At 46.1% G+C, this 60,245-nt stretch overlaps 1 protein-coding gene across 1 annotated transcript; it reads left to right on the plus strand.

The window, feature by feature from the left end:
* Positions 1–12,026: 12,026 nt before the first annotated feature.
* On the plus strand, positions 12,027–44,007 carry LOC102430469 (carcinoembryonic antigen-related cell adhesion molecule 1-like). Its single transcript, XM_014467986.2, has 5 exons — positions 12,027–12,156; positions 13,029–13,388; positions 19,871–20,149; positions 37,410–37,536; positions 43,750–44,007. Coding segments are annotated over exons 1-5 (825 nt in total). The 5' UTR covers positions 12,027–12,098; the 3' UTR covers positions 43,751–44,007.
* Positions 44,008–60,245: the final 16,238 nt, after the last annotated feature.

Here is a 60,245-nt window from a genome sequence, read left to right on the forward strand (position 1 = left end):
CCCTACCCTGAGGGTGACTGAGGGTGGCATCGCAACCTCCTGTATCCACCCTGCTCTGTGCATGGCAGGGGACGGCGCCCCAACTCCCCAATCGGCCCAGCTCTGAGCCCGACCAGGGGCTGTGGACAGGCAACTAGGGATTGGGCCTGCCCTCTGCCACCCGGGAGCAGGCCTAAGCCAGCAGATCGTTATCTCCCGAGGGGTCCCAGACTGTGAGAGGGCACAAATGGGGCTGAGGGATACCACCCCCTGCCAGTGCACAAATTTTTGTGCACTGGGCCTCTAGTCCTATCTAATAATAGACAAACGTGGTAATTAACCGTACCTCCGACATGCTTCCCATTGGCTAATCAGGGCGATATGCAAATTAACTGCCAAACAAGATGAGGGTCGGCAGGCAGGCAGCTGAAGTGAACAGGAGGCTTGCTTGCTCCAGTGAAGGAGGAAGCCAAGGTTCCCCACCATCCACTGCTGGGCTCTGAGCTTGCACTCTAAGAAACAATGTTGCAATTATAGAAGCTAAACAAACCCCATGCTTTCAGCCAGCTGGCCGAGCTGGAGTTGCAACAGTGTTTCAATTATAGAACCCAAACAAACCAGATACCTGCTTTCAGCAGCCAAAGTCTCAGAGCTGGAGCCGAGCCTCAGGGCTAAAGCCGGCTCTCAGCTCCAGTGACAGCCATAGAAGGTAAATAAATCCCAGAATAAAAAAAAAGAAAAGAAAAAAAGAAGAGATTGGGAGCTTCAGTCACCCGCCAGCCTGAAAACGGCCCTCAGCTCCTCACCCAGACTGGCCAGGCACACCAGTGGGGACCCCCACCCTGAAGGGGTGTGACCAGCTGCAAACAGCCATCATCCCCTCATCCAGGCTGGCCAGGCACCCAAGCAGGACCCCCACCCTGATCCAGGACACCCTTAAGGGCAAACCAGCCGGCCCCCACCCGTGCACCAGGCCTCTATCCTATATAGTAAAAGGGTAATATGCCTCCCAGCACCGGGATCAGCAGAGCCGCGAGGCCTCATGCCCCAGGATCAGTGGAGCCGCGAGGCCTCCAGGCACTGGGATCAGTGGAGCAGCGAGGCCGCCCAGCACCGGGATCAGGGGAGCAGTGAGGCCTCACTGCCCCTGTGTCAAGCGGAGCCAGGAGGCCTCCCAGCACTGGGATCAGCTGAGCAGTGAGGCCTCCTGGCCCCTGGAGCAGTGTGACAGGGGGCGACGCCCAAGCCCCTGATCACCCTGCTCTGTTCATGACAGGGGAAGGTGCCCAACCCCCTGATCGGCCCTGCTCTGTGCCTGATAAGGGGGAGCTCCCCAACCCCCTGATCAGCCCTGCTCTGTGTGTGACAGGGTGCAGCGCCCCAACCCCCCCCATGGGCCCTGCTCTGTGTGTGACAGGGTGGAGCCGCAACCTTCCCATCGGCCCTGCCCTGAGTGTGACAGGGGGGAGTGCCCCAACCCCCTGATCAGCCCTGCTCTGTGGGTGACAGGGGGCGGCGCCCCAACACACAATCGGCACTACCCTAAGCATGACTGGGGGTGGCATCGCAACCTCCCATCCTCCCTGCTCTGTGCATGACACGGGGAGGCGCCCCAACTCCCCAATCGGCCCTGCTTTGAGCCTGACCAGGGGCTGCACCTAGGGATTGGGCTTGCCCTCTGCCACCTGGAAGCTGGCCTAAGCCAGCAGGTCATTATCTCCCAAGGGGTCCCAGACTGTGAGAGGGCACAAGTGGAGCTGAGGGACACCCCCCTCCAGCAGTGCACAAATTTTTGTGCACCAGGCCTCTAGTCCAGCCGTGGGCAAACTACGGCCCGTTTGAAATGAATAAAACTAAAAAAAAAAAAAAAGACCGTACCCTTTTATGTAATGATGTTTACTTTGAATTTATATTAGTTCACACAAACACTCCATCCATGCTTTTGTTCCGGCCCTCCGGTCCACTTTAAGAACCCATTGTGGCCCTCGAGTCAAAAAGTTTGCCCACCCCTGCTCTGGTCCTATCTAATAATAGACAAACATGGTAATTAACCGTACCTCGGACATGCTTCCCATTGGCTAATCAGGGCGATATGCAAATTAACTGCCAACCAAGATGGCGGCTGGCAGGCAGGCAGCTGAAGCAAACAGGAGGCTTGCTTGCTACAGTGATGGAGGTAGCCAAGGTTCCCCACCTTCCTTGCCGGCCTCTAAGCTTCAGTCTAAGCAACTATGTTGCAATTATAGAAGCTAAACAATACCCAGAAACCTCCCTTCAGCTGTCAGAGCTGGAGGAGCAATTATAGAACCCAAACAAACCCTAGGTTCAGGAAGATTGCTGGATGAACTCCCATCAAAAGGTGCAGGCAGAACAAGAAAGAGTTCCCAGAAGTTAAAAATGTACACAGAAAAATTTAGTGTAATTGCTGAATAAGTGGAAAGTAATTGCTGAAAGAAAGCGAATGACCTGGAAGATACAACTAAGGAAGCCAACCACAACATGAGGAGGAAGACAGAGAGGGCATGCGAGAGAAGTGGTGCCGGGATAGGTGCACCTTTGTTTGGGGTTCGGTGGATGCGGGCTCTGTTCTGACGCGTTACTTCTATGAACTCATCCAGTCTCAGACAGCTCTACGAGGAGCATATGGTTCCCCTTCCAGGTATTAGGAGACTCATGGGATTTTTGTGCATGAATTAGGCTTGAATTTGATCAAATTATTTTACAAAATCTATTGATATCAAAATGTTATACTTTAGTCTGTTGACATGAAGAGTTCCATGATAACATTAAAACACACTTGCATTCATGATATAAACCATACTCCATCATGATAACACTTGGTTGTTATCAATTCTAAATTTGATTCACTAATATTTAATTTGATTTTGTAAGTTTTGTCCGTAATTTTATGTCTGGTTTTGTATCAGCTATACTAGCCTCATAAAATGAGTAAGGAAATGTTCTCTTTGAAACCTTTGAATTCTCTGAGAGAGTTTGCTGAGTAAGATGTGTTAGAACTCACCATGAAGACACCAAGGCCTGGCATTGTTGTGTTGGCAGAGAGACAATATTGGCTCACAATGGTTAATGCTCTATTCATATGACCCATTTTTTGAGTCAGTGTTAGTGCTTGACATTTATCTACTAGAAGATAACTAATGGTCCATTTAATCTAACTTTAAAAAAATATTGGCATAGCTTTTGTGATTGTCCCATAATAAATTATAAAATCTCTCCTGTATCTCCTTCATATGTCCTCCTTAAATTTATATCAGTATATCAATTGATCCACTTCTCTGTCTCTCTCAACACAATGGTTTGGAGGTGAATGCTGCAGGATAAAGGGAAACGTGTAAAAAAGATCCTCTCCTGGACCAGACTTATTCAGGCTCCTCTGAGCCCTCTGTTCAACTAACACTGGCCTTTTGCTTCCATCTCCATCCTTGTAGAGTCCAGATTTGCAAGAATCCCCCTAAGTGAGTTTAGCCAGCACCCCCTACCCTTGATATCTTATCAGCCTACATATCTGACTTTACCATTTTTTGATCATGTTGTCCTGCCTCCAATAAGAATGCTATTAGATCTACTTAGCAAGAATTACTCCACCCTCCTGGTAATTTTCCATCCGCTGATGGCCCATCCTGCTCCTTGGCTTTAAATCCCTACTTTCTTTATGGATTCTGCATTGAGCCAAATCTCTCTCCCTTGCTGCAAACCCCCGTGCAGTAGTCCTTCTGCATAGAGTGTACCTTACCATCTTTCACAAGTGAGAGAAAAAATTGTTCTTTAACACATATAAACAAGAAAGTACAACATGATTGAGGAGTGCTATAGAAAAGTTCGTAAAAAGGACCATAGGGTTACACTGGAACCAATTAATTGCATGATACTGTCTGTAGAGGTCTAAGAATTTGGAAAATATTGAGAAAGGTGGTAGTATCCAGGCTTGGTGGGGAATTGGGCACAGGCAGTGCTAAGCACTGTTAAGGCCAAACTGATAGAGGGTATTTGGGGCAGTTCAATAATACTCAGTTACACATGTGCATATCCTATGAGGGAGCAAATACACTTCTAGACACTCCCTCACAGACGTGCACAAGCACACCGCGTCAAATGTCCATGGAGTTGACTGCAGCCACATCTGAATGGTCATTGAATCAGTGACACTTGAGTCCCAGATACAGCAAACAGCTGTATTTGCTGCTGCACAGCAAGGCGTCCCATTCTCCAGCCTGTGGTGGAGGTGTGGCTGCTAACCCCAAACTCAAGCCTTTGCACATTTTAGGGTTCTGTCCTGAGGATGAATTTCTGGGTCAGTTAGCACCTACATTTGTTTATAAATAACCCAGCACAAGCTGACTTTAGCTGCAAAGGGGGCTGTGTCAGCTCATGAAATTGGAAGTCTGGCTACCAACTGGGCATGTGGATGTGGTCCAAGTAAGTCTCCAGCAATCTCACTGCATCTCCTCACAGTAGGGGAGGTGGTGGTTCGCAGTGTTTTTTAAAAAGTATTGGCGGGAATGGGCAGTGTGGAGTGAAGGACAGGAAGAGGCTATGAGTTTTTTCATCTTGGGCTCTCCAAACTCTGCATCACTTTGTTTCCGGTCCCTCACTAGTCTCAGTGCTGTGTGCACTCATCCTGTGACATGGTGTTGATGAGGGATGGGTGAGTCATGTGACTAAAATTTTAGGGACCAGTGGTCTTCAAGGACATGACCCTGGATGTGGCTCCCGGACCCTCTCCGAGAGGCCTATACAGAGACATGAGGCTGGAGAACTGCAGGGACCTGCTCTGAGCAGCTGAGGACAGATTCCACATCCTCACACAGCCCCTTGTGGTGGGGTCTCTACCTCCTCAGGTGTCAGGGCTGTGGGAGGCTTGAAAGGCCCATAAAGGTCACAGAGTCCCAAGTTCAAAACTTTAGGTCTAAAATTCAGGGACTAGGGTGTATGAACCCCTAATAAATAGAGGAAGAGACCTTCTTTTTCACTCTTGGGCAAGGATTATTTTTGTAAAGTTATAAAGGGCTGTTTCACTGGGTTGCTTCTTACCTGTCTTTTAGAGATTTCAAAGATCATGTGTGGCTAGTACTCCCTTTGGGGTAACTTGTCTCCTGCATGCTTTCCCAGGCCCTTATGGCTTCCCTCTTTCTCAGGGAATCTACTCTTTCCAGCAGACTTTGCATCCCAACTGGTCCCAGAAGAACAGCTTGGCATGTTGGAGTGAAAACCCTCCCAAGAAGTAAGACCTGGTGGGAACCTTAGGCTGAGAGTTCTGGCAGATAACACTCAGGTCAGCCCTGTCCAGGGGAGGAGTCACTCCCTGCATGTGGTTACTGAGCCCTTGAAACGTGTGTGTGTGTGTGTGTGTGTGTGTGTGTGTGTGGTGGTGGGGGCCGGGGGCTGGGGGGAGGTTCAGAGCTGACAGTAGTATTTTTATCTCCTAAGAATCAAGGTATCTCTATTTCATTGCTTAGATATTGTGGGTTTGTTTTATACATTAGGATAAGCAAGACAAATTTGTAAATCCCCTGTAACTCATAATGATGGAGAACATAAAAATATATTTTTGGGGAAGGGGCTAGTAATCTGACTCTCTACCTACTTAATCAGTATCCCTAATGCACATTCTTGTTAGCCTATAATCAAGTCATTGCCCATTTCTTAATTATCTGATCTTGCAAGACCTGTTTGCCTAAATACTCACATTTTACAGAGGCCATAAACCATGAACAATACTCAACTCCCAGAGGGCATTATCAATGCTGCCACCAGGCCAGCCCTTTAGGTGTGGTCTCATGGTCCCCATCCCAACACATGGGGCTTTTTGCAAAGCCCGTGAAATGTCTGGAAGTCTGATTCTTATTTGGGGGCAAAGAAACCAAAGGGTATAAAGAGAAAGCTTCCTCCAAATCGGGTTGCTCAGGATTTGGAAACAGATTCCCCTGAATCACGGTACTAGTACACCTGGAAACAAATGTGTTTTTCCTGTATCTCTGAGTACTCCTGTGTGTGTATTTTCCAGTTGTCTGGTAAATTCTGTAACAAAAATATAATATGGACACATCTGACCTCCTGGTGGAACCTGTAAATTATACCATTTAGGGAAATGTTTCTCAAATTTTCAGTGTTCCTGAAATTACCTGAGGTGCTTTTTAATATGGAGATCCCTGGATCTATGTCCTTAGGGCCAAGCTGAGATAAATGGGACTGGAGTGGGGATGTGCTGCCCTCAAGAGGGAAGACCTGCAAGGGACAGGCAGTGTGTGTCATTCTAATGTAGAAGGCAGAAAAGATAAGTCATTCCTTCTACAACATGAGCCTTTGTTAAATAGATATAGAAGACCTAACCATAAATCCTTGCATTTAAAATAAATATTTGTTGAATGGCTCTCAAATCCACTTACCTTGAGATTCACAGGTGTGCAGAGGTACATCACACAGACACAGGCATGCACACACACACACAACACTCAGGGAACCTTCATGGTCATGGACAGCACCAGGCAGTCAACAGGAGCAAACAGAGTGAATGGTCCACATGATTGGCTGGGGCAGACAGCTCAGAATCTGCTCTGAGGGCTGAGATGGGGGTGGGAAGGGGCAGGGCAGGCAGGGAGTAGGAAGGAGACCAGGGAGCCGGCCACTGCTGTCCAGGAAGGAGCACTATTCCCAACACAGAACACATCTCTCTGCAGAGGGGCCCCGGGACTAGCTGTCCCTGCCTCATCCCAAAACTAACCCTAAACCAAGGTGCTCAGTTTGCAGTGGGTGGGATGGAGGTTAATGGTGACAACCAAGGGAAGCATGTAATTCCAAACTCAAAGGCATGTCCTCCAAAACAAGAAAATATCCATGCATTCTCTGTTAAATTACCAAGGCATACACTCCTGATGTCTAAATTAGCAAGAAGTTCTGTCATTTCCTGGACTCCTGCCCCACATGTCCACTTGCAGACACACAGGGTGATAACAATTGTCCCTGCATCTCTCCTTTGTTCAGCTGCTGCCACCTCCTGGCAGGTGATGGTAATCAGGACATGGAGCCTGAGAGCCTGGCCCCACAGCTGACCAGGAAGGCAGGACTGGGCCTCCACACTGGTGGGGTCAGGGGCAGCAATGACCATTCTGCAGCCCTGGGGGGACTGGGCAGTTGGGCAGACAGAGCTGCCCGAGGGTGAGGGGGACAAAGAGTTGATGCAGGACTGAGGGGGGAAGGACTGAGGCCTCAGCTGGGAGCACTGAAGGGGAGGTGATGGAATGTTCGCAGGGAAAGGGCTGGATTCTGCAGAGGAAACGCTCTGGCGCACTGACTCAGCTGAGGTGCTAAGCAGGCTGTGTGCCTCCTGCTGGCCCTCATCTCAGCTCCCACCTCCAGGTAAGGCTCTCTCCTCACGTCCACCTGCCCTCCCTCACCTGGGCTCCTCATGGTCCACTCTACATGAAAAGGCTCTGGGTCCCTGTCCTGCACTGCAGGGAGGGGGAGGGGAGCCTGAGTTTCCCCACAGACAGCCCAGCAGTGGTGTCCTGAGGAGGGTGGGAAGGGTGAGGGAGGTCCTCACTCTCCCACTTCCTGGGTCCTGATCTGAAGTTGATGGCAAAGCCCAACACCACCTGCTTCCTCAGGTCCTGAGAGAACCTCCCTCGCCCACCCTGAGCAGACCTCCCCCTTGAGTGCCATCATTTGGACACTTTCTTCTTTCTATGGGGGTTCAGCTGCTTTCAGGCCCTTAGGGAACGTGTGACTCTCTGTGTATAGGGATGAGTAACAGAAATGGGCAGAGAACTCGCTTTACTCTTCACAGAAGATGGTCTAGCTTAACTTTGAAAGCTTAAAATCATAGGAGTGTCTACATAAAATCAACATTTTCAGATAAAACATGAAGGTGGCTTTCACCATTTCCTTAAGAGCACAACTGCAAAAAGGACATTAATAATGCATCACAGTTACCGGTAAAATAAAATTGTTCCTTTGTCCTTAAGAGAGGATTCCAGTGGATTATCTTCATGTTCACCACGTAGAAAGGGATTGCCTTTCAGTCCGTATGTCTTCCCACCATCCTGAAGCACCTGCTCAGGAAGCACCTGCAGTGAGACTGTTGGAGACTTGCTTAGACCACATCCACATGACCCTTTCTCCTTTTAAATATCAAATACAAGACTAGAGGCAGCTCTGGACCCATCTCCCAGAGCCAACTACCTGCGACCATGTTCTTGGGGTACTGCTGAACCCTGATGTCTCCGTATCTGTCAGGCACTGGCCTGGTGTGTCCTAAGTACTATCCTGTAGTCCAAAGTCACCAGAACCCTGCCCACCTCTCACAGGCCTCATCCAAACCCTTGGGACTTTCTGGAAGCCAAATACATGCACCAAGGCACCCACCCCTTGACCTGCTCCTCCAGGTCAAGGTCAACAGCAGAAGTGAGGGTCCTATGCTTGCCATTCCAGGCATGTGGTGGCCACCTAGGCTTGGAGGCACTTTCCAATGCACGGCTCTGATCCCACAACCCAGCCCTACTCTCCAATGCTGGGAGGGTTACTAGAGTCAGAGTGTTTGGTGTGCTCCGCACCAGGAGCAGAGTGTGGAACCTCAAGCTCACTCTTCTGAGCACAGAAGGGCCCTTCCCTGTCCTCGGGGCAGGCACCCAGATCAGTAGGGCCTCCACCCTCCGAGGAGCACCCAGACCTCAGTGTCATGGAGACCGCCCTGAGCGCTCAGGAACCCGAGGTTTGACCAGGAGCCGCTCTTCTTCCAGAGGCCATTGGTGATGAAGCCCCAGATGAGAAATGGGGGAAGTCCTTTCCTTGTGCCCTGAGGGGTCTCTGAGCAGAAGCCTTCACCCCAGTAAGGGAGGATGACACCCAAACTGCTGTGGGACCACACCAGCCCAGGCCCCAATCCTCAGCTGGTTGAGGACTCAACCCCAGGGCCTCAAGCCTGACCTGAGTCTGCAGTAGGGGCCACGAGTGGGGACCATTTTCTGCTAAAGACACCCACCTGCCATGTCCCCCCACAACCACCCAAAGGTCCAGCCCTGCCAGGCACCTCTGGAGACACCAGTCTCAGCTGCTTCCACCTGCTGGGCCTGCATCTCACCATCTCACCACCAGGGGCCACTGACCACCACAGGCCTCTCACCAGCTCCCACTGACAGGCCTGCCAACCTCCCAGATGCCTGTCCTTCTCCTGTGGAGCCTTCCAAGGAAAAGAGTGTGTTTGGAATCATGAGATCTCAGTCCCCAGCATCCTGCCCTGTACTTCCTCTGGGCACTCTGCTCCTCCATATACCAGTAGAATCCACGCTGGGGCCCCTCAAAAGAAGATTGGAAGCCGCTTGTCATCTCCATCCAGTTCCAGCTACAGCACCTCCCAGCCCTGCCCTCCCAGCCTCCTCAACACCTCAGCCCTCATCTTTGCCAACCCCAAGGGCATCACACCCACCAGTGGCCTGTGTCCGCATCACACCAACCCCAGCTCAGACCTCTGCCTCTTCTGGGTCTGAGAACCAAACACTCCCAGGTTCCTGCCTCAGCCATCAAGGAGGTAGTGCTCACCACAGGGCTCCTCACCCATCTGTCTAGAAGCTGGAGGCCCAAGGCCTCTGTGGGAACCCAGGACGAGGCCAGACAGGACCCCTTTGGATATGAACTTTCCTCCTGTGCACACTGGAGAGAGTCGTTCCTTTCAAAAGATTTGCCATCTGCCTGCCTGCCCCCTCTTTCCTGCCTTCTCCCAGGGGAGCAAACTTGCCAGAAAGACTCACTTTCCCCACCTCCCCATTTGCACATGGACAGTCTCAGCCAACAGACATGAGAGAGGGTCTCCCTGGAATTGTCCCCTGAGGACCAGGGAGCCCACAGCCACATGACCTTCCACCAATATCTTTATTCCCAGGACATGCTGGACACCTCTCCCTTCACACCCGGGAACTGTAAGACCTTCTGAGACACCCAAGCCAGGAAGTAGAGGCCTGGCTGCTGGCATCTGGAGATAGAAGGTAGGTCCCCTTTCAGTCATCACCCAGCTTGCTCTCTTCTCACCCCCAGAGTCCTCTCTGTGGCCTTCCTGCTGGGAGGAAATCCATCCTTCACAGAGCATTTGAGAACACAGGGAAGACCCAGTGTCACCGGACAAACAGTGGGTCCATGCTTCCTGTCACTACTCGAGCCAATGAAGCAGAGACAGGGTGGACTCATATGAGCATTTATTCCAGGGCTGCCGGCAGCATGGGAGAGCAGCAGGTCAGCCACAGAAATCTGCGCTGCACCCCACCACAAGCCAGTTGTTTATATAGCAAAAGCACAAAGGAAAAGTAGGCAAAAGGGTAGTTTACAGACATGCAAAAGGACTAGGGGTCTTCAAAGGGCTTAGTGATATGCAAAGGCTGGGGTTACATGGCAAGCAGCCAAAGCGAGTGCCTGATGGGCAGTTAACAGGTAAGCAGGCTGGAGGTGTGCAAAGGCCTGCAGGTGTGCACAGTGGGCTGGGGGATCTTCAAAGGACTGGGATTTTGGTTCTGCAGCAAAGTTGTTAATCGTTCCATGGTAATAGGCAGCTCCAAATGGGGAGGAAGCACTGCTCCAGGTCAGCTCCAGCCAGGGAAGAATGTGCCTTCCTTAATCAGAATAAAACAATCATGGCTTACAGAGCGTGATTAATATTTCTTACAATACTGGCTGGTTCCCCAAATTCTATGGCTGCCCCCTTTCACCAGTGCCCAGCTGGGTTGAGTGTTACAAATGGAAACAAATCCCCAGGTTAGGGGAGCAGAGGGGCTATCTGAGTGGTGGGGACACACCCAAGACCAGGACACACAGATGCTGGCATGAGGGGGTCATCCTCTCAGGTGAAGGGGTCTCCATCAGCCTGGCTATGCAACTATGCTCCGATGCCCTCATAATTTTTAAACAAACAAATTTAGATGTTTACCAAAAAAATGTCAAGTGAAAGGCTGTCATGGATTTATTAATAAGCATTGGATTTCCACTTCTGTGTTTTGTGGACTGCTGTATGCCCAGCTACACTGCCTGGGAGAGCAGAATAAGCTCAATAAATATGTGATAAATGACAAAAAGAAAGACAATGGGCTCATCAGGCCAGTAAGATCCACCTCCCCTGAGAGCTTATTAGATGCAGAGTCTCTGGTCCACTGCACACCTACTGAGTCAGAATCTGCATTTGTCTTTGGCTTTTTTATTTTATGTTTTTTAATTGAATGATTTTAGGGAGGAAGGGAGGATGGGAGAAACATCAATTTGTTGTTCCACTTATTTATGCATTTATTGGTTGATCCTTGCAAGTGCCCTGACCTAGGATCAAACTGGCAACCTTGGAGTATCAGGAGGAAGCTCTAACCAACTGAGCTCCCCAGCCAGGGCTCTCAGAATCTGTCTTTGAACAGGATCTGCAGACACTCCTGAGCACAGGACAGGGGCGGGACTGCCCCACTCCCAGTTCACAGGGTCTCAGCCTGGCAGGCATCCACATTAGCTGAGCAGCTGATAAGTAGCATTTCTACAGTGTCCTGTAGGCATCACCATCTTTACCAAGTTAAATAGGTGATCCCATGCACAAGAGGGTGACATTCCTGTGACAAGAGTTCCTCATGTCACCCCAGGGCTCCTGCTCAGAAACATAAGGCCAGACAGGATAAGAGAGGCCACAGGTGGCGATACTGTGCATTCAACTTGAGCTCTAGGGAATTTCATCCCCGCCGCCCCCCCCCCCACCCAGAAAACCCCCGCTCCCCCCCCCTCCCCCTGGCCCGCCACCAACTTCCATGACCAAGGCTCAAGTTTATCTAAAAAGGTAATGCCCCTACCGGGGTGGGAGGTGGGGGGTGGGGGGAGAATCACCGAGGAAAAAGAGTCCTCAGCAATTCCCAGAATCTGACATTTAGATTGAAAGTAACCAGGAAGGTGGGAGAAGGGAGGCAGAAAGGAGGGGAGGATGAGGGAGAGTCATAGGCACAGACCCCGCCCCCTGCCCATGTGACCAGGGAGGTGATCTTGTCCCTAGAGGAGGCTTAGCAGGTCCCACCAGTAGGGAGAGCAGTGCCTGTGTCTCTGGATCTCAAGCTCTTCTCATAGAGGGAGGGACAGAGCAGAGAGCAGACACCATGGAGTCCCCCTCAGCCCCTAGAGGGTGCATCCCCTGGCGGAGGCTCCTGCTGACTGGTAAGGAGGGGACAATCCCTGGGGGTGGACAGGAAAAGGGAAGACAGAGACTGGCTGGGGTCTCCTGGGGAGCACAGCGCTCTGAGAGCGGACAGAGGGCTTCTGTTTGGACCTGAGGGGAGAAGACAGGGGAGCAGAGTAGAAAGGGGGAGGGGGCTCAGCAGCACGACAATCCCATGATCTGGAGGTGGTGAGGGGCAGGAAAACCTTGATTATGGTACGTTTCACAAGTTATTCATCACTGAAATTGTTCCTGAAAACTGATTATAATAATATCAATTTATGTCAGGGTGACACAAGAAAAAATGAACCAGGGGCACTAAGCGTTGTCTTTACCACCAACCACAGAAATGTGCACATGGACCCCAGAGATTCATACATTCACCCACAAGCACTTCAGCCTGCTGCAGGCCCTGGGGGTACAACAGATCAGACAAGCCCCTTCCTCCATGGAGCTCACCTTCTATGGAGAGGATACACACAAGGAAAGATCTAGATGTGAGGTCAGGGACCCACAACTGCCATGAGGAAAACAGAACAGGGACAGGTCAGAAAGTGGAGACACAGGTCTTTAGTGTCAACAGGGGTCTGAGCTGTGCCTGTGAGCATTTCTGACCTCAGGAGCCAGGAGCTAGGCAGGCACCTGGGAGTTTTCAAGCAGAAAATAAGGTCAGAGGTGCTGAAGTATTGGTGGCCATGCTGCTAAACTTGACCACAGGAAATACACACACACACACACACACACACACACACACACACACACACACACACCAAGGCTGAGAGATGACGGGACCTGCTCAGGACCCAAGGCCTCATCTCTCCATCCCAATACATCGCTCCAAATCTTGATCAATTTCTCTCTTCCCTCCTAGCCTCACTCTTAACCTTCTGGAGCCTGCCCACCACTGCCCAGCTCACTATTGAATCAGTGCCACCCAATGCTACCGAAGGGAAGGATGTGCTTCTCCGTGTCCACAATCTGCCTGGAGTTGTAAAGACCTGTATCTGGTACAAAGGGGAAAAAATTGTCAGCGACCTTCAAATTGTATCATATGCAGCAGACACTCAAGCAATTAAACGTTGGCCTGCAAGCAGCAGTCGACAGACAATGTACCCCAATGGATCCCTGCTGTTCCAGAAAGTCACCCTGCAGGACAGTGGATACTACACCCTACAAGCCATAGACAAAGATTTTCAGAGCATACAAGTAACTGGACAGCTCCGTGTTTACCGTGAGTGATTGCTCTCTGTCCTCTGGGTGTCGGGTGGGGTATATTCTACTTCACACACAGGACTCACAGCCCTGGACTCACTCTGCCTCCATCCCCCTCTACCTCACATTCCAGATTGGATTTGGGCATTTAGTGCAGGACACACACAGTAGAGACAAACTTCCTAAGATCAGAGTTCCCTTCCCGGATTCCAGCCCTGCAGACATTCTCCACAGAGAGATGGCCCATTCTGATGGGAGTGACTCAGCAGAGACCGACCAGTCTCAGTCCAGGCCCCTGGGCCCCTCCCAACCATGACCCAGAGACCAACCCTGGAGGGCTAATGCAGGGCCTGGCCTGGGGGACCCCTGGAATCCTTTTCAGAAGTTCAATCCTCCTATACTTACCTGGCACGGGAGATACCATGATCAGAAGTTCAATCCTAGCAGTTGCTCCACCACTCTCCCCCAGACCTCCTGTTCCAGGGCTCCTGACTCCAGGAAACCCGAGGAGCCTCTGGGCAGTTGGGTTGATCTTTGGGCAGGACTGACTGGCAGCAACAATTTCCCAGGTGCTCATGTCACAAAGCTCCTGAGATGGTCACCAGCCAAGGATCAGCCTCAGGAACCCCATCTGGCGAGGGATGGAGCCTGCTCATTCACCTGAGACCATGGGTGGGGAGTATGTGGACATGGTCCCAGGCCATTAGCCAACTGCCCTGGGGACATAGGAAAGAAGAGGAACATGGTCTCCCCAGGGAGGAAAAGAGAAGATGTCCCTCAAAGCTCCTAGTCCACCAGGGATCTGCCCATGGCATCCTCTCTCACAGACACAAATAGTAACAGAGGCTGTTAACTTGGGCAGCCCCTCTATTACAAGCTTTAGGTTAGGAAATTGTGAAAGATTTAAGGTTCATTCAAAGGCAACATGGCAAACCTGAGACCATTTACCATTTATCCTGTTTTATTCAGGGAAAACAGTTACAGGAAGATACAGTCAATCAGAATCACACAGACTGTGACTGACCAACGTCAGTCATGCCAAGGCCTCTCCTCCACTCCAAGGGCCTTATTGTGCTCACTTCACCCCTGACTCCTGACTCAGGTCCTCATCCTGGTGTGAGGATGTGACTGGTTCACTGCCTGTTTCACACACGTGTGTCCTTAACCACAGGGTGAGATCCTCTCAGATGGTGAGATCCACCAGCCACTCTCCTTTCTCTTAGACGCTGCCCATTTGAATGAATTTGACTAAACTCCAGTTGTTTCCTGAGTTAGAAAGGAAAGAACACATACCACATGCCTGTGTGGGGGTCCTATATGCCTGACTGTCCATAGAAACAGGAAGGGACCTTCTTCCTAACTTTACTAACATGGCACATGTCTTTCTACCAATCGGGTGTCATCCCTTCCTGTATACAGCAGAGACACCTGGACTTTCCCCCTGGTCACTTCTGTTCTCTTCGCAGGACTCACCCTCTCTCTATCACAGGGAGTCCCTGATTCCAAACCCACTGTGACATCGCCTTTGGTCACAGTGTGACCTGATTGGATGGCAGAACTTGGTCTATGACCTTCCTGCTCTCTAGACAGAGATTCCTGCAAAAACTGGTCTTAGGTCTTTGGGGCATGAATAATGATTTTCACATATTCTTTCACAGTTTAACTAAAAATCTATCTCATCATTGCCAAACACAATTGGACCATGAGGGTCATATTTTCAGCAAGTTCATGCTCCCCTACCTCCACAAGCCCCCCTTCTGTACGTGCTACTGTCTGCGTGTTGAGGAAGGATCCCTGCCCTCTGCAGTGGTAGAAAGGACATTACAGACCAAGGGCAGAGAGCATGGCTCCGCTGCCACCGCCAGCCAGCTCCCACCATCCCTCACTCTTTTCTAAATCATTCCTGGACTAAGCTCTGCCCTTTCTGGGGTCACTGTCTCATGTCAGTCACCAATGAACTCCTGGGCAGATGGCCATTCCTCTTGGCACTGCAGCCTGGGTACTAAACTCACCGCCAGACTTGCTTCTCGTCTCCCGTGTATTGTTTCTGCTCAGCCATCCAGTTCTAGGACACCCTGTCCAGTCTTCTCTGGGTTTAAGGACTATGGGGTGGCCCATCATTACTCATCTCTAGGTTAACCCTGGAATGTGAGGCTTCAGTGGCAACACATCTCAACCCGGCAATGTAGGTCTGTGTAGCTGGAAGGGACTCAGCACCTGCACTTCCAGGTGAGACCCAAGGTCAGCCAGGCAGTCAGCTGGTTAGTGAGGAGCCAGGACAGTGCTGGGTGGTCTCTGACTCCCAGTCCTGTGTCTTTCTATGATCAAACCCTGATAGTTATCTGACACCTGAGAAAGTCTGTGCTTTTTCTCCCAGACATAGAGCAGGCGGCCTTACAAACTCTAAGCACTCAGCTCCTCATGCATTTGTTTGTCTTGTGATGCACAGACCTGCCTTATTCTTTTAAAAACTCAGGTTGGCTGAGAGGCAAGAGATGTCAACTCTGACGAAAGAGCCTTTGGAGGAATCCAAGGTACCACACAGGGCAGTGCTCTCTCTGTTACCTGCACAGAGAATTTACCCAAACCCAACATCACAAGCAACAATTCCAACCGTTAACACAAGGACCCTGTCCTGTCAATGTGTGAACCTCAGACTCAGGATACCCCCTACCTGTGGTTGATCAGCAGTCAGAGTCTCCCGGCCAGTGCCAGGCTGCAGCTGTCCAAGGACAACAGGACTCTCACTTTACTCCCTGTCACACGGAATGACACAGGACCCTATGAGTGTGAAACCCGGAACCCAGTGAGTGCCAGCCGCAGTGACCCATTCCCCCTGAATGTTGTCTGTGAGTAACTTCTGTCCCTGCCTGGGCCAGGCTGCCCACCCTAATCCACACTGCCAGAGGCCAGACCACATCCGTCCCTCTCTGGTCCACGTATGCAGACACGATCTCCAAACACTCAGGGTGGCCAGGAGTTCCTATACTAGGCACATCTGGGCAGCTCTTGGGACTGGGACAAGAAGGTTAATGTCTCAGGCTCAGGCTCAATAAATACAGGGGGTTATGGTTGGGGCTTTTTAAATTATTATTATTAATATATATTTATTTATCTCAGAGATGAAGGAAGAGGGAAAGAGATAGAAACATCAATGATGAAACAGAATCATTGATCAGCTGCCTCCTATACATCCCACCCTGGGGATAGACCCTGCAGCCCAGGCATGTGCCCTGACTGAGAATTGAACCATGACCTCCTGGTTCATAAGTCAATGCTCAACCACTGAGCCACGCCACCTGGGCTGGGACGAGCTGTTTAAAACCAGGCTCGGGGTAGGGTTGATGTGGCGTGTAGGGGGTCAATAGAGAACAAGGGGGACATCTTTAAAAGATACTAGTAAATTTGTATAAATATACTGGGAGGGGGAAGTTTCAGGGTAGCTATAGTTGACCACCAGCACCTTCATCCTTTTGTTTGGAGGAGTAGGGAGAGTCATGTGTGGACACAGAGGCTTTTGCACATAAACATCCATTGCTTCAGAGGAGGGCAGTTGTTCTAACTCATTTTATAGCTGCTCTTGGAGCAGAAACACTTGGCAGCGATGGTATCTACTCACAAGGCAATATCACTGAGGAAGTGTCAACAGGCAGGTCATTCTCTCTATTTCAGTAGCAAAATCAAGTAGCAGAGACATGCCTTTGGGTAGAGATTTCTTTTTTAAAAATATATATTTTATTGATTTTTTACAGAGAGGAAGGGATAGGGATAGAGAGTTAGAAACATCGATGAGAGAGAAACATCGACCAGCTGCCTCCTGTACACTCCCTACTGGGGATGTGCCCGCAACCAAGGTACATGCCCTTGACCAGAATCGAACCTGGGACCTTTCAGTCTGCAGGCTGACGCTCTATCCACTGAGCCAAACCGGTTAGGGCAGGGTAGAGATTTCTTATGTTACATGCATCCCAATAGCTGTTTCATTTATTGCAGGTTGTGAAATGGATCTATCAAAAAGCTGCATACAGATGATGCAAATTGTTCAGTAGTGACAGTTTGAAATTTCATATTTTTCCCCAATAAGGAAAATTCATTTAATTTCACACTAGTGTTAGGAAGTCTCTTTTAGACCCCAGAAAGAGAATTTGGGCAAACATTCTGCAGAACACTTATGTAATTCAAATTGATTGTTAGTGTGAATTGAATTGGATCTAAAACCAAAAACAACAACAACAAAAAACAGGCTGAAAACCAGCTCAGAGGGAGAGTGTGGCCCTTACACAGACCAGAAGCTTCCCCTTCCCTCTGCTTACATCATGTGTGGCTTTGTTCTCTTTCCTCCAGATGGCCCTGTCCCCTCTCACCACTTCCCTCTCAGAGGACCCTTACCTTCCAGGGGCAAACCTCAGCCTCTCCTGCCACTCACCCTCTAACACCCATAAATCGTATTTTTGGCTTATCAATGTGAGGCCCCAGCAACCCACACAGGAGCTCCTTATCCCCAATATCACTGCAGGTGATAGTGGATTCTAAACCTGCCTCACTCATAACTCTGTCACTCATCCCTATAGGACCACGGTCAAAACTATCACAGTCTCTGGTAAGTGCCCCCTGGACCATCAATACCAGGCTGTGGGGTGCAGGCCTGTCTAGTTTTCAGAACAGAGCCTAGAGGGTGTTGTCTCCCATCCTGTGGCCATGGACACAATCAAATCACAGTCTTCCCCTGAGCCCTCCCACTACATCTCTGTAGACTCTCCTCCCGTGCTCTTCTGATCTCTCATGGCAGAGCTGGGCTCCAGCCTTGGAAAGTGAGGAGGGGGTTCTCTCAGCCCGAGGAAGAGTCAAGTGGTGGAGGGAGGGAGCTTTCCAGAGGGGAAAACAAGGGTCCTCAAGGTCAAGCTGCTTCTTCTGTCACAGACACTTTCCTTCTGTCACCTCTTGTCTGTTACCTGCTCCATGTGCTACAAGGAACATACAAGGCTTTGAACAAGCTCACCTCTTTTCCCCAAACTAAAGGAGGAAACCACCTCTGAGGAGGGGTGAGCAGGTCAGACCCCTGCTCCCTGCTCTGCTCCAGGCTCACCTGGTGACTGGCTTTTCTGTGCCTTCTGTGGTGGGACAGGGGTCTGGGCTGAAGGTGCATGGGTGGCCTGTCCTCAATCTGGCCATTTTGAGTCACCCACCGACACCACAGCCTCCCTCAGACCAGGCTGCATGAAAATGGGGAGAGAGTGAGCCACAGGGGAGACTCCTCTGAGCTGTGTCCTGACTCTGAAGTCAGCAGCTGTACAACACTGTGTGACACGAGTGTATGTCACATTGCTGAGGGGAGCAGTGACGGTGGTGCATACCTGACAAGTAGGTAGATTCATCCACGAAGTCCCTTCATGGGACAGAAGGAGCAGTGCCACAGAGTTTGTAGTTTACGGAGGAAGCTAAGAGTACCCGCCTTTTGTTCAAACTGTGACTACTTCTCTCTAGGGATTTCCTTCTCTGTGATATTCCATCCACAGGCCAGGAAGTGAAAGTCCTATTCAGACTGAGAAATCCTTTAGATTAAAACTTCTCCAGGTCCTAAGGTCGTGACTGGGCCATTCTCATTCTGTAATAAATTATTATTTTTTAAAAAAATATATTTTATTGATTTTTTACAGAGAGGACAGGAGAGAGATAGAGAGTTAGAAACATCGATGAGAGAGAAACATCGATCAGCTGCCTCCTGCACATCTCCCACTGGGGATGTGCCCGCAACCCAGGTACATGCCCTTGATCGGAATCGAACCTGGGACCTTTACAGTCCGCAGGCTGACACTCTATCCACTGAGCCAAACCGGTTTCGGCTGTAATAAATTATTTAACGAAAAGGAAATGCCTTTCCATCTGTGTGTAGCCACTATACTAAAGAGGGGGTGTGACTATTTAGAAACTCACAGAAAGGTCTGGGAAAGAGTCACACAAAAGTCAATTGGTGGAGCCCAGCTGATGTGGCTCAGTGGTTGAGCTCCGACCACTGACCTGTGAACCAGGAGGTCATGGTTCGATTTCCAGTCAAGACATATTCTGGGTCTTGATCCTGAGTAGGGAATGTGAGGGAGGCAGCCAATCAATGATTCTCTCTCATCAATGACATTTCTATCTCTCTTTTCCCAATCCTTTCCCCTCTGAAATCAGTAAAACTATATATTTTTTAAAAGTCAATGGATGGAAAATTCCAACTAATATTGAGGAAACTGGACGCGTGGTCTTATAAGAGGTTCCTGGTGCTGATACTACAGATGTCCAGGGAGACAGGTCAGGAGTCATTCTGAGGTGATCTGGAGGGCAGAGGGGAGGTATAGCCCTCTCCTTACAGACTGTCATCTGAACAAAGATCCTCACCCTGCAGAGGTCAGAGTCCTCCTCTGGTGACCCTTATAGAGATCACTGTGGACTGTGAGTGGCTGACATCTCTGAGGAAGGGGCCCACTCTCAGTCAGTCACCTCCTCTGTTCTCCACAGAGCCCGTGGGAAAGCCCTCCATCCGAGCCAGCAATGCCAGAGTCACAGAGCATAAGGACGCCGTGGTCCTGACCTGCCTCACAAATGACAAGGGCATCTCCATCCGGTGGCTCTTCAAGAACCAGATTCTACCTCACAAGGACAGGATGAAGCTGTCCCAGGGCAACAGCACCCTCACCATAAACCCCGTCAGGAGGGAGGACGCTGGGGGTCATCAGTGTGAGGTCTTCAACCCCGTCAGTTCCAGCAAAAGTGACCCCTGCAGGCTGGATGTACAATGTAAGTGACCCCTTGCCCCATCCTACGTCTCCCTGGGAGGATTGCTCTTACCAATGGTGTGACAAATGGACAGAAGTCACAGGGACAGAATGTCCATCAGGAGACATTACAGTAAACAGAATGGCAAAGTGGTTAAGAGCTCAGTTTCCGAATCTGGGTCTGGCCTTCACTGTGACCTTGCACAAGGTTATTTTTTTGTGCTCATTTTTTATGTGATAAACTATACACAAAATTTACCATTTTCACTTTTAAGTGTACACTTCAGTGGCATTAAGTACATTCACATTGTTGTGCAATCATTACCACTATCCATCAGGAACGTTTTCATCTTACCACACTAAAACTCTGTACCCATTAAACAATAGCTCTCCAATCCCCAACCCCAACCCCTGGAAGCCACCATTCTACTTCTGTTTCTATGAATATGACTATTCTAGTTACTTTATATAAATGGAATCATGTGATATTTGTCCTTTTGTGTTGGCTTTTTAAAATTAGCATAATGTCTTCAGTTTCATCCAGGTTGTAGCATATATCACAGTTCCATTCCTTTTTAAGGCTGAATAATATTCTGTTGCATGTATCCATCCCATTTAGTTTATCATTCATCTGTCTATGAATTATGGCTTGTTCCTACCTATTGTCTATTGTGAATAATCCTGCTATGAACAAGGTGTACAAATACCTTTTCAAATCCCTGCTTTCAATTTTCTTGAGTATTTACCCAGAAGTAGAATTACTGGATCAAATAGTAATTTTTGTTCAATTTCTTGAGGAACTGCCACGCCATTTTCCATAGTGGCTGCACCATTAAATATTCCTGCTGGCAATGCATAGACGTTCCAGTTTTCCCCATCCTTGCCAACACATTGTTTTCTGGGTGGTCTTGGGTTTTTTGTAATAGCCATCTCAATGGGTGTGAGGTGTTATCTCATGGTGGTTTTGATTTGCATTTCTCTAATGATTAGTGATGCTGAGCATCTTTTCATGTGCTTTTTGTCCATTTCTACATCTTTTTGGAAGACATTTGTATTCAGTTCCTCTGGCCATTTTTAAAAATATTTTTATTGATTTCAGAGAGGAAGCGAGAGGGAGAGATAGAAACATCAATGATGAGAGAGAATCACCAATAAGCTGCCACGGGCACGACCCTCACTGGGATGGAGCCCACAACCCAGGCATGTGCCCTTAAATGGAATCAAACCCGGGACCCTTCAGTCCACAGGCCGATGCTCAATCCACTGAGCCAAACCTGCTAGGTCCCTCTGGCCTTTTAAAAATCCGATTGTTGCCAAGACCGGTTTGGCTCAGTGGATAGAGCTTCGGCCTGCAGACTGAAAGGTCCCAGGTTCGATTCCGGTCAAGGGCATGTACCTTGGTTGCAGGCACATCCCCAGTGGGCGGTGTGCAGGAGGCAGCTGGTCGATGTTTCTCTCTCATTGATGTTTCTGACTCTCTATCTCTCTCCCTTTCTCTCTGTAAAAAATCAATAAAAATATATTTTAAAAAAAATCCAATTGTTTTGTTGTTGTTGTTGAGTAATAGTTACTTATATATTCTGTATATTAATCCCTTATCAGATATATGATTTTCAAATATTTCTGTCCATTTTGTGTGTTCTTTTTTCTTTGTTAACACTGTACTTTCATAAACACAATTTTTAAAATTTTGATAAAGTCCAATTTATCTATTATTCTTTGTTACTTGTGCTTTTAGTTTCCTATCCAAAAATTCATTGACAATTCCAATATAATATGATCTCTTTTAAGAGTTTTTTTAAAATTAAATCTTTATTGTTCAGATTATTACAGTTGTTCCTCTTTTTTCCCCCCCATAGCTCCCCTCCACCCGGTTCCCACGCCCCCCGTCTGCCCTCACCCCACTCCCTGTCCTCATCCATAGGTGCACGATTTTTGTCCAGTCTCTTCCCGCATCCGCCACACCCCATTCCCCCCCAAGAATAGTCAGTCCATTCCCTTTCTATGCCCCTGATTCTATTATAATCATCAGTTTATTCTGATCATCAGATTATTTATTCACTTGATTTTTAGATTCATTTGTTGATAGATGTGTATTTGTTGTTCATAATTTGTATCTTTACCTTTTTCTTCTTCTTCCTCTTCTTAAAAGATACCTTTCAGCATTTCATATTATACTGGTTTAGTGGTGATGAACCCCTTTAGCTTTTTCTTATCTGTGAAGCTCTTTATCTGACCTTCAATTCTGAATGATGGCTTTGCTGGATAAAGTAATCTTGGTTGTAGGTTCTTGGCATTCATCACTTTGAATATTTCTTGCCACTCCCTTCTGGCCTGCAAAGTTTCTGTTGAGAAATCAGCTGACAGTCATATGGGTACTCCCTTGTAGGTAACTGACTTTCTTTTTCTTGCTACTTTTAAGATTCTCTCTTTGTCTTTTGCTCTTGGCATTTTAATTATGATGTATCTTGGTGTGGTCCTCTTTGGATTCCTTTTGTTTGGGGTTCTCTGCGCTTCCTGGACTTGTAAGTCTATTTCTTTCACCAGGTAGGGTAAGTTTTCTGTCATTATTTCTTCAAATAGGTTTTCAATATCTTGCTCTCTCTCTTCTTCTGGCACCCCTATAATTCGGATGTTGGTACTCTTGAAGCTGTCCCAGAGGCTCCTTACACTCTCTTCGTATTTTTGTATTCTTTTTTCATTTTGTTTTTCCGGTTGGGTGTTTTTTGCTTCTTCGTATTTCAAATCTTTGACTGGATTCTTGTGATCCTCTGGTCTGCTGTTGGGAGTCTGTATAATATCCTTTATTTCAGTCAGTATATGCTTAATTTCTAGTTGGTCCTTTTTCATAACCTCGAGGGTCTCACTAGATTTCTTGAGGGCCTCACTACATTTATCGGCGGTCTCACCAGACTTTTTTTAAAATTAAATCTTTATTGTTCAGATTATTACAGTTGTTCCTCTTTTTTCCCCCCATAGCTCCCCTCCAAGCGGTTCCCCTCCCATCCTCCGCCCTCACCCCCGCACCACTGTCCTCATCCATAGGTGCACGATTTTTGTCCAGTCTCTTCCCGCATCTCCCATTCCCCTTTCCCCCCCAAGAATAGTCTGTCCATTCCCTTTCTATGTCCCTGATTCATTATAATCACCAGATCATTCTGTACATCAAATTATTTATTCACTTGATTCTTAGATTCACTTGTTGATAGATGCATGTTTGTTGTTCACAATTTGTATCTTTACCTTTTTCTTCTTCCTCTTCTTAAAGGATACCTTTCAGCATTTCATATAATACTGGTTTAGTGGTGATGAACTCCTTTAGCTTTTCCTTATCTGTGAAGCTCTTTCTCTGACCTTCAATTCTGAATGATAGCTTTGCTGGATAAAGTACTCTTGGTTGTAGGTTCTTGGTATTCAGCACTTTGAATATTTCTTGCCATTCCCTTCTGGCCTGCAAAGTTTCTGCTGAGAAATCAGCTGACAGTCGTATGGGTATTCCCTTGTAGGTAATTGAGTCTCTTTCTCTTGCTGCTTTTAAGATTCTCTCTTTGTCTTTTGCTCTTGGCATTTTAATTATGATGAGTCTTGGTGTGGTCCTCTTTGGATTCCTTTTGTTTGGGGTTCTCTGCGCTTCTTGGACCTGTAAGTTTATTTCTTTCACCAGGTGGGGGAAGTTTTCTGCCATTATTTCTTCAAATAGGTTTTCAATATCTTGCTGTCTCTCATCTTCTGGCACCCCAATAATTCTGATATTAGTGCGCTTGAAGCTGTCCCAGAGGCTCCTTACACTATCTTCGTATTTTCGGATTCTTTTTTCATTTTGCTTTTCCGGTTGGGTGTTTTTTGCTTCTTCGTATTTCAAATCTTTGGCTTGATTCTTGCGCTCCTCTGGTCTGCTATTGGGTATAATATTCTTTATTTCAGTCCGTGTATGCTTAATTTCTAGTTTCTTTATTGTAGCATCGAGGGTCTCATTAGTTTTTGTGAGGCTCTCCTCAAGTTTATTGCAAGCCCTCAAAATTGCGTTTTTTAGCTCCATATCCTCCATTTCTGTCATGTTTTTTTGTCTCCGCATTTTTATGCTTTCTTGGTGCACCCCCTTGTGGTCTTTGTGCGCAGTCATGTTCTAGTTAAACCTTAATTGTTGTAGTTAATACTAGAGGGATTTGACCACCCGGCCGATTGGCTGTGAGAATCAGCTGTGTGGAAAACTTCTGTCCTCTGGGGAGGTGCTAATCTAGCCTTTGCCTACAATGGGCTGGGCCTTTCATATGCAAAAGCCTCCATGAACGGCTTGGGCGGGGTGGGGTCCCAGGGGATCAACAGGGCGGGCGGAGTGAGCAGTATGGCTGCTCTCAGTCCTGCCCTCAGATGCCCGGGCAATCACTGTGAGCGCCTCCGAGAGAAAGCTGCCTTCAAGTTCCAACCAATGCCAGACAGTCCAGTTTCTCCCCGTATGAGTCTGGGTCCCCAGAGACTCGCCCGGAACTGGAACTCAGAGCCTGAGACTCCCTCCCGATTGAAAAAGACAATCGTGTCCTCAGCGGACAGCCCTCTCCGCATGACCCTCCGCACCTTTGTATTTTACTTCCACACCACACCTCCTCTGAGTCTCGGTATGCTTTTCTCTTTCCTTCTAGTTGTAGAATTTCCACTCAGCCAGCCTTCCTGTGGTTCTGGATGATGTCTGTTCCGTCTTTTAGCTGTATTTTTGAAGTGGTTTTGTGAGGCAGCAATCTCCAGTGTTTACCTATGCTGCCATCTTGGTTTTCCCCTCACCAGACTTTTTGAGGGTCTTACTAAATTTATCAGCGGTTTCTAGAAAGTTCTTGAAAAACCTTAAAAGTGTGGTTTTGGACTCTATATCCAGTAGTTTGCTTTCCTCCATTTCTGTCATTTGTGTCCTGTTTCTTTGTCTCCACATTTTTTATGCTTCCCTGTGTTGATAGAGTGGCTTTCTGTGCTAGGTGTCCTATAGGACCCAGTGGCTCAGCCTCCCCAATTACCTGAGGTGGACACTCTTGGTGCACCTTCTTGTGGGGTTTGTGCACAGTCTTGTTGTAGTTAAGCCTTGATTGTTGTAGGTATCACTGGGAGGAATTGACCTCCAGGCCCATTGGCTGTGAGAATCAGCTGTGTCTGCAGTGGGAGAACTTCTGTGCTGGAGACACCCCATCCAGGGCAAGACTTGCTTCAGTGGGGCTTTGGTGCTCACTGAGTCTGCCCCCTGAGTGTGTACTTTATGTATCCGAGGAGCTACAATCTGTATGTTCCCACGCTGCCCACCGGGCACACTGGCTCCTGGATCTCTAAGGAGGTGCTAATCTAACTTCTGCCTGAGGCTACCCAGCAGGAACTCAGCTGTGAAGTAATGCAAGTTTCCGTGGGGCTTGGGCCAGCTGCAAGTTTGTGAGGTAATTTTCAGATTGCAGAGGCCAGGCCTTTCATGTGCAAAAGCCGGCACACAGCTTGGGCGGGTCAGAGGTCCCAGGGGATCAACAGGGCGGAGCAAGAAGCTATGGCTGCCCTCAGAGGCTTTGCTTCTCAGTGTCCCAGCAATCACTGCAAGCACCTCTGAGAGAAAGCTGCCCTCGAGTTCCAACTGATGCCAGACAATCCAGTTTCTCCCGTATGAGTCTGGGTCCCCAGAGACTCGCCCAGAACTGGATCTCAGAGCTTGAGACTCCCTTCCGATTGAAAAAGATAACCGTGTCCTCAGCTGCCAGCCCTCTCCGCGTGCGCCTCTGTACCTCTGTACTTTACTTCCGCACCACACTTCCTCTGAGTCTCGGTATGCTTTTCTCTTTCCTTCTAGTTGTAGAATTTCCACTCAGCCAGCCTTCCTGTGGTTCTGGATGATGTCTGTTCCATCTTTTAGTTGTATTCTTGAAATGGTTGTGCTAAGCAGCAATCTCCAGTGTTTACCTATGCCGCCATCTTGGTTTTTCCTCTTTTAAGAGTTTTTTTAAGTTTAGCTTTCACACTTAGAATTTTGGTCCATTGTAAGTTAATTTTTTGTATATGGTGTTAAGTAGTTCAAACTCATTCTTTTGATGGATACCTTATGTTCCCAGTACCATTTCTTGATAAAACTGTGCTTTCCTTCTTGAATAGTCTTGGCACTCTTTTTTTCTTTTTAATTGATGAGAGAGAGAGAGAGAGAGAGAGAGAGAGAGAGAGAGAGAGAAAGAGAGAACATTGATGTAAGAGTGAAACATGTACCAGCTGCCTCCTGCACATGCCCCACCTAGAGATCAAACCAACAACCTGGGTAATGTTTCCTGGCCAGGAATACACCACCTTTTGGTGTATGGGATGATGCTCTGAACAATTGAGCCACACCTGCCAGGGAAGGTCTTGGTACTCTTATCAAAATCATTTGACCATATATATGAGGGTTTATTTCTGTCTGGGCTTTCTAATCCATTTCTATATGTCTGTACCACACTGTTTTTACTACTAAAGCTTTGTAGTAAATTTTGAAATAAGGAAGTATGAATCCTTCAACTTTGTTCTTTTTCCAGTTTGTTTTGGCTATTGGGGGTCTCTTGAAATTCCATATGAATTTCAGGATGGATTTTTCTATTTTTGCCCCAAAAATGTCATTGGGATATTGATAGGGATTGCATTGAATTTGTAGATCACTTTGGGCAGTATTGTCATCTTAACAATATGAAGTCTTCCAATCCATGAACACAGAATGTCTTCCCATATTTTTCCAGCAATGTTTTTTAATAATTGTTCAGTATATAAGTCTTTCATATCTGTGATTAATTCCTAAGTATTTTATTCTTTTTTATGCTACTGTAAATGGCATTTTTTTCTTTTCTTAAATTTTGTTTTATTGCTTAAAGTATTACAAAGAGTATTACATATGTTTCTTTTTTTTTCCCCTTGACCTTCCCTCGGCCTCCCCTACCCCCCAGTATCTCGTGTCCATTGGTTATGCTTATATGCATGCATACAAGTCCTTCAGTTGATCTCTTACCCCTGCCCCCAACCCTCCCTGGCCTTCTTGCTGTAGTTTGACAGTCTGTTCGATGCTGCTCTGCCTCTGTATCTATTTTTGTTCATCAGTTTATAATAGTCTTTATTATCCATAAATGAGTGAGATCGTATGGTATTTTTCTTTCATTGACTGGCTTATTTCACTTAGCATGATGCTCTCCAGTTCCATCCATGCTGTTGCAAATAGTAAGAATTCCTACTTTTTTACAGTAGTATAGTATTCCATTGTGTAGATGTAGCACTGTTTTCAATCCATTCATCTGGTGATGGGCACTTAGCTGTTTCCAAATCTTAGCTATGGTAAGTTGTGATGCTATGAACATAAGGATGCATATATACTTTCTGATTGGTGTTTCTGGTTTCTTGGGATATATTCCTAGAAGTGGGATCACTGGGTCAAATGGGAGTTCCATTTTTAACTTTTTGAGGAAACTCCATACTGTCTTCCATAGTGGCTGCACCAGTCTGCATTCCCACCAGCAGTGCACAAGGATTCCCTTTTCTCCACATCCTCTCCAGCACTTGTCGTTTGTTGATTTGTTGATGATAGCCATTCTGACAGGTGTGAGATGGTACCTCATTGTTGTTTTGATTTCCATCTCTCGGATGATTAGTGACTTTGAGCATGTTTTCATATGTCTTTTGGCTTTCTGAATGTCCTCTTTTGGAAAGTGTCTATTTAGGTCCTTTGCCCATTTTTTTGATTGGATTGTTTATCTTCCTTTTGTTAAGTTGTATGAATTTCCTATAAATGTTGGAGATTAAACCATTATCAGTGATAACATTGGCAAATATGTTTTCCCATGCAGTGGGCTTTCTTGTTGTTTTGTTGGTGGTTTCTTTTGCTGTGCAGAAGCTTTTTATTTTGATGTAGTCCCATTTGTTTATTTTCTCTTTAGTTTCTAATGCCCTAGGAGCTGTATTGGTGAAGAAATTGCTTTGGCATATGTCTGAGATTTTGTTGACTTTGGATTCCTCTAGTATTTTTATGGTTTCCGTCTTACATTTAAGTCCTTTATCCATTTTGAGTTTATTTTTGTGAATTGTGTAAGTTGGTGGTCTAGTTTCATTTTTTTGCATGTATCTGTCCAATTTTCCTAACACCATTTATTGAAGAGACTGTCTTGACTCCATCGTATGTTCTTTGCCTTCTTTGTCAAATATTAATTGAGCATATTGGTTCGGGTCGATTTCTGGGTTCTCTATTCTATTCCATTGATCTATATGTCTGTTCTTATGCTGGTACCAGACAGTTTTGAGAACAGTGGCTTTGTAATACAGCTTGATATCTGGTATTGAAATCCCACCTACTTTGTTCTTCTTTCTCAGGATCGTTGTGGCTATTCAGGGTCTTTTTTATTCCAGACAAATTTTTGGAGAGTTCGTTCTAGGTCTGTGAAATATGCCGTTGGTATTTTAATGGGAAGTGCGTTGAATTTATAGATTGCTTTGGGTAGTATGGACATTTTAATGATGTTGATTCTACCAATCCAAGAACATGGTATGTTCTTCCATCTGTTTATATCTTACTTTATCTCTTTTTTCAACTTCCTGTAGTTTTCTGAGTAGAGGTCTTTTACCTCTTTAGTTAAGTTTATTCCTAGGTATCTTAATTTTTTTGGTGTAGTGGTAAATGGGATTGCTTCTATAGTCTCTAGTTCTGTAAGTTCACTATTGGTGTATAGAAATGCCATAGATTTCTTGGCGTTAATTTTGTATCCTGCTACATTGCCAAATTCATGTATTAAGTCTAGTAGTTTTTTGATGGAGTCTTTAGGGTTTTTATGTACAATATCATGTCATCTGCAAATAAGGACAGTTTTACTTCTTTTCCAATTTGGATGCCTTTTATTTCTTCTTCTTGCCTAGTTGCAATGGCTAATATTTCCAGTACTATGTCAAACAGGAGTGGTGAGAGTGGGCATCCCTGTCTTGTTCCTGTTCTTAAGGGCTTAGTTTTTGTCCATTGAGTATGATGTTAGCTGTGGGTTTGTCTTATATGGCTTTTATTATGTTGAGGTATGATCCTTCTATTCCCACATGGCTGAGAGTTTTTATCAAAAATGGGTGTTGGATTTTGTCAAATGCTTTTTCTGCATCAATTGATATGACTCTGTTGTTTTTTTTCCTTTCAATTTGTTTATGTGATGTATCACGTTTATTGATTTTTGGATATTGTACCATCCTTGCATCCCTGGGATAAATCCTACTCGGTCATGGTGTATGATCTTTCTGATGTAATGCTGGATCGATTTGCTAAGATTTTGTTGAGGAGTTTGGCATCTATGTTCATGAGGGATATTGGCCTGTAATTCTCTTTATCTGGTTTTGGTATTAGGGTGATGCTGGCTTCATAGAATAAGCTTAGAAGTGTTCCTTCCTCTTGAATTTTTTGGAATAGTCTGAGGAGGATAGGTTTTAGTTTTCACTTGAATGTTTGGTAAAACTCCCCTGGGAAGCCGTCTGGTCCTGGGCTTTTGTTTCCTGGAAGCTTTTTAATAACTGCTTCAATTTCTTCCATAGTTATTGGCCTATTGAGATTTTTAGATTCTTCCTGATTGAGTTTTGGAATGTTGTATTTTTCTAGGAATATGTCCATTTCCTCCAGATTATCTAGTTTGGTGGAATAGAGTTGTTCATAGTATTTTTAACAATCATTTGTATTTCTGTGACGTCAGTTGTTATTTCTCCTCTTTCATTTCTGATTTTGTTTATTTGGGTCCTCTCTCTTTGCTTCTTGGTGAGCCTGGCTAGAGGTTCATCAATCTTGTTTATCCTTTCAAAGAACCAGCTTTTGGTTTCATTGACCTTTTGTAATTTTTTTGTAATTTCTCTATGTCATTTATTTCTGCTCTAATCTTTATTATCTCCTTCCTTCTGCTCACTCTGGCCTTTTCTTGTTGCTTTCTTTGAGGTGTAGAGTTAGATGATTTACTACCATTTTTTCTTGTTTGTTGAGGTAGGCCTGTAGAGCTATAAACTTCCCTCTCAGGCCTGTTTTCTTTGTGTCCCATAGGTTTTGGATTATTGTGTTTTCATTGTCATTAGTTTCCAGGATGTTTTTAATTTCTTCTTTGATCTCATTGGTAACCTAATCAATATTTAATAACATGCTATTCAGCTTCCAAGTGTTTGAGTGTTGTGGATTGTTTTTTATTATAGTTTATTTCTAATAATATGCCATTGTGGTCTGAGAAGATGCTTGGTATGATTTCAATCTTCTTGAATTTGGTGAGACTTTGCTTGTGACCCAATATGTGGTCTATTTTTGAAAATGTCCCATGTGCACTTGAGAAGAATGTATACTCCGTGGCTTTGGGGTGAAATGTTCTGAAGATGTCAATGAAGTCCATCTGATCTAGTGAGTCATTTAGGATTGATGTTTCTTTGTTGATTTTTTGTCTAGAGGATTTATCCAGTGATGTCAGTGGTAAGTCCCTACTATGATTGTATTGTTGTCGATCTCTCCCTTGATATCTTCCAGGAGGTTTTTTTTTTATGTATTTGGGTACTCCTGCATTGGGTGCATATATGTTTATCAGGGTTATATCCTCTTGTTGTATCGATCCCTTTAGTATTATGAAGTGGCCTTCCTTATCTCTTGTTATGGCCTTCACTTTGAGGTCTAGTTTGTCAGATATAAGTAATGCTACCCCAGCTTTTTTTTCATTTCCATTTGCCTGAAAGTCATTTTTTCTACCCTTCACTTTCAGTTTGTGTGAGTCCCTTATTCTAAGGTGGGTGTCTTGTAGACAGCAAATATATGGGTCATGTTTTTTTTATCCATTCAGCCACTCGATGTCTTTTGATTGGAGCATTTAGTCCGTTTACGTTTAAAGTTATTATTGAGAGGTACTTGTTTGTAGCCATTTCTTTTGTGTGTGTGGCTGTTTTCTTTCTGAGCTTTTTATTTCTTCTTTTTACACCAGTCCCTTTAGCATTTCTTGCATTGCTGGCTTGGTGGTGATAAACTCCCTTAGCCTTTTTTTGTCTGGGAAGCTTCTTATTCCCCCTTCAATTTTGAATGATAGCCTTGCTGGAAAGAGTATTCTTGGATTCAGTTCCTTGCTTTGCATCACTTTGTAAATTTCTGTCCATTCTTTTCTGGCCTGATGTGTTTCTGTTGAGAATTCAGCTGATATTCTAATAGGAGATCCCTTGTATGTAACTTTCTGTCTCTCTCTTGCAGCCTTTAAGATTCTCTTTTTGTCCTGAACATTTGCCATGGTAATTATGATTTGTCTTGGTGTGGGTCTTTTTGGGTTCATCTTGTTTGGGAGTCTGTGCTTGTTTTACTTTTTTTTTCCCCACCTCGGGGAAGTTTTCTGACAATATTTCTTCCAATAGGTTTTCTAACCCTTGTTCCTCTTCCTGTTGTACTGGCACCCCTATTATTTGTATATTGCTTCGTTTCATGTTGTCCCATAGCTCCCTTTGGCTCTCCTACTGTCTTTTCATTTATTTTCTCCAAATTGCAGTTCAGTTTGGGTGCATTTTGCTTCCCTGTCTTCTAATTTGCTAATTCGGTCTTCTGCTTCTCCTAGTCTACTCTAGAAACTTTCCATTATGCTTTTTATTGCAGCTATATAACTCTTCATTTTTTCTTGATTCTTACATAAGTTATTGATTTTTTTATCTATTTCTTCCTGATTCTTACATAAGTTGTTGATTTTTTTTTTCTCCATCTGGTTTATGCACTCTAGGACCCTTATTCTGAATTCTTTTTCTGACATATTGCATGCCTCTGTTTCACTTAGCTGCTTTTCTGGCTAGTCCTTCTTTTCTTTCTTTTGGGGGTTTCTTTGTCTACCCATTTTTGGTCTCACCTACTGATCTAGATGTCGAGTCGTTCCGGGGCTGCTCCTTGGGTGGCAGTGGTTCCTCAGGCTGCAGTTGCTCCTCAAGTAGTTGCAGTAGTGGCTGCTCCTCAGTTGGCAGCAGCACCTCTGGTGGGTGCTGTTTACAGCAGTGGTGTCTCCTCTGGCTTGTGAGGAAGGCTGCTCGCACCGCTGCTGTTTCTTTGACAGGGGTGGGCTGATCAAGAGGCTGCTGCTCCTCAAATGGGGGTGGGCTGACCATGACTGTTGCTCCTTGGACAGGAGTAGGCTGTTCACATGGCTTCTGCTCCTCAGATGAGTGTGGACTGCTCACGTGGCTGTTGCTCCTTGGATTGGGGCTGGCTGCACGCTACTGCTGTTCCTCAGATAGGGCAGGCTGCTCATGAGGCTGCCGCTCTTTGGACATGGGTAGGTTGCTTATAGGGCTACTGCTCCTCCGACGGGTGCGGGTTGTTGTTCCTCAGATGGGGTTGGGATGCCCACCCAGCTGTTGCTCGTCAAATAGGTGCAGACTGCATGTGGCTGCTGCTCCTTGGACCAGTGTGGGCTGAGGCTGTCACTCCTCAGATGTGGGTGGTCTGCCCGTGTGGCTGCTGCTCCTCGGGTGGGAGCGAGCTGCACATGTGGCTGCTGCTCCTTCAATGGGGGCAGGTTGCTCTCGGCACTGCTGTTCTTCATATGGGTATGGGCTGCTCACACCACTACTGCTCCTCATATGGGGGCAGGCTGCTCGTGCAGCTGCTGCTCCTCAGATGTGGGCAGGTTTCTCGCACACCTACTGCTCCTCAGACAGGAGCAGGGTGTGGGCTGTGCAGCTGATGCTCCTTGGATGGGGGCAGGCTGTGTGGGGCTGCTGCTCCTCAATCATGGGCAGGCTGCTCGTGTGGCTGCTGCTCCTCAGACAGGTCATATCGCTCACATGGTTGCTGCTCCTGGGACGAGGGAGCAGGCTGCTCACATCATTGCTGCTCCTTGGACAGGGGCAGGTCACGTGAGGCTTCTACTCTTAGGCCTAGGGCAGGCTGCTCACAGGGCTGCTGCTCCTTGGACAGGAGTGGACTGCTCACGTGACTGCTGCTTGTGTGGTTGCAGTGCCACTCTCTCCCTCACTGACGTCTTCTTCCTGCCTCTGTAGTTGGGTCTGGGGTGTTATAGACCCATTCGTGGATGGAGTTTCCTCTCCAGATGTCTGGTTATGAGGCTCACTCTGTAGCACCTTCTTTCCACTTTGCCTGTCCCAAGGGACGTGGCTCGGCGCCGGTACCGTGTGGATTCCCTCTGATCCTCAGGCCTCAGAGGTCTGGCAGATTATCCTTCCCAGAGCCTTGGTTTTACCTTTTTCCAGGAGTCCTCTGCCTTTCCTGGCTGCAAACCATCTCCCAGCTGAATCTCCTTTGCCAAATCGAGCTGGATGTTACTCATTTCAGCTGCTCACTCTATCTGCTCTGGGACAAGGCACTGGACATGTCCATCTATACCGCCGCCATTTTTCTAAATGGCATTTTCTTAATTTTCTATCTGAATTGTTCATTGTTCATATATAGAAGCGCAACTTATTTTTACCTGTTGATGTAATATATTTTATTGATTTTTTACAGAGAGGAAGGGAGAGGGATAGAGAGTTAGAAACATTGATGAGAGAGAAACATCGATCAGCTGCCTCCTGCACACCCCCTACTGGGTATGAGTCCACAACCAATGTACATGCCCTTGACCGGAATTGAACCCGGGACCTTTCAGTCTGCAGGCTGAGGCTCTACCAACTGAGCCAAACAGGCTAGGGCATACCTGTTGATTTAGTATCCTGCAGCTTTGCCGAACTTGTTTATTAGTTCCAACAATTTTTGTGAGACTTTAGGGTTTTCTACATAGAAGATTATATTATATGCAAACAGACATAATTTTACACCTCCTTTTCCAATTTGGATTCCTTTTATTTCTCATTCTACTTGCTGGCTAGGACTTCCAATACTGTTTTGAGTAGAAATAGCAAAAGAAGGCTGATCTTTCTGCCTGATCTTAGGAAAAAGCTTTTAGACTTTCACAATTGAGAGTCATGTTAGGTGTGGTTTTGTCATAAATGGTCTTTATAATGTTGGCGTAATTTCCTTCTATTCCTAGTTGGAGCATTTTTATCATGAAAGGATGCTGACTTTTGTCAAATGCTTACCTTGATTCAATCTCCTTACTATTTATAGGTCTATTCATATTTTCTATTTCTTTGTTATTCCATCTTGGTAAGGTTTTGTGTTCCCAGGAATTTGTCCATTTCATCTAAGTCATCCAATTTCTTGTCATACAATTATTCATAGTACTATTATAATTCTTATTATTTCTATAGAATTGGTAATAATGTACCCACTTTTATTTATGATTTTAATAATTTGAGTCTTCTCACTTTTTTCTTAGTCAATCTAGGTTAAGGTTTGTCATTTTGTTAATCTCTATTGAGGAACCAACTTTTCATTTCATTGATTGCCTCTATTGTTTTTCTATTCTGTAATTTATCTATCTCCACTCTAATCTTTATGAGAATTTAGTTTGTTCTTTCTCTAGTTCCTTTTGTTGTAGAGTTAGGTTGCTTATTTGAGATCTTTCTTCCCTTTTAAAGTAAGCATTTACAATTGCCAATTTCTTGCACAAGAGTCTCAACTTATCTGAGCCTCATATTCCACAACAGAAAATTACAATAAGAGTACCTGCTTCATGGTATTGTTTTAAGTATTTAATGTGCTATTGAATCAAACCCTTAGCAAAATGTCACACACAGCAGAAATGTTCCACAACATTAGCTGTTATTATTACTTCTATTATCACTAGCCTCTATGAAATCAGTAGTCCTAGAGTCAAGGATCCACCCCTTACTAATCATATGACTTTGGGTAAATTTTTCACCACTCTGAACCTCAATTTTTTCATCAGTAAAACAGAAATAATGTCTGACAGGGTTATTATATGAATCAGATGAGATACAACTAAAGTACTTAGCACAGAGCCTGGCACATAGTAAGTACCCCATAACAGCAGTTAAATTAATATTAATCCTTAATCTTGAGTTCACTAGTGAGGGCAACAGAAATTTTTCTTAAAAGACACAGGTGCAAAATGATTTAAATTACACAAAAAAATCATTGGGACATATTTACTGACAAAATATAGGAAAAGAAAAGCAGTTGAATGCAAAGTTTCAAGCCTGGTTTGTTAATTTTCATCATCTGACAGGCAGCCACGATGGAATTAGACATACAAATATTTATTTGGAAGAAAATCCCTGTGAAGGAAAGAAAGTGGGATGGAAGTGGGAGGAACCTGGAAGATTCCTTGGGCAAGGATGCAGATCTGGTTACTGTGTAGGAGAAAGAAAAGAAAGATTTAGGTTGCAGTGCCATCTTGTTTTGTTGTTCTTTGTTTGTTTGTTTATTAATTTTTGTGAATTAACTTTGGAACACAGCAAACCATCTGACTGAAAAGTTTTGAAACTATGAATGATTATTATATAAGAATACTTAGAGAACATTTAAAGGATATAACATTACTGTTTAGGATTCTCTTGGCAAACTGAAGAAGAAAACTGCTGAAGTTCTGCCCCCTTTAGACAATTATTTTCAAACTTTAGTTTTCACAGGAAATCTTTAGGGTGCTTGTTAAAATTTCAGATTCCAAGGCTCTGCCCATAAAAGTTCTGATTCAGAATGTCTGGAGTGGGACCCAGAAGTTTGCATTTTTAGAAAACATCCCAAAGAATTCTGTCATAGGTGGTCTTTGATATACAACATTTCAACATACTGGTTTAAAGGTCTCAACTAACTCTAGAGAACAGCTTAAGACAAAAATAGTCCTAGGGTAGTGAGTGTTTTCTTCCTAGAATCACTGTGGATCCCATGCAAAAGTCAAAGGAACACAAACTCTTCGGGTTCGGTGACGATGGAAGTAAAGATCCCTCCACCCTACCACTCCCAATTGCCCATAAAGATCATCAAGGATCAATACCTGTGATTCCCAACCCATTATTTTCACAAGAGGAAACGAGGAGACTGCCCTTTAACTCTGCCACCAGGGCTTCCTAAAATGTGGTCTTTCTCCATGAGCCAAGCTGTGGGTCTATGAGATGAGAACCTATCACTTCCCAGTGCACCATCTCTCTGCTAGGCCCCCTCAAGCATCCCTGCTTTCCAGGATGGAATGCCGTGGAACAAAACAAAGGTGTTAGTAGTGACTATTTGGGATGGAATCATTTACTTCTCAAGAAATTAAACTTACCCCTTTCAGGGTAGTTGGAGAGCATATGACTGTTTCAGGTTAGAAAAGAGAGCTGATGAGTCACACACTGCCTAAAAAGCAACATTTCCACAACCTATGTTCAGTGTGCCTTCTGGGTTTGCTACCACCATCCTTAAATGTAAACTCTTTTTTAATGGTACAGGAGCTGGCAGAAATTTTTGCTCTAACATGAATAGAAAAAAATTCTCCTGCACAAGACACCTTTAGGTTTATTTGGGGGGTTAGGCCTCAGGAAGAGACCTGTTTTAATTTTTTTTTTAATTCAACCCTGGAAGTAGTGAAGGGAAGCAGGATGGACAATACCTTCATTTCCCCAGCAGCTCTCATTTTAAAAAATGTTGGGAACACCTCCAGTGCCATGTTCTTTTAATGTTGTTGTTGTTGGTAGTGGTGGTGGTAGTGGTGGTGTGTGTGTGTGTGTTTAATATTAGAGAGAGGAAGGGAGAGAGAGAAAGAGAATTATCAATCAACTGCCTCCTGTACACCCCTCACTGGGGATCCAGTCAGCAACACTGGCATGTGCCCTGACTGGGAATCAAGCCAGTGATCTTTTGGTGCAGGGAACAATTCTTCAACCACTGAGCCACACCCACCAGGGCTACAGTGCCTTCTAAGAGATTATCTGCAAGGCTGATGGGGAGTCCTTGAGCTAAAGTTACCCACAAGATGAAAACCATTGCTCACAGCATTGGGCTTATTTCAGATGCCTGCTGGGAGCCCGGGGGACATCTGTGAAAAGTAGGTGGTGCATTCACCACCTTCCATCAGTTAAGTCCCCACCAAGGAGACCTGACTGGCACATATTCGTGGCAGCCACACCTGTTGCAGAAAAACATGCCACCATGAAAGGTGGGATGTTATAACTTACAAAAATGGCCATCAGCTTTCTCACATTTCCAAAGCTCCAAACATATCTCCATGCAGAAAGGCCAGGATGGAATTGTGGCAAGTCTGGGCACCAACCTAGAAATATAGTGAGAGAGAATAATTATAAGGATATAGTCAGTTACTTACATCATAGAAACCCTCCTAGGGGCATTTTTTCCCTTGGAGGAACAAGTAGAGACCACTTCATGTTGCGAGTTGTTTCCCAGGGCACCCCCACTGTAAAATAATGTCACCTCCACTCATTCTTCTCTTTTCTATCCATGACAGATGATCCAACACTACCAAGTCCTGGCCTCTCAGCCTGGGCTATTGTCGGCATCGTGGTTGGCGTCCTGGTTTGTGGAGCTCTGATAGTAGTCCTGGTGTACTTCCTGATTTTCATAAAGACTGGATGGTATGATGGCCTTCCCTCTTGTCCCGCTTCCTCCAAAGCTAACAACCATGCTTGGGAGAGGGAAGGAGACTTCCCCTCTGTCTCTGGGCCTGGATCTGCTCCTCCTCCTTCCTAAACCCCTGCTTCTCAGCACTGATTCCTGAGGCCTCATCTTCCCTGGTCTTCAAGCTTCCTGTACCCCACTCTCTTTGGGACATGGTTATTCCCATCCCCCTGTGGTTTAGAGTGGGCAGATCTGATTATGTTTCTTGGTCCTACAGTCATGGAAACCAAGGTCAAAGAAGAAAAACAAATCAGCAAATGAAAAGAGGAGCAGGAGAAAGCAACTCCTGTGCTCTGTCAATCATAGGAAAAGGAGAAAAGAGGGGCAGGACAGGAAGAGAACCTTAAAAATACATGAAACCAGCCTGGTCTGTGTGGCTCAGTGGTTGAGTGTCCACCCATGGACCAGGAGGTCACAGTTCATTTCCCAGTCGGGGCACATACCAGGGTTGTGGGCTCAATCGCCAATAAGGGGCACAGAGGAGGCAGCTGATGCATGATTCTCTCGCATCATGAATGTTCCTATTAAAGCTGACACCAAAGGCCTCTTAGGTAGTAATTAACATGAGAATGAAAGAATCGACAAAAGTGAAAGTTGTCCATGTAGAAATAGGCTCAGAAGCAATTGATAAAGAATAGACCTTTGTGCCCTGGCCAGGTGGCTCAGTTGGTTGGAACATGGTCCCATAGAAAGGTTGCATGTTCCATCCTCAGTCGAACACAAACCTAGGTTGAGGATTCTATCCCCAGATGGGGTCTCTCTCTCTCTCTCTCTCCCTTTCCTCTTTCTGAAATTAGTAAACATCCGATGAAGATTTTTATAAAAAATATGGATCTGTGTGAATGTGAGGACAGCAGGAAAGGAGTGCACTCTAGAAGGGACGGTGGGTACACTGAAGAGGAGCCCTAGGAGGAAAGGCAATACTGACTCTGGTCTAAATGAGCAGACAGTGTCCTTCCTACTTCAAGGAGCAAAGAGCCTGTGCTTGGGAATAGCAGTCACAGTCTCTGATATTTGTTTAGGGCAAGCGACCAGCGCGATCTCACAGAGCACAAACCCTCAGCCTCCAACCACAGTAAGTAAAGCCATCACCAGTGAGAGCTGGTGTGTTCCACCACGTGCCCTGCCCTAGCAGGAAACCTGGTCCCAAGGACTCAGTACCTTCTGAAATGTTAGAGAGGATTTCCACTTCCCAACCTTAGGTTGCCATAGGTCCTCACACCCTTCTAGTCACAAAGATTCTTCTGAGACCCAGCCCTGGGAGAGACTCACTCAGCCAGACCTGGCAGGCCTGAGTAAGATGGACATGTTTTCCAAAGCCATTCCTCACCTTACCCCTTCCCCTCCTCCTCTGTTACGGATGTGGGCACTCTCCTTTGGTGAGACTTTCTGTGTCTTGTGGTGCTCTGGGTGCTGTGGGTCTCTATGCCCCTCCTTGCCACTGGTGCCTGTTGCTGAGAAACACAACTGGGCAAAAACAACACCTTGTGAGCTGGAAAAAACATTCAGAAGTGGACTGAGGCCTCCCTGTCACTAATCCGGCCGCACTCACCCCTCAACCCCACCCCCTCCTGCTGGTACTAACCCCCTGGGTCTGGACCACAGATCTGAGAGAAGCAATTTCCTTAAGTAATCATGGGCCACATCCCACTCCCCTCCCACCACCTTCCACCTCCTTCAACTAGAAATCACAACAGCCTAGGAACATCAAGGCTGTGAAATCATAAGTCAGTTTTGAATTTTCATGGATTGCTAACTCTTTCAACTCCCAGGTCAGGGCCACTCTGACAGCTCACCTAACAAGCTAAGTGCAGCCAGTTGCACTGGCTCATTTTCTCATGGATATACCTCTATAGAGAATGAGTTACTCTTGAAAACACAAATGAGAAAACGTTTGAGTCTAGGTTCCTCAATGCAGCAACAAACCAAGGTGTATTGGTTAACTACTCCCATGGGTCTACCCCATGCAAGAATGTGGGCTCTGGAGTTACCCCCATCCTGAGTTTGAATCCTGGCAGTGACTCTTAGTTCCTCTGTGACCTTGGGCATGTAACTTGATCTCTCTGATCCTCACGCTGTCATCTGTAAACACGAAATGCTGCCTACTTTAGAGAGAAGCTGAAAAAATGAAATGAGATAACACATGCAAAGCACCAGCATGGTGCCCAACATCAGGAAGGCACTGGGTCATTCTCCCTCCTCTACCTTCAGTCTGATCGTGTTCTTCCTGTCAAAGGATAATGTCCATTCCAATGGGTCTGAGGTCTTAGTTCCTTCACTTTAGTTTTTTTTAATTAAATCTTTATTGTTCAGATTATTACAGTTGTTCCTCTTTTTTCTCCCCATTACTCCCCTCGACCCAGTTTTCACCCCACCCTCCGCCCTCACTCCCCACCCACTGTCCTCGTCCATAGGTGCACGATTTTTGTTCAGTCTCTTCCCGCATCCGCCACACCCCTTTCCCCCCCCAAGAATAGTCAGTCCATTCCCTTTCTATGCCCCTGATTCTATTATAATCACCAGTTCATTCTGTTCATCAGATTATTTATTCACTTGATTTTTAGATTCACTGTTGATAGATGTGTATTTGTTGTTCATAATTTGTATCTTTACCTTTTCTTCTTCTTCTTCTTCTTCTTCTTCTTAAAGGATACCTTTCAGCATTTCATATAATACTGGTTTGGTAGTGATGAACTCCTTTAGCTTTTTCTTATCTGTGAAGCTCTTTATCTGACCTTCAATTCTGAATGATGGCTTTGCTGGATAAAGTAATCTTGGTTGTAGGTTCTTGGCATTCATCACTTTGAATATTTCTTGCCACTCCCTTCTGGCCTGCAAAGTTTCTGTTGAGAAATCAGCTGACAGTCATATGGGTACTCCCTTGTAGGTAACTGACTTTCTTTCTCTTGCTACTTTTAAGATTCTCTCTTTGTCTTTTGCTCTTGGCATTTTAATTATGATGTGTCTTGGTGTGGTCCTCTTTGGATTCCTTTTGTTTGGGGTTCTCTGCGCTTCCTGGACTTGTAAATCTATTTCTTTCACCAGGTAGGGGAAGTTTTCTGTCATTATTTCTTCAAATAGGTTTTCAATATCTTGCTCTCTCTCTTCTTCTGGCACCCCTATAATTCGGATGTTGGTACGCTTTAAATTGTCCCAGTGGCTCCTTACACTCTCTTCGTATTTTTGTATTCTTTTTTCATTTTGCTTTTCCAGTTGGGTGTTTTTTGCTTCTTCGTATTTCAAATCGTTGACTTGATTCTTGCGAACCTCTATTCTGCTATTGGAACTCTGCATAATATCCTTTATTTCAGTCAGTGTATGCTTAATTTCTAGTTGGTCTTTTTTCATAACCTCGAGGGTCTCACTAGATTTCTTGAGGGCCTCACTACATTTATTGGCGGTCTCACCAGTCTTTTCAAGGATCTTACTAAATTTATAGGCGGCTTCTAGAAAGTTCTTGAAAAACCTTAAAAATGTGGTTTTGAACTCTATATCCAGTAGTTTGCTTTCCTCCATTTCGGTCATTTGTGTCCTGTTTCTTTGTCTCTGCATTTTTTATGTTTCCCTGTGTTCATAAAGTGGTTTTCTGTGCTAAGTGTCCTCGAGGGCCCAGTGGTTCAGCCTCCCCAATTACCTGAGGAGGACACTCTTGGTGCACCCCCTTGTGGGCTTTGTGCACAGTCTTGTTATAGTTAAGCCTTGATTGTTGTAGTTAACACTGGGAGGAAATGATTTCCAGGCCAATTGGCTGTGAGAATCAGCTGTGTCTGCAGTGGGAGAACTTCTGTGCTGGAGACACCCCTCCGGGGCAAGACTTGCTTCAATGGGGCTTTGGTGCTCACTGGGTCTGCCCCCCGAGTGTGTCCTTTAAAGGTCTGAGGAGCTGCAAACTGGATGGTCCCACTCTGACCACTGGGGACTCTCGCTCCTGGATCTCTAGGGAGGTGCTAATCTAGCTTTTGCCTGAGGCTATCCAGCAAAAACCTCTGTGCAGGGCTTGGGCATGGCAGGGCGGGTCCCACGAGATCCACAGGGTGGAGTGAGCAGTTATGGCTGCTCTCATTCCTGTCCTCAGAGACTCTGCTTCTCAGTGTCCTGGTAATCGCTGCAAGCACCTCCAAAAGAAGCTGCCCTCGAGTTCCAACAGATGCCAGACAGTCCCGCTTCTCCCGTATGAGTCTGGGTCCCCAAAGACTCGCCCGGAACTGGAGCTCAGAGCCTGAGACTCCCTCCCAATTGAAAAAGACAACCTCGCCCTCAGCCGCCAGCCCACTCTGCGTGTGCCTCTGTACCTTAGTATTTTACTTCCGCACCGCTCCTCCTCTGGGTCTCGGTATGCTTTTCTCTTTCCTTCTAGTTGTATAATTTCCACTCAGCCAGCCTTCCTGTGGTTCTGGATGATGTCCGTTCTGTCTTTTAGTTGTATTTTTGAAGTGGTTGTGTGAGGCAGCGAACTCCAGTGTTTACCTATGCCGCCATCTTGGTTTCTCCTCCTTCACTTTATAATAACGTTACTGAGCTTCTCTCATTTAGCCTTTCAATACAGCACACATATGTATTGAAAAGTGCTAAAAGCATATATATATATATATATATATATATATATATATATATATATAATAATATGCAAATTAGCCAGACACCGTAACGGTAGCAACCGGCTCAGGAGGAGGCTGTGCGCACAGATGGCGGGCCCGGAGTGGAGACACAACACAGCGCACCAGCAGTCCAGCTTCTGCACGTAAACTGCAGAGGAAACACCTTTTTTTACCGCTCATTGGCTAAGCTCCCTGTACACCACTTGCAGTATTCTTGGTAACATGGGTAATAAGAATCCAAGAAGGTGATCTAGGGCTTTCCCACCTCATTCCTGGAGAAGGTCTGCTGCTGGAGGGGCTACAAAATGTCGTATCCTGCCTAGCCAGTTTGGCTCAGTGGATAGAGCCTCAGCCTGTGGACCGCAGGGTCCAGGTTAGATTGTGATCAAGGGCATGTATCTAGTTTGCAGGCTCCTTCCTGGCCAGGGCCAAGGTCAGAGCTCATGCAGGAGGCAACCAATTGAAGGGTCCCTCTCACATTGATGTTTCTCTGTCTTTCCCTCTCTCTTCCACCCTCTCTAAAAATCAGTGGAAAAATATCCTCAGGTGAGATTTAAAAAAAAAAAGAAAGAAAGAAATGTCGCCGAAACCGGTTAGGCTCAGTGGATAGAGCGTCGGCCTGCAGACTGAAAGGTCCCAGGTTCGATTCCGGTCAAGGGCATGTACCTTGGTTGCGGGCACATCCCCAGTAGGAGGTGTGCAGGAGGCAGCTGATCGATGTTTCTAACTCTCTATCCCTCTCCCTTCTTCTCTGTAAAAAATCAATAAAATATCTTTTTTTTAAAAAGAAAGAAATGTCATATCCTATGAAGGAGACATCTTGAAAATGCCTAAAGAAAGTTGTCATTTTTTTGTGGTGAAGAGACTGGAGTCCATGTTGATGAAAACACTTGGTGGCTGTGGCGGCCGGCAGTGGCAGCAACAGCAGGTGATAGGGCTGGCACCTTCCCCTGATCAGCCAGGCACATGCTGCAATCAGTAGGACATTCCCTGAGGGCTCCAGGTCTGTGAGAGAGGCTGCGCTGAGGGACCCCCGCCCCAGTGCACAAATTTAGTGCACCGGGCCTCTAGTATGTTAATTATATATAAATTATCATGAATTGAGCATACCCTTGTAAGCAGCACTGAAATGAAGAAACAAAACATGTTATCCCCCTCAAAATAAAACCCTCCAGTCACTTCCCTCCAAAGAGTAACCATATCCTGACTTCCAATGCACTAGATGATTTTTGCCTGTTTATGCTCTTACATTAAAAAGCACAGTATATCCTTATATGTGTGTTGTTTCTTTCGTTCAAAATGGTCTCGTGAGACTTATCCATATTGTGGTATGTATTTGTGGTTGTTCATTCTCATTGCTGTATCCTCCTCTTCCATGGTATGAATACATAATCTATCTCTTCTAATGGTCACTGAAAGGATGTCAGCAAGCAGAGATAATGGGTAATAAAAGTCCTTCAACAAAGCTAGAAGTTTAAAAGTGGTGAGAGCAGGTGCTGCCTAATCACAGGAGGCCAGGAAAGGGCCTGACCTGTGATACTGACTTAATTGACCACTTCTCATCCCTTTCAGATCCATGAAGTTACATATTCCTTGCTGAACTTCAGTGGCCAAGAATCAAAGAAACCAACGTCAGCCTCCCCATCCCCAACAGCCACAGAACCAGTTTATTCGGAAATAAAAAAGAAGTAATGCAACCAGCCCTGCTCACCACACTACTGCCTGGTTCCAAGTCTCATCCCATCACTAGGAGACCCCGTTGCCCTCAGGGAAAAGGAGAGGATGCGACCACAACCCTGGAAGAGCACACCTGGAAAGCTCTTTCTCTCCGCCCCCCCCCCCCCCCCGCCCCCTCACTCTGTCATGAGGCAGCTCCAGGCTCCTGGTCACAGCCCCTCCCTTTGGTGTCAGCAGGTGAAAGGGAGTCTGCAGGAAGCCCAGTCTTCCTTTTCATTAAAATTTGTCTCATTAAATTAGTACTAAAACCAAGAAAGTCTATAGATGGCTCTTTAAAAAGCAAACTTCTGACTGAATTATTAAGAGGAAATGAGAGTGATCACAATAAGCAATATTAGGAGTAAAAAAGGAAACAATGACAGCAGGCAATAGGAGGACATCAGGAGCATCCCTATTGCAAATATTTGAAAGATTAGATTAAAAGGAATAAATACTTAGAAAAATAAAATGAAAACAGAACTGAGTCAAAAAGAAAGAAAAGTATGAGTAGCCCTATTAACCAATAAAGAAACTGAGTTGGTAATCCTTCCAAAAAAGGATACATATAATCTAGATTATTTGATGGTGTTTTCCAAACATTCAGAGAACAATTAATACTAATCTTATAAGTGCTCTTACAGAAAATAGAAGAGAGAGAACACTTCCCCAGCTGTTTTTGTGTGACTAGTATAATCTTGACCATGGAATCAGAAGAAAGTTGCTAGACATGAGCAGAGCAGAGACAGAGTGGTACAGAGACTCACCAGGGCAGAAAGTTCCAGAAGACTATTAAGGGGCACAATTGAGAAAACAAGAACCTATCCTCCCCTAGCATATCACTGGACATGTGGTTTGGACCTGGGATCTTTCATATCTCTGGTCAGGCAATTTAGACCCCCCTGACCATTTCCTCCCATAACATAACATCTAGGCTTCGGTTGAATTTCAGCTCAAGGCAAAGAAATGCAGAAAAACCAGACAAGTGACACAGGGCTGCCTAAAGAAGTTGACTAATGACTTCCTGCCTTGACATTGTTGTGGTAAAGCGGGAAGAAGTTAACTAGAAGAGGACGCTCTGCCGGGAGAAGGCGTAAGCCTGCACACAGGCCGCATCAGAACAAAGTCTTGCACACGAGACTTATTGTTCCGAGGCAGAACTTTCCTTGACGTGATGAATAGTCCATGAGGGCATAGAAAGTTCAGGGGAGGGTGCACTGCTACAGGTGGAAAGAATCTTTGTATAACATAGGAAATTAATAGTGTAATGTATAACTTAGCTTTGATAATTTCATAAAGCATGTTTGTTAATCATTGTCACTTGCTGTACCCCATTGTTAATCATTGTCACTTGCTGTACTCCATTGTTATTTGCTGTGCTCACCCCCAATAAAAGCCAGAAGGGATCAGAGGATCTTGGCTATTCGCCTGAGCGAGCGGTAGCCCTCTGCTTCTCCGTATCCAGTCGTCCAACTCATCTCTGCGTCTCCGTTCACCAAGAACATCAATAGACATCGTCCAATCAGTGGAGAACACGACCCTGAAAGAGCAAACCTAGAAAGCTGATGAATATTCCATTAAGACCCTCCCCTAAGATTTCCACCTGCTAGAAAGAGAGACATGTGCTCAGGATAAAGGACCCAGTGTGCACTCTCCCTCCAAGGAGCATGCCCTTCCCATTCCCCACAGGCACGTATTCCCCAACCTCTAAGGGATCCCATGAGACCTGCAACCAGGGGAGCAATGGGCAGTGGCAGCTTGTCCTCAACTAACCCCCTAAACTTGTCTCCAAGGACCCTTTTCTCTGACTTCTCAGAGTCAAAGCAGCCCAGCCCAGGCTTCTCTGTTGCTTCTTCTATGCCCTTCCTTGTTTCACGGTCCTAAGTACATTTTTGCTGCCATCATGGGGTATAATACCTTTTGCTCAGTGCTGCGTGGTCCTTCCCATTGCATATCCCCATCTCCCATCCCCTTTTCCTTAAATGAATTCCATTTTCTTTAATCACCATCTGAGATGGCTATTTAGCCTGCCTGAGCACCACCCACTTTAATCTTTCAAAACTCAGAAAGGAAAATAACAGGATTAATATTCTTGTATATGAACATCCTCAGGAACAGTAACATAATCAGCAATGAATAAAAATGATGACATGCAGGAAATGTGGGTTTATTTCAGAAAGAGTTTAGCAGTATAAAAGTCACTTTAATTCACAGCATTAAAGGTTTAAAGGAGAAAAAGCATGTAAATTTTTCAAAAGACACTTTCAAGAAAAACTCTACCTAAAATTCAGCCTCTATTTATGTGAAGAACTTAATGAGCCAGAAATAAAAGGAACTTCCTTAATCTGAAAACGAGTGTTTACAAAATGTTATGGTAAAGTGTGGGCCAAAAGGGGCCACACACTAAACACAACGGATCAGGGGAGGCCTAGGTGGTGGCCTTGCAAATTCAGGGCCCTAAAGTGACCACAAAGGATGGTGTGAAATGAAAACTTTTAACTAAAAGCAGTTTATGGCAGCTAGTAATGTCCTAGGCTAGACTCTTCCCTAGCAAAAGTCAATCTTGACCTTAACTGACCCTGTCTAATGTCCTTTGCATCCGCTATAGCTTTCCTATGGAATGTCTGGAAAACTCCCCTTTCTTTTGACTGTTAATTATCCTGTACCCACATACGTAAAAGATGTGAAACATTTTACATCCAGTCCCAGGGGTCCCCCCATTTGCTTTCTCCCACCTCCCTAATCTATTACCAGTGGATGTCAAGTGACCCACTTGCCTCTGATCTCTTGATTGAGATGTATAAAATAAGATGCAAAAGGCCATTCTCTAGAGCATTATCTCAATCCATGGAGATTTTGCTCCCCAGCTATTGTCAATAGTTTAGCTCAAGTAAACTCACAAAAATTCTTCACCAGTTTGGAGTTTCATACTTTGACCTTTACTCATTATAGTGCGGCAGGATTCCAAAGCAGTTCACCTAGGACGACCCTGCAGACCCAGACCCAGTGCTAGGATCCAGCAAGGGGTCCACTGAGCTCACTAACCCCCTGGCCCCCTATCTGGTAAACTTGCTGAGTTGTCTCTTGGATCCAGGACCTTCCCTTGCTTGTGGTAGAAGAATGAAGAATGAGGATCTGACTTTAATTGGGCTGTATTTTAAATCCGCAAGGTGGAACTAAGGTTAAGGGTTGACAGAAGCAAGGCTAAGGGGAGACACAAGGAAAAATGGGTGGCTGTTTTTTTAACTCAAGGAATTCAATTGGAATTGTTTTCTGAGAGTCTGAGAAAAAAACCTTCACTGTATAAATGAGAGCTGAAGTTGTTCAGCTCTGAAGATCAGGGGCACATCCTCCCTCCAGCACAAATCTCAGGTGTTCTTAAAGGCTCGGCGGGAGCCTTGACTTGCAAGTGATTGATAGAAATGAGAAGATTTAACTAGAAATTATGTTAACTTAAAATGGTCAAAATGCACCTGTCTGGTGTGTCTCAGTGGTTGAGCATCGACCTATAAACCAGGAGGACAGCTCTAGCCGGTTTGGTGCAGTGGATAGAGTGTCCGCCTGAGACAGAAGGTCCTGGGTTTGATTCCAAACAAGGGCATGTACCTCAGTTGTAGGTTCCCCAGCCCTGGTCGGGGAGCATGCAGGGAGGCAAACCAATCGATGTGTCTCTCTCACATCAATGTTTCTCTTTGTCTCTCCCTGTTTTTTCCACTCTCTCTACAAATCAATGGAAAAATATTCTCAAGTGAGGACTAACAACAAAAAAAACCACCACACTAAACCAGGAGGTCATAGTTTGATTCCCGTTCAGGGGACAGGGCTGGGTTTTGGGCTCAATCCCCTCTGGGGGTCATGCAGGAGGCAAATGATCAATAATTCTCCCTCCATTAATGTTTCTATCTCCCCCTCTCCTTACCTCTCTGAAATGAATACAAATATTTTTTAATAAAATAAAATGGTCAAAATGCAGTTGCCTTTGGGTGCCTAAATTAATTTTTTCATGCAAAAATTAGAAAAAAATGGAGGCTCTAACATTATACGGAATGAATGAATGGGAAATGTGTCTTGATTTGGAAATTAAAAGTTCCCAGTAGAAGCACAGATCAATTTTTGGAAAAAAATAATAAGAAATATTAGACTGTCTCTGAACTCTTCTGAAGTGATAAATGCCTACACCTCATTCTTCCTTCTTCTATTCCTCCTCCACTATATCCTTTGCTCTCAGAGCTTCCTTGTTCAGACTTGCCCTTCCCCTCCCTTTTTCCTTTGCCTTCTGTCTTCTCCACGACCACTCTCTAGTGAATTAAGGGAATTCTAACAGCTCCCTTTGGAGAAAAGTTGGCCTCAGCCAGAGAGGAACAAGCTATTGTTCCTGATTTTATCTGGGAACCTGATGGGTTCACAGAGAAATTTAACTGTTAGAACGTGTAATCCTGGCTATTCTAATTTATTGCAATTAATATAGCTACTGGTTTCTGGAAGCAAACGCAATAGAATCACTAAATAAGGTTCGAAAGGAAACTTCTATAGAGAAGTCTACCCACTTTAAGGATTATAAGGAACCGAAATGGGATTTAAGGGGAAAAAAATCAGAAACAAGCATAAAGCTGTTCTGTGGACTACAAGAAGGCATTTCCCCTTCTTATTAATAGTTTAGGAGAAATTAAAATTACCATGAAGAAGGAGGAGCTTATAATTCCTTGTATGAGACCCTGTAATTCTCCTATCCTTCTAATAAAGAAACTGAATGGTAAAAGGGAAATTTGTACAAAATCTCAGAGCTATAAATAAACTAGTTATCCCCAGACATCCTGTAGTTCCCAATCCACAAACCCTATTATCAACCGTTACTATGACTGCCAATATTTCCCAGTAATAATTTATGTAGTGCCTTCTTAGCATTCCAGTAGAAAAAGACAGTCCATACCTCTGCTTTCACCTGGAAGATTAAAGTTTACTTGGCCAGTAATGCCCAGGGATAAGTGAAGAGTCCCACCTATTATCTTAGATACTAAAAGCTGATTGAAATTATGTTAAATTTTCTAGATATTCCACTCTACTCCTACATGAGCGTGATCTGGTTGTATGCTCTAGTCTAGAAAATTACTAGACTCCCACAAGGACACAATTTACCTATGACAACAGCTAGCTGTAAAGGCACATGGATGCCAAAGAACAAGCTCTGATTCTGTTTCCCAGTAAAGTACTTTGGTTCTAATATTAAAGATGGGCTATTAATTAGCGGTGAAAGACTCAGAGGAATCCTATCTTTCCTCTTAAAAAAACAACAACAAGGAAGCAGCTTAGAGGATTCCTGGTTTGGACTAAATATTGGCACAACTGGGTTCCAAATTTTTCATTAATGGCCCACCCTCGAGATGTCTTATTAAAACTAAAACGACCTGATCCAGTTTAGTGGAACTAAAAAGAGAAACAAACTATAAAATCTCTAAAGAATTATCTAAAGCTTCCACTTTAGGAAACATTAGTTATAGAAATTTTAACTCAAAAATATAGATCATCATAGACCTGTAGGTTGTTATAGTCAGCAACTAGACAAACTAGACAAAAGGCCCCCTCCCTGCATAACAGCCATTTCTGCTACAGACATGTTATGCAAACAAATAAACAAAAGATAGTTATGGTCTCTCTTTAGTTTATGTTCCTCATTCTATTAAATCTCCACTGAATTCTCATCACATTCAACATTGTGCCAGCTGACTGGTTCTTACCTTCGCAATAAATTTCACTTAAGCTCAATGTAAGTCTTAACCCGGCCACTTGGCTACTTTCTCTGCAGGATAAAGACCTCCACAGTTATATTTTGGTTATTGACCACATTCTTATTCCTAGAAATGGTTTCTAGGAAATGATTTCGTATTACTGATTTAATTGGTTTACAGATGTTAGGGGCAGAAATAGAATACTGGGGATTAGCTATAGTTATCTATATATTTAAAAGCCTAAGCGACCATTACAACCGAATGACCGGAACGACCGGTCTCTATGATGCGCAGGGACCACCAGGGAGCAGATGCTTAATGCAGGAGCTACCCCCTGGTGGTCAGTGTGCTCCCACAGCCAAACTCCTGTGGTCCCTGCATGCCCCACCCTCACCCCCGTGCACAAATTCATGCACCGGGCTTTTAGTAAGAAATACTAACCATGTTCTATTAAACGTTATTGTTTTGTTCTGATTAATGAAAGAACGTTCTAACCTGGCTAGGAGTTGTACCCAGGACCTGGGACTCATCTGGTAATGCAGCCCATCCTCTTCCTTGGAGAGCTGCTTATTATCATGGAAAAATTAATAAACTTGTTGCAGAAACCAGAGGAGCAGTCCTTTACAAACCTCCAGTCCTTTGCCAATAGTTGGGTAGCAACCCACTTGCTGAGGTATTTAAAAATAGATAAATTTTAAAAAGTAATGTCCTTGTTTTACAAATGCGGTCGTTACAGAATCAAAGGTTTGGTTCCAGAACATCAAAAGCCCACCAAGTCCTTGTACCTCCCTATTCATCTCAAGAGACTGGTAGATGTTAGGTCCACCACTAGAGGAGCCAGGCCCAGAGATGTTGTGAGGGTTAAGAAATTTTATTACATTTTCTCACAGTGAGCTGAGACCAGTGTATTGGCATCAGCCTGCAGGGGTGGTTAGGTTCTCTTATATAGGGTAGAAGTATGCAATATAGTGTCAGGGTGTGGGTGCATGAGTACTGGAAAGAATTCATAAATGCCCCAATGTGTGGATTTCAAAGGTCTGGAGTACTACTGCCAGATGCCTCCCATAGGAAACTATTACTCTAGGCTTTGTTATGCACATTCTTGCACTCCATTATGCTTTGCTTGGGCCCTTGCCACTCCCTGGAATGTTATGTACATTCTTGGGCTCCATTATGCTCCCTGGGGACTCTTGCCCCTCCTGTGATTTTCCAGTTATTCTCATGGCAGGTTACAGGATTAATTGCCTTCTGTTTCCAGTAAACCGCCTCACCAGTTTCCAGTGACCGCCTACACCTGGCCCCATCTGCACTGGGTCCCACTGGTTCCTCTGACTGACCTTCACAAGACACAAAATATCCCGCTCCCCCTACTCTGTGCTGCTGATGCCGCTTTGGCCTCAGCCCTTCTGTTAGCAGATGTTACAATCTATACTAATAAAAGGGTAATGTGCTAATTAGACCAAACATCTTCCAGATGCCCTTCTGGACAAAGCCATGGTAGTGGGGGCCGAGGTAGAGGCAGTTGGGGCGATCAGGCCGGCAGGGGAGCAGTTAAGGGGCGATGAGGCCAGTAGTCAGAGGCGGTTAGGGGTGATCAGGCAGGCAGGCAGGTGAGCGGTTAGGAGCCAGGGGTCCTGGATTGCGAGGGGGATGTCTGACTGCCGGTTTAGGCCAAATCCCACACATGGATCTGGCCTAAACCAGCAGTCGGACATCCCCTGAGGGGTCCCAAATTGGAGAGGGTGCAGGCTGGATTGATGGACACCCCCCCACCCACCCCCATGCATGGATATCTTGCACCGGGCCTCTAGTCTATATATATAAAAGGCTAAGTGACCATCAGATCAGCTGGTAGGTATGATGCGCACTGACCACTAGGGGGCAGACACTCAATGCAGGACCTGCTGAGCTGCCATGACTAGGCAGTGGCGGTTCTTGGGGGATGTTGGAGAGCTGGTTTTGGCCTGATCCCCACAGGCCAGGCCGAGGGACCCCACCTGCTGAAGGGACCCTACTCACTCTGCAGATACCCTTTGAGCTGTGGCGCTGCCCCAGGAGCGGCTGGCCAGGGAAGGACCAGAGGTTAGCACCAGGGCGTGTCCCCCTGTCTTGCCCAGTCCCGCCCCGCCAGCCACCTTCTATTTAATTACTTTTCAATGTGCACGAATCCGCACACTGGGCCACCAGTAAGTTTAATTCTTTACCCCTTTTGGCCTGGTGGGTTCCCTTCGGCGACCCTAACATTTGGTGCTAAAACTCAGGAGGGTTCCACTGGAAGGGGAGCCATAACCCAGGCTTTGTTCACCCTGAGTTTGCTACTTGGAGAGTAGCAGGCAGCAGCAGCTCATCCTGGGCTTACCTCCGAATCCTACTCCGGTGACATGATTGCCGACCTCGATTAGGCCTCCCTGCTTTACGGGCTTTCCCGAATCAGCCAGGGAGGACATTGGACTGGAAACCTCGCCTTCCCATTGCTGACTCTGTACTCAACACCGGCTCGTGTCATCTCCGGTAAGTAACAATTGGATCACCCTTCTGGATTTCTGATTTGCCATCTCAGACAAAAGACCTAGTGCTAGGCCAGAAATCTCTCCAGTCCAGCCTCAGCCCCTGGACCAGGTCCCATAGTCTTCCTTGTTGCAGGGACACCTGTCACGTGGATTAGACTGTCCTCTTCCTTCCAAGCCTGACTAGACAGTGGGGACACCCTCCCTCTAGTCTCGCTCCCCGAGTCTCCCCCTATTGCTTACTTCTCTTTCTAATTTACACCATGAGAAATTCTTTTTTTCTGCCCCCTCACCCCCGAAAAAAAATAATAAAACCACTCTGGGATGTCTCCTTTCCAGGGAGATCTAGCCAAAGAGCCTTATCCACTATATAAATTAGACAAGGATTCACACTGGCCTGAGAATGGAACTTTCAATTTTAATATTCTCCGGGACTTAAATAATTTCTGTCACTGCAGCGGGAAATGGTCCAAGATCCCCTACGTCCAGGCCTTTTTCCTTCTCCACAGTCACCCTTCTCACTGTCAGGACTGCACCACTGACCAAATTCTTCTTCATTCTAAACCTTCCTCGATGTAATCCCTTCCTGATGAACCTTTCATGGACTGAGCTGGTCATTTAGTCCCAACACCTACTGCTCTCTCTTAATCATAGCACCATTCTCTCCTATCATCTCCTTTCTTCTCTGTCAAATAGAAAACCACAAGATTTGTCCCTTAAATAATTAGAAAAATCTGAAACTCAAACTTGAAAAGGAGAGATTTAATTTTCTTCCCAAATATCAACTCTGGCCTATAGAGGAAGCTCTAAATTGTAGAGATTACAATTAAATTTGGCCTTCAATTAAATTTGTTTTGCTAATGCTTATAGCCCTTTTACCAAGATAGGAATTTAAGGAAACTTTCCTAACAGTCCCTGCAAACTGCCTGCCTCTCAAAAAGGCAGAACAGCTGCTTTCCTCCATCCTCCACCCCACTCTTTCCAGGGAGCAGCAGCTGTTTAACCCTTTCTTTGCAGGCACTTGCTTAACAGTCCTGCCAGTATCAGGAGTGGAACTCATTATCACCCTAATCTTAGCATCTTATCTCTAAGGAAAGTAATACATTTACTTAAATAATAATAATAATAATAAACAGGGGAAAAAACATGAAAAAGAAATTATTTGGGTGTGTTAAGGGCCCAAAATGTTTGGAATACATTTTATCCAATAGACTGCCTCAAGCATTAGAAAAAATGACCAAAACTAGCCTTAGGACCCCAGACCCCCACTGAGCAATTAATAGATGTAACTTTCAGTGTTTTTTAACATCTAAGACAGAGAAAAGGAAGGAATCCCTCCCATCCTCCAGAGCCTGTTGGGCCCAGCACCTCACTCCTGGAGGCTGGCTGTGTGCTCTCTGGGCAGGGAGGACTCCAGGCAGGGAGAAGCCGAGGACCAGGCCTTGTCTGGAAGCTGGTTCAGGTAAATGCAGTCAGACTTGAAGGGGCAGCGGCCATTCCCCTGTGCAAATTACCGGCATCGGATCTGGCTGGTCCGAGCCTTGCAGTTTCTGATGCTCCTTCTCGGCCCCCTGGCTCACCCAGAATTTGTGGGGGATGATGTAGCTGGAATGGACACAGCACTGGGGACAGGTCCTGAGGACATCCAGTGGGAAGTCCTGGTGGAAGAGGGATTGTTCTGGGGACTGGAAGATGCCCAGGACTAGAGTCTACCCACACAATGGCCTTAAGCTGATGGGGCCCAGCCCTCCTGCCAGCCCTCTCTAAGAGCATCACCATTAAAGGGATGGAGCCAAAGGTAGCCCTCAATGTGACAGATGAGAATTAAATGTTTCTTAAATATGGACTGCTTACTCTCTTACCAAGGCCTCTTGCTTCCAAAGCCTTGTTTGATCACTGTGGTAAATAGGCATCCTCAATGCTACCCTTTCATTCTACCCCTTTAACTGCAGCCTCAAGAATCTCTTACTTTTAGTCATGCCTTTCAGAAACTACAGGGAGGAATACAGCCCCTCCCACCTTAAAGAAAGCATGTGGTGCTTTTGAATCCAAGCAGATGGCATTAAGGCCTGCACCTCCCACCTCCCACACACACACCTATTTCTACATTCTAAACAAAAAGGCTGCTTATAAGGCAGTCAACTATGACAAACTTAATGAAATCACTCAGGGCCCTGAGGAAAACCCAGCGCTCTTCCTTTCCCACCTCACAGAGGCCTTACAGTCTAGCAAGACCACTCTCTGGATCCGGTTTGGAGTTCCTAGAAGACACCTTGGGCCCCACCTTCCCAGAGGAAACCCTTCATCTGATTCCATTTTATATCCCAATTAGCCCCCAACATATGCCACAAACTTCAAAAAATATACACAGGTCCACAAAGCCCTCATAAACACCTCATTAACCTGGCCTTTAGAGTATTTAATAATAGAGACAAGGAGACCCAAATCCAAAAATAAAGGGGACATCAGGCCAAGGCTGAGGCCCAGAAGGAGGCCTTCCAGCTCCTAGTCACCATTCTCAAGAACCCCAAACGAAGTGCCGGTCCTCCAACCAAGGGTAAGTCAAGGGCTAAGCCTCCTCCGGGCCCATGCTTCAAATGCAACAAGGATGGACACTGGACCAAGTCCTGCCCAAATCAGAGACCCCTGCCTGGGCCCTGCCCAAGGTGTGGAAGGGAAGGCCACCAGAAATCAGACTGTAGTGCGATCCCCCCAGGTCGCACCTCGCCAGTCTAGCAAGACCACCCTCTGGATCCGGTTTGGAGTTCCCAGAAGACTGAAGCTGCCCAGGCCCTGACAAGACCCCACAGACTTACACCACTGGGTAATGACTGTGCTGACAGGTAAGCCATCTCTTCTTTCCTTCACACAGGGGCCACGTATTTTGCCATCCCCAAATTTGCTAGGACCCTTGTCCCCTCCTCAGTCTCTATTATGGGGTTGACAGACTAATCTCACAGCCATTAGCCACCTCACCTCTACACTGCATCTTACTAGACACCCCCTTTATCCACTCTTTGCCGGGAGCCGGTCCATCCTTGCTGCTTGACACAGTCGCTGCAGAGAAGAAACGTCTGCACAGCATATGTTTCAAGGGACCTGGCGTATATAGCATATTGTTCTTAATATGTTTGCTCTTCTTAGTGCCATGTGTTTTAACCAAGGTCACCTCTCTGAGAAAGGTTGTTTCCCCAGGTGGGGATTTTCCCCTGAGGTTAGGGAGGGGATACAACCCCTTAATTAAGTTCCAGGTGGGTAGTTAAGCTACATAATCTTTACTCCATGGGATGGAGATAAGAAACGCCCTAACCTTTGTAATAGAAATTGACAGGATTAAAATCGGCTGGTATAAATACGGATGTAACAAGACAATAAACATTAGATCCTCATCAGATCCTCATCACATCCTCATCAGCTCCTAACCAGAACCTAGCCAGAAAACGTGGCAAAAGATCCTGGACAGAACCTGGCTACAGAACTTCACTGGAGAACCTAGACAGAACATGGCAAAAGAACCTGGTGACTGAACCTGGCTGGAGAACCTGGAGAACCTGGCTGGAGAACCTAGCGAGAGAACATGGCACCAGAACTTGGTTGGAGATCCTGACCAGAACTTCGCTGGAGATTCTGGAGGGAGAACCTCGCTATGCTGATGAACTGAACCCAGTTTCCATGTCATTCATTCTTCGCCGACTCCGTCCACACCTTTGGGGATCCCTGGACCCGTTGGGGTTGGACCCCAACAACTCTTTTCTCATTCTATGTCGGTGCCTGACCAGGGCTGCCACTCATCCCCTCATAAAGCCCAAATGTCCCAAACCACAGTCACCTACCTCGGTTTCACTCTCACCCCCACAAAGCTGAGAACTTTTAGATCCCAAGGCCAGCATTTTCACACCTTTTAGTGCTCTTCCTAGCACTCATCTTTGGTCTGGGCATCCTAAGAGCCCTCCCCTCCTTCCTCCAAAACCGCATTCAGACAATTACCAATAGATCCATAGGGGAGATGATGCTATTCCAGACTACACTAGATATCATCCCCTCCCTCAAACACCGACGAATCAGGGACATCTCTACACTCCACCTAAGCATGAAGAAGCTACAGAAAAACGAGATTGGCATCCCTCATCAACCCCAGCTTGCAGGAACCCCAGCTTCTATGAACCCCAGCTTACAGGCAAAAAAGAAAAAAGAGAGGCTGGAATGTTAGGCACATTCTTACACTCCAGTGTGCTCTGCTTGATTCCCTCGCCCCTCCCTAGAATGTTGGGCACATTCTGGCACTCCATTATGCCCCCCCTGAAGGCTCTTTCCACACCTGGTGATTTTTCTGTTATTCTCATTGCCGGTTTCATGATTAATGGCCTTTGATTTTCCTGTTATTCTCATGGTAGTTTCTATGACTAACAGCCTTTGGTTTCCAGTAAACCATCTCACCCAGTTTCCCGTGAGAACCTACACCTGGACCCCACCTGCACCTGACCTTTACAAGAGACATAAATAACCCGCTCCCCCTGCTCTGCACTGCTGATGCTGTTTTGGCCTCAGCCCTTCTGCTAGCAAATCTGATAGTAAATTATTCATTCTTCACCCCTTGTGGCCTCATGCGTTCCTCCTTCGGCGACCCTAACAGGTTTGTCCAGTGTCACCGACAGGAGACCTGTTACTTCTGAGAATCTCCTCTTTGAATTCGGCTCTAAATCTTTCTAAGTTCCTTCCTAGAGCAGACTGAAATTTCCAGTACATTAATTGTAATATTACTATATGTATATAAACATAGTTATTATTATTAATTTTTATTTGGCAAAGCTTCTCATGTATTGTTTCAGGCATCTTTTGAAATTTAAAATTTGGAAAGTTTGTCAAATACACTTACCCAAAAGAATATATTATAAATCTTTTGTAAATTTAGGTAAAAGAAATGTATAGCCTTATGGTAATAACTTTAAAAGATATTAATTATACTTAAACCAGTTTTAATATTCAATATTTTGTCTAGATCATTGAATCTTATTTAATTTTCTGTAGGACAACAAGATATTATGCCCTAGAGGATTCAAACATGGCGGCCAGCAGGACAGCGGTGAGGAAGAGAGGAATTAAAATCCCAACAGCATTTTCATGGAACTTGACAAGCTGATCCTAAATTTATATAGAAATGCAAAAGCTCAAGAATAGCCATGATTCTTCTGAAGATGAAGAAGAAGTGGGGAGAGGAATGACGTGCTTTATCAAGTATAAAGGTTTACTATAAAGTTATAAAAATTAAGACAGTGCAGTATTAACACAGGAGTAGATAAATTGACCAATGGAAAAAACAGGGAGCCCAGAAACAGACTCATACCAATAAGGAACTCTGACATTTGAGAAAGATGTCATTGCAGATACATAAATAGGGAGAAAAGGGATTATTCAATGAAGGGGGGTGGGAAATTAGTTATCCATATGAAAAAATGAAAAGATTCCTACTTCAAAGACACACAAAAATCAATTCTGCACAAATTGAGAACTTAAATTTGAAAAGCTAAACAAATTTTTGGAGAAAATAAAGGAGCACATATCTTACATATTTGAGTAGAGAAGGGTGTCTTAAGCAAGGTACAAGAAGAATCAACCATAAAACTGGAAGACTGATAAATTCAACATTAAAAATCTGTTCTTCAGAACATACCAAATAGAAACTAAGACAAATCATCTGACAAAGGATTAGTGTGGAATAATGAACATACATAAGGAATGCCTACATATCAGTAAGAAAGAGATAAACAAGTCTGTAGAAAAAGAGACCCCAAAATAGGCATTTTACAAAAGAAGCACAGACAATCTAATCTAATAAAAGAGAAACATGGTAATTAGCGTACGACTGCTACCCTTCCCATTGGCTAATTAGCGAGATATGCAAATTAATCACCAGCCAAGATGGCGGTTAACCGCCAACAAAGATGGCGGTTAATTTGCATATGTAGGCACAATGCAGGGAGGCGAAAGGGAAAGCACGGAAGAAGCCCCCTGCCACTGACAGTGATCGGAAACCCAGCGGGGAGCTAAGAGCCAGGGGGCAGGGAAAAGGCAGCCCTGGGGGCCGCCTTTGCCCTGCCCCCCCAGCCATGATCGGAGAATCGGGCACCTTTGCCGCACTGGCCAGTGATAGCGGAAGTAGGGGGCGGAGCCCGCGATCTTGGGGTGGCTGCAGCTGCGGGTCACCACTGCCCGGGCCTAAAGCCTCTGCCAGAGGCATTAGGCCTGGGCAGGGGCGGTGCCAGCGATCACGGGGCGGCTGCAGCTGGGAGGGTTCCCCTGCCCAGGCCTAATGCCTCAGCCAGAGGCATTAGGCCCGGGCAGGGGCGGAGCTCACGATCGGGGCGCGGCTGCAGCTGCGGTTCACCACTGCCCCGGCCTAAAGCCTCTGCCAGAGGCGTTAGGCCTGGGCAGGGGCGGTGCCAGCGATCACAGGGTGGCTGCAGCTGGGCGGAGCCCATGATCGGGGGGCGGCTACAGCTGGGGGGTCCCCTGCCCGGGCCTAATGCCTCGGCCAGAGGCATTAGGCCTGGGCAGGGGCGGTGCCAGCGATCATGGGGTGGCTGCAGCTGGGGGGGTCCCCTGCCCGGAGCCCATGATCCGGGGGCGGCTACAGCTGGGCAGGGGCGGTGCCAGCGATCATGGGGAGCAGGGGCAGAGTCGCTGATGGTGGGAGCTTGGGGTCCCCTGCCCAGGCCTAATGCCTTGGCCACAGGCATTAGGTCTGGGAAGGGGTGGAGCAGGAGGTCCCTTGGAGAGCTGTGGGTCCCCTGGCCAGGCCTAATGCCTGGGTGAGAGGCATTAGGCGGAGCCGTCAATCTCAGGGAGCAGGGGACGAGTTGGCGATGGTGGGGTGCTGGGGGTCCCTTGCCCAGGCCCTAATTCCTTGGCCAGAGGTGTTAGGCCTGAGCATGGGCAGAGCCAGCGATCGTGCGCAGGGGCGGCGTGGGCGATCATAGGGAGCTGGGGGTCCCCTGCCCATCCTGATCCGGGACACCCTTCATGGCAAACCAGCTGCTCCCACCCGTGCATAATAAAAGGGTAATGTGCACATGCAATTTTTCCCCCCAAATATATTTTATTGATTTTTTACAGAGAGGAAGGGAGAGGGATAGAGAGTTAGAAACATCGATGAGAGCGAAACTTCGATCAGCTGCCTCCTGCACACCCCCTACTGGGGATGTGTACACAACCAGAGTACATGCCCTTGACGAGAATCGAACCTGGGACCCTGCAGTCCGCAGGCCGACGCTCTATCCACTGAGCCAAACCCGTTAGGGCGGTAATGTGCAAATTGACCCTAACAGCAGAACGACTGGGAATGACTGGTCACTATGACACACACTGACCACCAGGGGGCAGATGCTCAATGCAGGAGCTGCCCCCTGGTATTCAGTGCACTCCCACAGGGGGAGCCCTGCGAAGCCACAAGCCAGGCTGAAGGCATCACAGCGGTGATGGTGGGAGCCTCTCCTGCCTCCTCAGCAGCTCTATGGATGTTCAACTGCAGCTTCGGCCAGCTGGCAAGTGGACATCCCCCAAAGGATGTATCACTGCCAGCTTAGGCACAATCCCCCGGGAAGCAGGCCTAAGCCAGCAGGTGGACATCCCCCGCGGGGTCCCAGAATGGGAGAGGGCACAGGCTGGGCTGAGGGACCCCCGAGTGCACAAATTTTTGTGCACCGGGCCTCTAGTATTCCTATATAATAAAAAAAGAGAAAAACTTGCAAATTAACCATCCCACAGCTATGCTCAAGCCACACCCACAAGCCATGCCCACAAGCCAATCAGGAGTGCGTATGCAAATCAAACCAACTAAGATGGTGGCAGCCACGGAGCTGGAGTGAGCAGGAGGCTTGGGTTGCCCCCGGCAACGGAGGAAGCCAAGCTTCCTGCCTGCCCTGGCCAGCCCTCGGCTCCACTCAAGGCTACAAAGTTTCAATTATAGAAGATAAATAAATCCCAGATACCTGCTTTCAGCTGGCAGTGGCCTCTGCTCAAGGAGAGGCTGGAAGCCTGGGTTGCCAGGGGTAGCCCAGGCTTCCAGCTGAACCTGGGTTCCACTCAAGGCTACAACGTTTCAATTATAGAAAATGAATAAATC

The sequence above is a fragment of the Myotis lucifugus genome, unplaced genomic scaffold (genome assembly GCF_000147115.1).
Source record: "Myotis lucifugus unplaced genomic scaffold, Myoluc2.0 scaffold_421, whole genome shotgun sequence".
Lineage (NCBI taxonomy): Eukaryota > Metazoa > Chordata > Mammalia > Chiroptera > Vespertilionidae > Myotis > Myotis lucifugus.

Coding starts and splice junctions, on each gene's coding strand:
- LOC102430469 (XM_014467986.2), top strand. CDS start 12,099: ATGGAGTCCCCCTCAGCCCCTAGAGGGTGCATCCCCTGGCGGAGGCTC. Junction 12,157..13,028: donor GCGGAGGCTCCTGCTGACTG/GTAAGGAGGGGA, acceptor CTTCCCTCCTAG/CCTCACTCTTAACCTTCTGG. Junction 13,389..19,870: donor TGGACAGCTCCGTGTTTACC/GTGAGTGATTGC, acceptor TGTTCTCCACAG/AGCCCGTGGGAAAGCCCTCC.